The sequence below is a fragment of the Balaenoptera acutorostrata genome, chromosome 1 (assembly GCF_949987535.1).
Source record: "Balaenoptera acutorostrata chromosome 1, mBalAcu1.1, whole genome shotgun sequence".
Taxonomy (NCBI): domain Eukaryota; kingdom Metazoa; phylum Chordata; class Mammalia; order Artiodactyla; family Balaenopteridae; genus Balaenoptera; species Balaenoptera acutorostrata.
Window position 1 is genome coordinate 59,538,892 of NC_080064.1, and position 58,252 is coordinate 59,597,143.

Sequence of the window (58,252 nt, forward strand, 5' to 3'; positions counted from 1 at the left end):
CTTTTGCCATTCTTTTATCTTTCCTTAATTTAGATGCAATGAAGAATGGTAGGAAAGGATGGACTTTGAAGTCAGATAGGTTTGAGTTCTGATGTCTCCTCCACTACTTACTAGTTGAGTACATTTGGGCAAGTTACTTACATTTTCTGAACTTTGGTTTACTCATTAAAAAGCAAATAAGCAAATTAGCAAATCAGGAACATTAGCTACCTTACCAGTATACCATGACTTAGCAAGCTTTTTATAAATACAGCAGTCATTCTCTCCCTTTCAGAATTAAAAAGTGAATGACAGATCTCAGATAAAGTTTAGGCAGTCCACGTGCTCTCAAAAGATCTACTTATTAAGGATCTACTATGTGTCCCAAAATGTGCCATGCAAGGCTCCTCAGAATGCAGAGCCTGTGCTCCTGTCCTTTGAGGCTCTGAGTACACTCTTATCAGTTAGTGAACAAATACTGTTTATTGAGAACTTAAGTACAGCAGTATGTCAAGAATGATATGAAGAATCATAAGATGTAGCATTTCCCTTCAAGGTACTTATGTTCTAGAGAAGGAAACAAGGTACTTACCCTTGTTGTTCCATTTTATAGATGAAAGTTTTAAATAAACTGTCAAAGTTCACAAAGATAATATATGGAAGAATGTGGATTCTGGTCCAGATCCATCTGACTCTAAAACCCTTTTTGCTGCTTGAGAGAACATCTGAGAAAACCTCCCCAAAACCTACCCCTCTACAAACATCTAACCATGACAACCAACATTTACTTGGTGCTCCTCTAGTTTCAGACACTGCTCTTAACACTTTACATGCTTCCTCTTGTTTCATCCTCACAGTGAACATGTGAAATAGGGGCTTTCATTAACCCCTTTTTACCAATGGGGCACCAGACCTAGCTCAGAAATGGCAGAGCCAGGATTCAAACCCAAGTCTATCACCAAACCTAACTCTTCACCACTCGCTAGAGGAGAACCTGCCCTAGTCTTCTTGCCCATCATCCACATATGGAGAAACAGCTCTCCCAAATTCTAGTGCACTGACACTTTGTGTGATTAATGACTTCTCTCATTCATATTTCAGCATATTATTCCTTCAGATAACCAACAAAAGCTATTTGTAGCTACTATGTAGGAGATTTAAATTATTTAGCTGTTCAAAGTATCCAACACAAAGCCAGTATTTTAAAAAAATATACGTGATGAAAATCTTGATCCCCGAGGCAATATTTATTTCCTACACATGCTTCAGTTATGTGGAAACGTTTTTCTTTATTCTATGGAAATGGGAATTTTCAGTGATGATTTATAGCTATAAGACATTCTACTATAAAATTTCATCTACAGTTTTTCTGTTAAAAATCAATCTTCTAGTAATAGCTTCAACCATAATGAAAAAGATAGTAGGCTGAATTTGGCCTGATACTATACTAATAATTTGATTCATATGGTCATATCAACAATGATTTCTCACATGCTAGCAGATCAAAACCCAAATCCTTACACAGGGCCCTCTGAATTGGTCCAAACATATCCATTACTTTTCCCTGTCATGAGCCCTGTTTATCCTTCCCAATATCCTCAAAAGGATATTGACCCTGGGTTTCCTTGCTTATAAAAATGCCAATTAAAAATTCAGTTCCTTATACTCACATTTCAATAGGCACAAGTAGCTAGTGCAAACAGCATTGAGCAATGCAGATATAGGACATTTCCATCATTGCAGAAAATTTTATTGGACACCGCTGCTCTACAGCAGAATTTCTTAACCTTCATGATTTCAAACAGTATTTCTATAGAACAGTTTTTTAATAACTTAGATTTTGTAACATCACCTTTACTAATTTGAAGTGAAATAGGTGATATAACCCAATTGTACACATAATTTTAAAGCTATATAATAACATCACACAATTCATATATATATATATATATATATATATATATATGAATGAGAAAGTGTGAAAAAACAAATTTTGATAAAATAATATGTATTTTGGTAGGAAATATAGGGGAACAACTCCATTAGAACACATGAGTGCCTAGAGGCTTGCACCTTTATGCAGAATCACCACAAATGCAACAGCTGCAAATATAAACTCACACAGCTTTGCTGTATTGGCAACTCAGAGTGGTTTTGCCATCAGTGACATAATCATATGAAATTGTCAACTATCAAAATCTCAAACCAATAAAGGATAATTTTCCCTCTTTACACATGGTCATGTATTCCTGGCAATTTCTGTGTATATTAAAATCAAGGAAAAAATAGTAGATTTAAATGTAAAATTGAGTCATGTTCTAGGCTCTAATAATTATGAACAAATTTTTCACTCTTCTAAATGTCTAGCATGATATTTGAAGTTACAAAGAGTACAGAGTTCTTCTTTGATCAGTAGTCCCCTAGATTACAGGAAAATTGACATCTCTGGATTGGCTTAAAATGTTATCGGTGTGTTCCTTTTTCCATCTTCCTGATGACACAATGTGCCTTATATATTTCCAAAATTCCCCTATGATTGTTTCACCCCCATGGAGACCTCCTGCTCTAGAGTTTTTTGGTCTCTGTTTGCAATGGCTGTTTAGACAATGGTTGCTTGGTTCAGATGAAAGATGTGGCTGTAAAAGTTCTGCAATAGTTCTGCCATGAAGCCTGTAGCTATAACCACAATGAGACAGGGCTAGCATTATAGTGAAAGTTATTTTGCTTCTTAGGATTTTTAAACCCTAACCTTTTATTTTCTTAGATGCTACTGATAGTGATCTAACACCACTTTCTTAGGAACCTAGGATTCCTTCATACAATGAAAATATACTGAAATACAGATTATTAGCGACTCTCATGATAAGAGAATAGCAAATGGATACTGAGTTTATGTTTAGAGACTGATGTGGACAACTTTGTAAACGTCTTATACATTTGGTCTTTGGAAATAGTCAAATGGATATTTAAGGTCAAGAAACTTACATTTAAAATTTCATGTGAGATTTTCATTCATAGATACAAATAGCAGTTTGGTCTTTATTCATTTGTTCATTTATTCACTCACCCAATGAATATTTAAGTCCTTATTAAGTACCAGGCACAGTGCTAGCTACTGAGACACAAATATAAATAAAACAAGGATTCTACTCTTAAGGAGTTTAGAGTCTAGTGGGTAACAATTAATTATGAAACAATTATGGTAAGTGACTTAGAAGAAAGGTACCTGGGGCATATGGGAACAAAGAGAAGAATCATGTATTAAGAGGACATATGTTCCCGGAAACATACCATGGGGCCTGGCATTTCAGGCCGTTTCTCTCTTTCTCCTCCATAAAAAACATCCAGCTTAAATCTCATGTTATCGGATTTTACCATCTATTATTTCTCCTAATGTAATTATTTAAGCATTTTCTAGGTTGTTACCCTTCATCTGTTGAACATTTAGCTATTGGATCATTCTCTTCCCATTCAATGCCACTTTTGTCATAATTCTTGGGAATTTCAACATTCATTTAGATGATTGTACCTGTGCTCTGGTATCATAGGTTGTTTGACTCCTCTCCTTTACACTTCCTTGGTCACTCATTCCCATGTCCTATTCTTAATCTTGTTATACCCCTTACTGCAAACTATAATCTCAATTTCACACACTCTATTTTGCAACCATTGCCTTCTATTTTCTCTAACTCCCAAAATAGTTTGGCCTGACATGACCACTGACCCTATCCTAATGATCATTTTTTATCTTCCTGTCTCACTCTGCTTAAATTCCATATCTATTCATTATAATAAGTTTTTTGCATAAGTACTAAACTTCCTCAGCCTATCCAAAGTATATGTGCCCCAGATTCCATTTTTTTCTTGCCTGTTCAAGGACATTGCCCCAGAAATATCCTACTGTTTCTACCAAATCATCATGTTCCCCTCTCTACCAGATCATTCTTAACAGCATATAAATAAGCCATAATTTCTTCAATTAAAAAGAGCTTTTTGGATCCAAATTTCTCCCAGTCGCCCCCACTATCATCTCACTGCTCTCCTTCCCTTTATGGAAAAACTTGTTGAAGGTGTTTCCTATGCTTTATATTTCCAATTTTCCCCCTCATTCATTCTTGCACCTATACCAGTCAAGTATCTTTTCCCACCAATCTGCAGAAACTACTCTTAACAAAGTCAGCCAATGACTTCCACATTGCTAAGTTAAATGAGGAGATGAGGTCAATTCTCAATCCTTCTCTAACTTGACCTCTCCTAGTATTTAACACAGATGGTCACCCACTTGTTCTTAAAACACTTTGCTTCTATAACACCCACCTTGACTGTTTTTCTTGTATATTTCTGTCTACCCTTTTAAAATTTTCATTGTTAATCCCTTCTCATCTCCCTGACTTCTAAATGTTGGAGCACCCCAGAGCTCAGTCTTTGAAACTCTTTATTTCCCTTTCTCTATCCTTTACCTTGTTGATCTTACTTAATTTCATGGCTTTACATACCGTATATGTGGTAATGACTCTCAAATATTTGTCTGCAGACCTGACTTCTCCTCAACTCCAGAAACTTATAACCAGCAGCTTACTTGATATGTCACGTGGATTGCTATAGACATCTCAAACTTAACATTTCAAAAACCGTTTCTGATATTTGTCACTAAACCATCTCCTCATACTGACTTTTTCATTAATGGTAATTCTATCCTTCCAGGTGCTCAGGACAAAAATTTTGGTGTTATCTTTGACTCTTTACTGTTTCCCCTCAACCAAATCTGTCAGCGAATTGTGTTGGCCCTATCCTCACAATATATCCAGAATTCCACTTCTCATCACCTTCATCACTTCCTTAGTCCAAACCTCCATCCTTTCTCGCTTGGATTATTGCAGTAGCTTCTTAACAGCCTCCTTATCTCTGGCTTGTTCCACTGCAGTCTAGTCTCTGAATAGCTACCCAAAAGATGATGTTAAATTGTAAACCAGATCACCTTACACCTCTGTTTAACTCTCCAATGGCTTGCAATCTGAAAGTCCACATGATCTCACCAACCTCCCACTTCCCTAGACCTCTCTGCTTTCATCTTCATACTTCATTAGTTCACTCCATTGTAGATTCTTTCCTCAGGCATGACTAAAATTTCACCTGATTAAGACTTTGCCTAGCCATCCCATCTAAAGTTTTAATCCCTTCCCAATATTTCATATACCTCCTTCCTACTTTATTTATTCTCCTTAACACTAACCACTGTCAAACATACATACTTTTACTTACTTACATTGTGCCTTTCTGCTCAATCACTAGAACATGAGCTCCACGATGTCAGGGATATTTGCCTATTTTGTTTCACCACTGTGCTTGGAATAGAGAGCCTGGCATACAGCTGATTATCAGTAAATACTGAAGATATTATTTAATTCTAAATCAATATAGAATAACCCCTATGCTCTCCTAATGTATGCATCCTATACAGAATTATCAAAGCTAGAAGGAACCATAAAGATAATATGGTCCAGTCCCTCTCATTTTGAGGACACTGGAGAGAGAGAGGTGAGGAGGCTTTCACAATCCTATGGATAGCAATAGAGCCTTGCCAAAGCTCTTTCATTACATGTCTTATAGTAACTTTTATCTTTAACATTTACGTTGTCAAGGATTACTTATAACTTCATGTAAAACTCTAGCTATTTATACCATAAAGTTAATTTACTAATATTTTTCTTAAATGTTAAGTTTATTAGTGCAAGTGAACTCCCCTGAAGTCAGAAAAAAATAAATGTCTCCATTTGACACATCTCTCTTACATGACGTTTAAACACATTTCTAGTTTGAGGCATTATGGTTCTACCATTTAATTTTTAAAGCCACAAAATTTAATATCTTAGTGACTATTTACTATTGGACTGTTTGTGATATTGTGGTTTATATACTTTGAATATACCTGTTATCTAAAGGCTAACATAAAAAATATTCACAAGCACCACTTTCTTAGAACAAAGCAAGATTTTCCTGCTGTTCCTCTTGGTAACAGAGTTATTGTTTATAATCCTAATGTAAGTAGGTTTTGTCTCAGTAAAAACTAGTTTTCTCACAAATAGATTTGTAAATTAGTGTACCCACTGTCTCAGAAATAATGGGTTCTTGTCACCAGGGGGTTGAAAAAGAGATTAGATAATCCCTTCCCTAAAATGTGAAAAAGAATTATACCAGATAAAGGCTGGCCTGGATGACTTCTCAAGTTCTTTCAATTTTAAGATTCTGTTATTCTAAAAGGATGTCAAGTATTATGTATTCTCTATTTTATAAAATATATGATGGGAAGCGGACACAATGACACGTACAATTTTTAAATGACTAAGCTTTCGTCAAAGCGAGCTTTGAAATACGAGTGAATAACAATTATTAATAAATATTTCTAGGAATATTATTAGAATATATATAAATGTATATATGTATATATTATACACAAGTTTCTTTTTAAAAATTAATTAATGAATTAATTTTTGGCTGTGTTGGGTCTTTGTTGTTGTGCATGGGCTTTCTCTAGTTGTGGTGAGCAGGGGCTACTCTTTGTTGCGGTGCGCGGGCTTCTCATTGTCATGGCTTCTCTTGTTGCAGAATATGGGCTCTAGGCGCGCAGGCTTCAGTAGCTGTGGCACGTGGGCTCAGTAGTTGTGGCTTATGGGCTCTAGAGCTCAGGCTCAGTAGTTGTGGCACATGGGCTTAGTTGCTCCACGACATGTGGGATCTTCCCGGGCCAGGGCTCGAACCTGTGTCCCTTGCATTGGCAGGCAGATTCTTAACCACTGCGCCACCAGGGAAGCCCCGATACACAAGTTTCTTATCAGCTATATATTTTTGCAAATGTTTTCTCCCTTTCTGTAGGTTGTCTTTTCACTTTCTTGATGGAGTTCTTTGAAGCACAAATTTTTAAAATTTCCATAGGGGACTTCCCTGGCAGTCCAGTGGTTAAGACTCCCCGCTTCGACTATAGGGGGTGCAGGTTTGATTCCTGGTTGGGGAACTAAGATCCTGCATGCCTCCCTGCCAAAAAAAAAAAAAAAAAAAAAAATCTGTAAAGTCTAACTTATCTACCTTTTTCTTTTGTTGTTTATGCTTTTGGTATCACATCTAAGAAACCACTGCCTAAACCAAGGTTATGGAGATTTACCCTTATGATTTCTTCTAGGAGTTTTGAAGTTTTAGCACTTACATGTAATTCTGTGATCAATTTTGAGGTAATTTTTACATATGACGTGAGGTCTAGCTTCATTCTTTGGCATGTGTATATCCAGTTTTCCCAGCATCATTTGTTGAAAATACTATTCTCTCCCTATTGAATTATCTTGCTACCCTTGTTGAAAATCATTTGACCAAATGTGAGGGTTAATTTTTGGACTCTTGACTCTGTTAATTTGATCTATGTCTCTATCCTTAATGGTGGTACCACCCTGTCTTAATTACAACAGCTTTGTAGTGGGTTTTGAAGTGGGAATGTATGAATCCTTCAATTTTATTCTTCCCTTTAAGATCATTTTGGCTATTTTTGGTCTTTGTATGTCCTTAGGAATTTTAGGATCAGCTCGTCAACTTCTGCTTAAAGACAGCTGGAGTTTTGATGTAAATTGCATTGAATCTGTAGGTCATTTTGGGTAGTAATGCCATTTTGACAATATTAAATCTTCCAATGCAAGAAAATGGGACTTTTTCCATTTATTTGAGAATTCTTTAATTTCTTTCAATGGTGTTTTGTAGTTTCAGTGTACAAGCCTTGAAACATTTTATTAAGTTTATTTCTAAATATTTTATTTTTTGATACTATTGTAAATGGAATTGCTATCTTAATTTTGTTTTCAGGTTGTTCATTGCTAGTATATAGAAATACAACTAATTTTTGTATATTGATCTTGTATCCTGCAACTTTGCTGAACTTGTTTATTAGTTCTAATAGGTTTTTTTAAGTGAATTCCTTAGAATTTTTTACATACAAATCATGTCCATGTCATCTGTAAATAGTTTTCCTTCTTTTCCAATTGTATACATTCTATTTCTTTTCTTTGCCTAATTGCTGTGGCTAGAACCTCCAGTACACTGTTGAATAGTAGTGGGGAGAGCAGACATCCTGTTCCTAATCTTGGGGAGAAAATTCAATCTTTCATCATAAAATATAATGTTAACTGTGGGTTTTTCATAGATATTCTTTATCAGGATGAAGAAGTTCCCTTCTATTTGTGATTTTTTCTTCATTTTTTAAAGTGAACGATTGTTGAATGTTTTCAAAACGCTTTGTCTGCATCTATTGAGATGATCGTGTGGCTTTGTCTGCTGTTCCATTAATATGGTGCATTATATTAATTTTTGGATATTAAGCTAATTCTTGAATTCCTAGGAGAAATCCCACTTCGTCATGGTGTAGAGTCCTGTTTATGTATTGTTGAATTTGGTTTGTTAGTATTTTATTGAGGATTTTTCATGTAAATTCATAAGTGATATTGGTCTGTGGTTTTCTTTTCTTGTGATTTTTTTATCTGATATTGTTATCAGGGTAAATTTGGCCTCATAGAATGAGTTGGGAAGTATTTCCTCTATGTCCACTTTTGGAAAAAGTCTGCAAATAATTGGTGTTAATTCTTCTTTAAATGTTTGGTACAATTCATGAGTGAAGCAGTGTGGGCCTGGATATTTCTTTGGGGAAGTTTTAAAATTACTAATTCAATCTCTTTACTTCTTATTGGTATATTCAGATTTTCTATTTGTTTTTGAGTCAATTTTTGTTGCTATTGTCTTTCTAGAAATTTGTCTATTCCATCTAGGTTGCCTAATTTATTGGCATAGAGTTGTTCATAGAATTCCCTTATGTGTTATAAATTTACCCCTTTTATCATTATAAAATGTCTTTATCTCTAGTAACAATTTTCGTCTTAAAGTCTATTTCTTCTGATATTAGTATAGCCATTTCAGTTCTCTTTTGGTTACTTTTTGCATAGTATATCTTTGTCCATCCCTTTTTTTTTTTAACCTATTTATGCCTTTGAATCTAAAATGTGTTGCTTGTAGATAACATATAATTAGATCATTAAAAAAAATACATCCTGCCAATCCCTGCCTTATGATTGGCATGCTTAATCCATTTATATTTAATGTAATTGCTGATAAGATATGATTTTTGTCTGACATTTTGCCATTTGCTTTCTGTATCTTTTGTCTTTTTTGTTCCTTCTTCCTCCACTCTTGTGTTCTTTTTTGTTAAATATTTCTAGAGTATATTTTAATATTTAGTACATTTTTTAAGTTACCTTATTAGTGGTTGCCCTGGTGATTACACTTAACATCTTAATTTAAAAGCACTGGATGTTTATCAGCATTCTAGCTTATTTTTTGGAACATACGTCTCATGATATGTGTCAATAAAAATGGTTCTATCCTTGTATAAGGTTGAGAATGTTTTATACTCTCTCCCATGTAGGATATCATAAAATACTTTATTTTTTAAAAAATTGATTAATTAATTAATTAATTTTTGTTTGTGTTGGGTCTTCATTGCTGCACGCGGGCTTTCTCTAGTTGTGGCAAGAGGGGGCTACTCTTCGTTGCGGTGCGTGGGCTTCTCATTGCGGTGGCTTCTCTTGTTGTGGAGCATGGGCTCTAGGCTCGCAGGCTTCAGTAGTTGTGGCACACAGGCTCAGTAGTTGTGGCACACGGGCTTAGTTGCTCTGTGGCATGTGGGATATTCCAGGACCAGGGCTCGAACCCGTGTCCCCTGCATTGGCAGGCGGACTTAACCACTGCGCCACCAGGGAAGTCCCATAAAATACTTTAAATATTAAAGAAAAATCATGTAGCAAAGAAAGCTGTTAAGTTTGTTGAAACCCCAAATTAAAAATATTAACTACCCTTTGTTAAGTAGCTACTATGTCTTAGGCACTATGTTAGGTACTTAATATCTCCCCCAAACCATTATGCCACTGAAATAATAACTCATAACCAGTCATGGTTATGAAGAATATTTGAGTCTCTTCTACATTTCACATCAGCTTAGCCTTCACATCTAGGTTTTTAAGTACTTATTCAACTCTCTTTATAATAGCTTCAGCAATAATGTATTGCTTCTTGGATTAGTTGATCATTAATACAAATGCACTATTCACATAATTCCCTAACACTTAGCAATGTTTCTTCTTTTAGTGTGGTAGATTCTTTGATCCTGAATTCTTAGTCCTATGTCCCAATGCAAGGGTTGCTCTTGTAAATGGGAGATAGATACCCTTTGCTCCCCTTCTGGAAGGAGATGAAGATATGTATATGGATGAATCCAAGTTAAAGAAACTTGAGAAACAGCAAGTTTTGAGATTTTTGTTGGTAGCTTCTTAAACTTATTTTATCATCCATCTAGTATAATATTATGAACATATTAGAACAAGAAATGTCCACAAACAGACTAATCATAGAAATATTGGATATGATTGTTTCATCTTTCTTCTTTTTCTTAGATAAGTAAAGCTCTTTGATGTAAATTTAATGTTGGAACTGATATAAAATGACTTGTTTTGAGGATGAATTTATGAACTTATTTAAGTCAACCCTGTAGACTAGGTCCTATGAGGTTAAAGATTTACCTACTAAGTTAAAAACCAGAGTCTTGAACAGAGATTCTCTAACATTCTAGCTTCACAAAGCCTTTAATGTCTGAGTAACTTTTTTATGGCACTCTAAAAGAAATATGTAACACCTCTGCTTATTACATAGTTAAGTCCAAGTAACATAATATATACATTTGTTCTAATAGCCTAGTACCTTTTGGACATGGCAGAACTTCTCAAAGTTTGGAATCAGATTGGACACAGTCATTATTATTTTGTGTTCCACATTAATTTTTGCATGGTACTTATATTTTCACAGTAACCAATGGAAGACTAGTTTTTCAAAATGTCATCAAAAGGAATGTAGTGATCTAATGTTGAAATTGTGAACTACCTCAAGGTAGTAGTTCACAGTGCCCAACAGATACAGATGATGTTTGGAATCAGATTTGCATCCTGTGTGGAAAGTTGGCCAAGTTATTTAACTTTATTGAGCTTCACTTTCCTCATCTGCAAAATGGAATTATCAAATCTATACATAAAGACTAATTAGTGGAATCCCTGGCATAATATATACTTGTTACTTGGTTACTATTATTCAAGAAGCATTTGGCCCACTAATCAATAGTGGGAATTATTGAACAGTCAAAGATTTTATTTGCATCCAGACTTGATGACTAAGTAGTATGATAGTGGTTGTATTTGAAATAAATTTTAAATTAGTAGAAATATTTTAGAAAGTATCAGAAACCAAATTTTTAGTGGAAGAAATGATAGGTTTAGATTTCAGTTTAAGTTTTGCTACTATTAGAAAAGTAACTGGTCCTCCCTTTCCTCATCTTTGAAATGGTGAAGATAGTATCATGGTGGGTATAGTATTAGGGGTAATTTCCACTTTTCTGTAAAAGTAAAAGGCACTCCATGAGTAAAGTTTCCTTTTCTCCTGTCTTTCAGAGATTGTTTTTCCACTGAGACTGAATTGTACCAGATTTGGCATTCCCTAGGGGATCCTTTAGGGGATATTTTTCTCTTAATCCTAGTCGGAAGGTAGGCTGGCTTTGCTGTCTGTTGATCTTTTCTGGTTTAGCATGTAGTATAGGAACTCTATCTAGATTATCTGCCCTGAGGCAGTTATCAGTTACTAATTACTTTTTGATATTGTCAAAGATGTTATTATCCTTTCTCCTTGGCTATGACAAATGTAAGGTGCCCCAAATGGAAAAAAGTTGACTTCAAACAACTTATTTTAAAAATAACTACTTATTAACAGGTTTATTTATCTTAATTCAACTGAATTTTTCCCTTAAAACAGATTTATTTGTTTATGGATGGGACATGATTCTCTAGATTCCCCTAGATGAATACCTCTGCTTCTTAGAAACCAGGCTACTTAATTTTTTCAATCTGAATTTCCAAGTTAATCCTTCTTGCCTGACTTAAATCTTCCTTATTCTAATGTAAGTTTTTAAAGCTCATATTCCATCTTTGCAATTGAAAACAGCTCCTAAGCCTTCTTGGTATAATATTAGCAATGATTATATAGACAATTCCAATTTTGGTGAAATGGTATTGTCAGAATGTTTTAGTCAAATGTGCCTCTCTCCCTTCTTAACACTGTGGTGATCTCCACAGAGCACAGGGCTCAAAATAGGATGCTGCAACAGGAGAAGTGGGCACACCAAATTGCCAGACTTGCTTACGGAAAAGGAATGGGAAGGAGGCAGGGACTGATTGGCAAGTGTAGGAAGGGAATTCTTTAAAATTTAAAGACTTAAATAAGTATAAAACTTAGTAATTATTCAGTAATTTATTTTCTTCATTTTTAAAAGAAATGGATAAATAACCTTCTTTGTGGAACTATGTTCATGCGCCATGTCTAGAGACAAAAACAACAGACTGATGTTTATCTATAGTCACATATTCCACATTATTTTCTGGCATTTTTCTTTTTCTTTTTTGAGATATCTAGCTCTACCTAGGAATTATCCACAAAGAAATAATGATTACATTAAAAATCCACAGGGGGAAAAATGATGGAAAAGACCAGTAGTTGAGCTTAGATGAGCTGTGTGTGATTTTACTTTATAATTCCCACTTTCTTGTAATTTTAGATTTTCTTTGAAAAGTATGCTTTAATGAGTATTTATAATTTTAAAAAACGAGTTTGCATTTCATCTAAATAAAGAAATCAAATGGATGCATCAAGTACACTAGTCAGTCTGTTCCTTCAAGCTGTTTTTACTTAGTCAAACACAATGCTGATCATCTTAAATACAATGATATGTAATACTTTTGAGCATAAAATAGATGTCAGGATTAAGATATAGAATAAACATTTTTGTCAATCTTCATTATTTGCAATATGTAGCTCAGAAGAGAATAATTTTAAAAACAAAAGTGCTTAAAATATATTAATATTGGAAAGTTAATGACAATATTTCTCTTTTTTCACTTTCAGGTGATTGCACAGTGCTTAAATATAATTAAGCAGACGAGGCAACAAAGTATAACCCCCCCCCACACACACACATTATTACCCCATACTCTGATTTTAAATAGAAATTATATTTGTAAGTATTTTATGCTCTGGTTTTCAAAAAAAATTACAGTCACTACTATATGTAATTGCTTGGATGTTATGTAAGCTTTTAATAGATAATCTCTGAGAAATTATTTGGTTGAGAGCCTTCAGTGGATTAGAGATAGGTTTCCTCATTATAAAATCAGAAATAGTAGTAATTGCTATTTAGTATATTAAGTATATTAAATGGAAATGTTAAAGTTTATAAAACTTGAGAATCTTTGAACAATTACATATATATGCATACAATTACACTGATTGTCTTAGATGATAGTCCCTGGTTTGAGAAAAAGTTTGGTTTGACATTTAATAATTAAGCCTTTTTGCAAGATACTGTTTTGACTTGGCAAAGCCACATACAAATCAGGTGTAGAGGACTGGCTTTTAAGTGTTAAAAAATAATTGGAGCAGATAGGTACCTAAATACACTTTTATAATAGGAATAAAAGTTTAATAAATCCACATTCATTTGCTCTTTGATTATAAATATATAAAGTTTTTAGTTATGATGTGTCTGTCTCACAGGGAAAGTATGATTACCTAAATATGCACTTTTTTTAAAAGGAATTGCTGACTCAACTCTGTGCGTTCTGTAAAACATTGTAAAATTGTGTGCATCTGCAAGTTAAAACTCATATACAGCAGGCTAAAACTGAACAGAATCTGACTGCAGACCTGACTATGTTTTTCTGGGTTTTGTCACCAGAAACATATTAGGCTAGAATGTGCTCAGGATTTTTTGAACAGTCCATGAAAGGTGACAGGGATGTTAATCTCCACTTCAGCCCTGGCAACTTCACTCAAGTCCTTGGCATTCAGAATTAGGAGATAAGCGGGCTTTTGACCTGCCCCAGGGCTCACCACCACACTCAGAACTACACCTGTTAATCAGAAGTTAATAAGGCAATGTTGAATTAAAAAAAAAAAAAAAGCCCATAGCATTAGATTAAGTGTCACTGAAATAATACAGGAAGCAAGGAAGCATTACATTGACAAATAAAGAAAACCAGATGACTTGATATCTTGTTCTGACTCTTCTACCACCTGGCTATGTGGCAACCCTGAAAGGGATTTTAAATTTTTCATGTCCCCTGGACTATAAGCTCTAAGAAGGGAGTGACCCTATCTGTCTTGCCCACTGTTGTATCCCAATAGCCTACTACAATGATTACTTACAATGATAGTAAGTATTCATTAAATTCTTATTTAATGAATGTTTTGAACATGAATGAATGAACACAGAATGTTTCTGTGTTTTTATCTGTATCATACGATACAGATATCGTATGTGTCATACGATTTAACACCTGTTCTACCTGTGGCAAAAAAGGAATGTTGTGACAATCAAGTGAAAAATGTATATTAAAAGACTCTGGGAATTCCCTGGTGGTTCAGTTGTTAGGACTCCGCGCTTTCACTGCTGAGGAAGCGGGTTCAATCCCTGGTCGGGTAACTAGGATCCCGCAAGCTGAGCGGTGTGGCCAAAAAAAAAAAAGACTTTGAAAACAGTAAGGTATATTATTTCTATAATTTCCAAGACCTAGCTGGAAGCTTACTTCCTTCAAACAAAATAAGAACAAACTTTTTGCGGTTTTGACTGGAAAGGCTGTATATGTAAAATCACTTAGCGTAAAACAGCTCTACAATTCCTTATTTTATTCATTTCTCTGTGGTTTTCCATATTTTAATCCCAGAGAGGATAACCTACCTCCTTGTCCCGGATAATCAATAGTTAACTAAGACTGACGCTTTGTAACTGAGTTGCTGTTTTATAGGCTGTTGCTCTGGATCCCCTTCTAGCCCCAGCTTACTAAAAGGAAAAACCAAAACTAGAAGCACAAAGCCTCATCCTCATTCTCTTGGATCTGTTAGAATACTCAATTTCCCTCCTTAGAACTCTATCCCTTTTCAGAAATGTATCTAGGTCAGGAAAGGCAAAAACCTAGGCCGCATGCTGCTCCTTCTTCCTCCTCTCCTTCATCTAGAGCAGACATTGATGTTCCATCGTGACGCCAGATGGTGCTTTAGCATTTTTCCAACAGTACCAAATGAAACCTGACCATAAGATAAAACTTATTTTCAAATAAGTTTAAATTCTTTAGTGCTGTCCCATTCAATAGTATAAAGGATTATTTCTGAACATTAGGGAATAATCAACATAACTCCTCTCCTAATTAACTAACTATATGAACTGCAATGAAAAGAGAGTGTTCAGACACATCTATTACTTTTATTACCGTCATCTTCCTCCAAGGCATCTGGGTGAGAAACAAAGATGGGTTCTGAGGGGTATGAATCAGGCTCTTGCCATACCCAAGTTTCTTTAGTTTTGACGTTCAGCTTACAGAGCTGCTTGTAAGAAAGAAAAGTCAATCAGTCAGTCAATCAAGTCAATATGCTCTACTTGACTAGCATGTGACTCAAAGTACTGTTCGAATATTAGGAAGATGGATTAATTACCCTGTCTGGAACAAAGTGATTCAAGCCAAGTCCATATGCGTATGTGTAAGGTTTCCCACCATACTTCTGGTAGTTGATTTGAGGAAATTCAAATGCTGCAAAATAGAGCACGTGCTTAGGAAAACTCGTTAATCTCTTTGAATGGAACATTTTGTTCTCTGTCATGTGAGGTTTTTTCCTAAATCATCTCACCTTGGCGAGGCCCTGAAAAGAGAACTTCAGGTTCCAGCCAGATGGTCTCGTCACTGCACAGAATTGCAGTGGCAGTTGTGTTGGGGAGTGTGACTAAATTCTTGCCTGTGTCAGCCTAAGAAAGAGGATAACAGAAACCTCAGTGAGTAGGAAAGAAAAATCAAGCAGCCATAAATATAGTCTTCCCAAGTTTTGTCTCCTGAGTTCTTCATTTCTTAAGTCAACATGTAGGGAGAGGCAGTGCAGAAAACTCTAGAAAGGGGAGCCCAGGAACATGACTGGGAAAGCTGTCTGTGTCCACGTCAATCACTGGCTGTGTGTCACTGGGAAAGTCACACAACTTCATAGGCCCTCAGTCTTCTCATCAGTGAAATGAGACTGACCTCGAAGAAAATTTACAGCTCTGAGGATGGGCTCTGGAAAAAGAAGTATTCTTCTGCAGAACAACAAAGACTTCAACCTCTAGGTATCCATACAGTGTTTGTCTCCTTTATAGTTAGGCTATATTTTTATTTTATTTGAAAACAAAATCATACTCGTATGTTGTCAAAAAAGAAAACAAATTGAAAAACTACTGACCAGATGTTTTCTAAGATCTCTTGTCACCTACATTGCTCCCATGTGATTTTTCAGATTATTTTATGAAAGGAATGAATATCATGAGCTCTTTCAAAGAACATATTCATTTAGTAATACCTGCATCAAATACTTAAATACATGTTTTGTGTTAGACTCTATTCTAGCCATTTGGGATATTTCAGAGAACAGAGTCCCTGTCATCATGAAGTTTACATTCTAATTTGGGAACATAAACAATATAAATATAATTAATAGATAAAGTGTTTAGTACATCATGAATGTGAGGAGAAAAAATAGAGCAGAGTAAGGGGGATCAGAAGTGTGCAGAGTAGGTGAGTTGTAATTTTAGTAGGTGGTCAGGGTGGGCCTCATTGAAAAGGTGACATTTGGGATAAAACTTGTAGGAGATGAAGGAAGCTAGCAATATAGATATCTGGGGAAGAGCATTTGAGCAGAGAGAACAAACTACAAAGGCCTGAGGTAGGAGTACGCCAAAGGTCCTTAACATTAAAGAGACCAGTGTGGCTGCACTGACTGAGCTCGGGGGAGAAGAGCAGGAGAGGAGAGTGAAGGGGTAGAGACTGATAGGTCATTGTGAGGTCTTGGTCTTTTTCTGTGAGCGAGAGATGAGAAGTCATTGGAGGGTTCTGAGCAGAGCAGTGGCAGGCTCTGATTTATTTTTAAAAGAATCACCCTGACTGCTCTGTCGAGATCACTTTTGCAGCTCAATATTAAAAAAACAAACAACCCAATCCAAAAATGGGCAGAAGACCTAAATAGACATTTCTCCAAAGAAGACATACAGAGGGCCAAGAAGCACATGAAAAGCTGCTCAACATCACTAATTATTAGAGAAATGCAAATCAAAACTACAATGAGGTATCACCCCACACCAGTTAGAATGGGCATCATCAGAAAATCTACAAACAACAAATCCTGGAGAGGGTGTGGAGAAAAGGGAACCCTCTTGTACTGTTGGTAGGAATGTAAATTGATACAGCTACTTTGGAGAACAGTATGGAGGTTCCTTAAAAAACTAAAAATAGAATTACCATATGACCCAGCAATCCCACTACTGGGCATTTACCCAGAGAAAACCATAATTCAAAAAGACACATACACCCCAATGTTCATTGCAGCACTATTTACAATAGCCAGGTCATGGAAGCAATCTAAATGCCCATCGACAGACAAATAGATAAAGAAGATGTGGTACATATATACAATGGAGTATTAGCCACAAAAAGGAACGAAATTGGGTCATTTGTAGAGATGTGGATGGATCTAGAGACTGTCATACAGAGTGAAGTAAGTCAGAAAGAGAGAAACAAATATCGTATATTAATGCATATATGTGGAACCTAGAAAATGGTACAGATGAATCAGTTTGCAGGGCAGAAATTGAGACACAGATGTAGAGAACAAACGTATGGACACCAAGCAGCAAACCACCAAACCACCAAAGCAGTGGGGGGTGGGGGTGATGGTGTGATGAACTGGGCGATTGGGATTGACATGTATACACTGATGTGTATGAAATGGATGACTAATAAGAACCTGCTGTATAAAATATATATATATCTGTGAGAGATACAAAAATAAATTAATTAATTAAATACATGTAAGTTAAAAAAAAAAAAAAGAGTAGGGGAGATTCAAGAGTGAAATCAGGGAAACCAGTTTGTCTTGTAGTAGTCCAGTCAAAAGAAAACAATGGTTCAGACTAGGCTAGTAGCATTGAAGTCAGTGAGGAGTGTAAGGTAGAGCCAAGAGGATTTCCTGATAGATAAGATATGGGGTGGGGAAGAGGCATGAAACTGAGAAAGGAGTCAAGAAGGGCTCCAAGGTTTTTGGCCTGAATAATTAAAAGTTGGAGTTGTCACAACAAAGATGGGGATTACTGAAGGTAATTTTTGGTAGGGGAAGAGGAGAAGTTTAGGTTTTGTCTATTAAACTTGAAGTGTTTATTGGACATCAAAATAAAGACATGGCATTGGCAGTAGCATATAAGAACCTTGAGTTAAAAGGAAAGTTGGAGATGAAATTCTAGGCTGCTTTAAAGCATGAGTCTTTACAAAGGGAGTGAGTGTACAGATAGAAGATAGAACAAAGGGCTGAGTTCTGGTGCCCTCCAACATAAAGGGGTCTTCAAGAGAGGAATGAGGGGATAGGTGGTGGGGGCAAGAAGAGTTAAGAGAAGGATTTTGTAAGAGGGCAAAATAATAGCATGATATGCATGATTTAATGAAAACGGGAGGAGTGTGAGATATATGAGAGAGGGGGAGAATTGTAGAGTGTTGTCCTGGAGAGGGTGAAGAAGGATGGGAAAGAGTAGTTCTGAATAGGATGATGGATAATTCAGTATGAGTACAGATGCTGGTGGGTGGGTAGATGTGGTGGCAGGAGTCTACGTTCTTTTCTGATCTCTTTCATTTGTTTCAGTAAAATAGGAACCAGAGCCATCAGTTGAGTATGAGTGTGGAGGTGGGAGGTGTTAGAAGGTTGAAGAGAGGAGGGTTTGAAATATTTAACTAGGAAAGTGAAGTTGGGAAATGTAGCAGTAAGGTTTGTGGTCATGTACTTAAAAATGGGCCAATTAACACAATTGTGTGTTTTTAGCACTTAATTTCAGCCTTAGAGGTACAAGCAGGGAGTGGGTGGAGGGTTGAATTTAACTAGGATTATGATTTTGACAAATAAATTCTATAAAGTAAGAAAGAGGCAAGAGAAATGAAGATCTACTCAAGGGGGTGATTACAATGATTGACCATGAAATTGTTATTGAATAAGGATGGAAGGTAAGTCCTCAAGGGAGTGAGAGATGGTGAGAAGGTAATAGGTTCAATAGACTGGAGGTTCCTGGTGGGAACTGCAATAGGGCAAGTAATCTTAAAAGATAAGAGGTGGTAGTCAGAATGTGTCATGCATGAAACCAAGGTTATGGTAGAAGCACAGTCAAAGGTAATGGCAAGGTCAGTTGCATGACTGTGGGGAGTGAGTGGCTGAGATAGAATGGAAGACAGAATCAGTGGAGGACATCATGGAACTGAGAGGCCAGTTGTTGGAAGAGTCACCTATGATGTGTATATTGAAATAACTGAGAGTCAGGAGTAGATCAGAGTAGTGTGACACTGAGTCAGAAGGGAGAAGGAGTGGTGGTTAATCGGTGAGAATAATAATGAGGGGTGTATATATATAAATGTAGACATACCACTTGGCTATATACTTAGCTGAAGTGAGATTTGAAATTGGAAGATTTTAAGGGTGGGTGGAAGGAGCAATGGTCTGGAAGCAGCGAAGTGGAATAAGTGTATCACAACCCCAGGCCTGGTGGTACAAGCGCTGTAAGAGGAGAAACTGCTACCCCTGGAAATTGCTGCTGAAGAGACCAGTGTCCTAGAGGGAATGTCAGATTTTTTGGTAAAAGAAGAAGGTGGAAGGAACCTTCTGAGCAGAGGATAGATGGAATTTTTCTGGTATGTACAATGAACTAAAAGGAAATAGTGAAAGATTTTCAGGATTGGGAAGAGATGGGAGGTGAGGATGGGTCTTGTGAGATTCTGTGAAGTGGGGCCTCGAGGCACTTCATGGTGATTTTGGGAAGGAGAGAGCGGCATGTGTGCATACATACATATTTATACATGTATACAGTAAGTTCAAATGTTGATGTCGAACATATTACTTATGCGACTGTAACTTTAATGATTTTACTCTGTCGTATCTTATTTTTTTCCACCATTAAATTAGGGTTTTTAATGTAAGAGATCTGTAACATTATCTTTGCTTTCCAAACTAGCTCCTTATTTTCACTCTTCCCCCTCACTATTTTTTTAACAGATGCATTTATCCCCTGACCCAGCAATTTCACTTCTGAGAGTCTATCCTATTGCTATATCTGCACATATATAAAATAACATACATACAAAGTTATTCCTTGTGACATTATCTGTAACAGCCAAAGAATGGAAACAACTCTGTTGCCCAGCAGTGAGGGACTTGGGTATGTTCACAAAAAAGAATACCATGCAGTTGAAGAAAGCAAATCTTCAATATATATTTCAAAATGAAAAGAAGCAAGGAACAAAAATGTGGATATAGAAAGTTACTTTTTGTGTAAAAATGGGAAATAATAATTATATATATTTATATTTTCTTATATTTGCATAAACAAAGGAAAAGGAAAGACATTAAAAGTTACACACAGAAGTGAAGGGGAATGGTATGGAATGGAGGCAGATAGAGGTTGGAGTGACACTTCCAGTGTGTACCTTTTTAGATCATTTTGATTTTTTGACCATTTAAATTCACTGCCTATTCAAAAGTAATAAAGGTATATTTTAAAGATATCACTGTTATCTTAATCACTAAACTGGAAACTTCACTCATACTCTTTCCTCTCCTTCCTTCAATCTGTTTATCTATTTCCCTAATTTATGACTTATTTTTCTCTTCATTGCCAAACTTTTAAAAGTGCAGGCTATAGTGATTGCTCCCACATTCTCATCAATTGCTCACCTTTATTGCCTTGAAACCTGATTTCTGCCTCGCTCCCTACTCCCCTGGAGATCACTAAATCTGGTTTTTGGCTCTTCATCTTCAGTCTTTTCAACTTGTCTATATATAGCAGTGGGCACCAGTGAAAACCTTCTCTTACCTTATCATGTGGCATTATCCTCTCTTAGCTGTAACTAGGGCCCTTTGGTGACTTTTTTCTCTTTCTTTCTCTGACTCCTCTTTTCTTACCACTTTCTGCACATGGGTGTTTCCCCAACTGTTGTGCTTGGCCATCTTTTCTTTTCTTTCAGCATTTTATGGCTATCAGGTTCCTCATTTTTAAAATAAACAAATTTGTATGTTTCTTTTAAAACACTTACTCTAAAGTATGAATTTTTCCTGCTAGCAATCTTATCTATCTTCATATATTTGATCATCATTTCAATACCAATAACTATCAGCTCTTTTCTTCTGACCCTACTTTGTGTCTCAAGGACCTGCACTTCCATATGAAAGCCTACAAGACGTCTTCACAAAAATGTTGTTGATGCTGATTTTGTTATTGATGATGATTATAATGAATATTATTTAACACTTTCTTTGTGTGAGGGACTATATTCAGTGATTGACATATGTCACCTCGTTTATTGATCACAAAAATCCTGTATGGTGGATATAGATAAAGAAAAAGGGATTTAAAAAGGTTAAATGTCTCGCTGCAAATCACACAGCTAGAAAGCTGGAAGCCCTGGTCAACCTGGGTCTGTCTTGAAGTCAGCCCTTTTACTCATTCACCCCCCTTCCTCATAGTTCTACAATTCACGTTTATCTCCAAACCTGCTCTGCCTATCACATTTCCTATTTCCAAAGGTATCAACACTCTAGACACATAGGCTTAAAGGATCTCCATGGTCTTTTGCATGTCTAAGACTTAATTCATTCTACCATCTAATCAAATGTAAGATCCTTTTAATTCTACCTGTAGGAACTCTCACTTTTGTCTGTTTGTCTGTTCCTACTACCACTACATTTTTCTGTCACCTGAGTGATTTTCATTGTCTCCAATCCCAGGTCCCTATCATCATCCTTTCTTCACTTCCAATACTACTTACACACAACACAGCCTTATTTTAGAAAATCAAAGCTGCAAATAACCTTAGTTATTATTTAGTCCAATTTATTTAGGTTTCTGAGCAGGCAACCGAACTGTAGGGGAGCTTGCTCACTGAGTGACTTGCTCAGGGAAGCCGGACATTTAGTAGCAGGGACAACTAGAGTAGTCAGTATGCTTGATACCCAGTCCACCAGCTCTGAACATGGCTTTCTTCTGTTCAAAACCTTGACTATCTCCCCATCACCTGTCAAATAAAGCACAAACTTTTTGGCCTGAAAGCCTTCAAAGACTGCCAACCTACTTTTTTTTTTAAGTTTTTTGCCCACTTATTCCACTGTTTTTGCTTATGTTCTAACCAGTTGGATTGCAATCAGTTTTAAAGGATTTTGTAAATAGAAGAACAACAGGTGTAGAGTCAAAACCTGGTTTTCGTTTTGACTCTGCCACAGTTGGATTTTGCTAAGTCATGTGACTCTTCTGAGCTTCAGTTTCCTTGTTTATAAAATGAGGGAAGTGGAATTAGTTAATTTTTAAAGTTCCTTCCAGCTCTGAAATTTCAAGACTTTATGTATAAACACACAGCAGGAGAAAAAATGCTGAGTGAGATGAAACATTCTGGTTATATCTGAAATCTATGTAGAGGGTGGTTACCTTGTCAGTATTCAAAGGAAGTACGTATCTCCTAACTTCAGGCTGGGGAGCCTTTCTGGCATTTCTTTTCACCTCTTCCCAGTTCTCACGTAAATTGGCTAAATATAAGTAATTATAAACAAATTCAAATCTGCAAAAATAAGAAGTCAAACATGAGGACAGCCAATTACAAATAATTTAGGGACATGCTTCATGCCTTTTAAAAGCACAAGTGCCTACCTATTCTTCAGACCCCAACCCAGAACCTGCTAAAGACTCAGGAATACTGGAGCCATTTCTCCTGCCCACTCTGGGTGGAGAAAAGAATCCTGCTCATGGATATGTTTACATAACAACAGCCTTTGAAACTTTCTGCTCTATTTCTCTATCACCATTCTGTCTGTGTCTTCAGGGGCTACTGTATTTTTTAGTGACCTGCTGGGTTTCTTTTGTTTTTTGTTTTTTAACTTATTTATTTTTGGCTGTGTTGGGTCTTCGTTTCTGTGCGAGGGCTTTCTCCAGTTGCGGAGAGCGGGGGCCACTCTTCATCGCGGTGTGCGGGCCTCTCACTATCGCGGCCTCTCTTTTTGCGGAGCACAGGCTCTAGACGCGCAGGCTCAGTAGCTGTGGCTCACGGGCCTAGTTGCTCCGCGGCATGTGGGATCTTCCCAGACTAAGGCTCGAACCCGTGTCCCCTGCATTGGCAGACAGATTCTCAACCACTGCGCCACCAGGGAAGCCCTGACGTGCTGTTTTGAAGAAAGCATATCTCTTTTTCCCAAACCCAGACTAGGTGGAGTTCTAGGCTCCCCGAAGGATCTTGTTAAGTTTGAGTGAAATTAAGCTTAAGTTTACTCATCAAGTCACAGAATCTTTTATTTTCGGGTCTGGTTCACGGACCTGATCAGTTTTCAATCATTAACCATAGTTTTGAGGTTCAGTTAGTGTTTCTGATTATCTAAACTCCCTACAGCCTTTTCAATCATATTTTGTGACTTAAGCATTCTTCTTGCTTTTTTCATGTTATTCAGATTAAATACTGAGAGCGGCATCTCCAAAAAAACCCCTAATTTCCAGGAACAACTAGAGATGTAACATATTTCCAATGTCCTTTCTTACCCTTTCCAGCAACAGAGATCCACAATCAGAAACTCACTGTCTTCATAGGTATTGATGTGATGGAAGAGGTTAAAAGGAGATGTCCTGTATTTATTATTGATATACTTTTTTCTTTTTCTGTCAGCAATATGAAGCCAAACCTTGAAAAGTGAAGAGAATATTTTGATGCATTTAAAAAGAAAAAAAAGTGTGCATTATGAAAGACATATTCTTCAGAACCATAAAGCTGACGAATAAATGTAAGACTTACCCCCATGGTTTCATTGGACTCAAAACAATCCATGTAGTTGGCTCCCCAAAGACTCCATGAAGAAAGGAACTTGAACAGGTTAATTTTGACTGGTGTCTCCACAAAAACAATATAGTTGGGAGTCAAACCAAAACTGTTCAGAAACAGAAATAAACTTGTGAGTGGGAAGGGTTGATTCTCAAACCACAGAGAAATATGTACACATGAGGTTTGCTCAGTTATATGAATCAACAGTGCCTACATGAAATTAACTACATTTAAATTTAGGTTTCTGCAAGAAAATGTCATGATCAGGATTGGTATCAAAGGTAGGCAAAGCAGATCTTTAAACCTGAGTTTTCCTGAAGATTCATAGCAGGCCTTCAAGTTACCTATGGACGTAAGATGGCTTGAATCGGTCACTGCAGGGGAATTGTACAACGATCTCTGACTTGCTTATTGGATCTTCCTTGTCTGAAATAAAGTGGTTTCAAAAGGCTGTGGAACAGCCTCTTTTTTTTTTTTTTTTAAATACAAAGCATTTAGAACAGCTTATGCAAGCAAAGAAATACATTTTCAGATCTTGATTTTTTAAAGAGTTTATTTCCATTTTCTCAGTCACTGGCATTTCTTAGAGAAATTTCATGCGGAGCTGCAATCACCCAGGAAAATCCAAATAGCAGCAGATTTGGAAAGTACACTCAAACAGTGTGTGGCAGACAGAGTGCAGTGGAGTCACATCTTACATCTGGAGGTGGGTTCTAAGTCAAGGGAGTAAGGCAAAATTTTAGTATGGTCAAAGTGCCTTTTACAATCTCTTAAGTTATCTATAAAGTTATGGCATATGTGGTTTTGGGTCCATAGCCCTTTACAATAATTCTTAAGCACATTAAAGTTTATTTACTACTAAGGCAGTGTCTTCAAACCTTAGTGTATATAAGAACCACATAAAAAGCTTCTGAAAATACTGACTATGGGCTCACCCCTAGAATTATTCATTCAGTCTACCTCAGGTGGGGCTCAAGATTTGTATTTCTAACACGTTCCCAGGTGATGCTACTGGCCCAGGGTCTATACTTCAAGAATCATACTAAGCAGTAATAAATAAAAATCCATATATACTCAAATAGTTCTATTATCAAGATCATTGTCAAATTTCTGGCAATGGAGGATAAATGGAGAATTCTAAAGAGTACTCTCTTCTGTTTTGTTTTGTTTTTTTTAAATTGAAGTATAGCGGATTTTTAAAAATAATTAATTAATTAATTAATTTTTGGCTGTGTTGGGTCTTCGTTTCTGTGCAAGGGCTTTCTCTAGTTGTGGCAAGTGGGGTCCACTCTTCATCGCGGTGCGTGGGCCTCTCACTATCGCGGCCTCTCTTATTGCAGAGCACAGGCTCCAGACGCGCAGGCTCAGTAGTTGTGGCTCACGGGTCTAGTTGCTCTGCGGCATGTGGGATCTTCCCAGACCAGGGCTCGAACCCGTGTCCCCTGCATTGGCAGGCAGATTCTCAACCACTGCGCCACCAGGGTAGCCCTCTCTTCTGTTTTAATATTCTTTCTCTATAGTATATGAGTTAAAAGGTTATGTTTGTAGTTTTGGGAATTAAATACACACAAAATACTTACTACACTTTCATATACATGTGTGTATCCTATTACACATACACATATTTGTTTAAAATCTTAATTTTGTCTGGCACATGGATAAGTGCTCAATAAATATTTGCTGGATTCGAATCTAAATCTTATATGATCAAAGTCACATATACACTACATCTTTGAAACACTGTAGAATAGAACATGGCAACTTATTTTTGAAGATGTCATTTCCGGCTATGGTGCTCTTTGGCATTGGTCCCCTGATAGGGTAAGGGTGAGGGGCAGTTGTCCTAAAATCTGAGAGTAATGTAACTGTCCATATAGTGCTATCCTGATATTTCTGATCTGACACCCTGTATTTCCAGTAACTTTCTCATATTATAGATACTTGTTTTAAGAAGAGTCAAAGTGGTAAACTGACCTGCTTGTAGTGGAGGGATCTTTACAATATTGTAGGCAATTGAAAAATTTTTCCCAAAGCAATTACCAATATTGTAAACAGTCCCATCATTTTCAATGTGGGGGTGAGCAGTGGCTCCATTGACCGAGACATAGTTGCAAAGATCAACCTATGGAAGGAGAACAAACATCACCCATGTTAAGAGAAAGATCGTATTACACCTTTGGTTCCTCAGTCTGACCTCACCGTTACCACTTGCACCCTCACCCTAAGTGTGCTTTCTCTCTCTTTCCATCTCTCTGGGTCTTACCCTCTTTTAAATCTGTAGAAGTCCCATCTTTAGTGCTGAGCTCTCCTCTGACCCCCATGCTGACCCCTCATGCCTCTGAAATCTTCAAGTTCTCCCTGATTGAGCTCTTCAATTGATGTAGGCCATACATTCCTCTGGTTGGTTACTTTCCTTTTGCACATGCAGTTTGTCTTCAAACAGTGACGAATTTGAATCCTGGAACTTCTTTACATTCCCCTTATTGAATTACATTGAATTGTATGCTGATAGTCAATAATTTTCATTTTATAAAAATGGCAATTTTTTATGATACAACCTAAACACCAAATCCAGTGTCTTACATACAGAATGAATTTGGAACTGAAAGGAACTTCAGGATTCATCTAGTATAGAAAGTCTTAACCTAAACAGACTTCAGGGGAACCATGAATTCCTGGAATTAATGGAAACTTTTTGAAGACAGGATTCAGTGCTTTAATTCATTTTGGATTCTCATAAAAAATTCAAAACCACTAATCTACCACAAACCTCTCAGTTTACATAAGGAGAACTTGAGGTGTCAGAGAGATCAAATGACTTATCTAAGGATGTAGAGCACTAGAATTTCTACCTGGAACCTGCTCAATAAAGATTTATTGAATGAATAATCGATGGAGTATATATTTGTCTAACCAAAATTCTTTCTATGTGATTAGGAGAGTATGTTTTAAAGCATAGGGAGTTTTTAGCACCCTCATTTAAATAAAAGGCAAGACATTCATTCAGTCATTCAGTCATTCATCAAATATTCCTTGAGCTTCTATTATATGCCAGGTGCTGTGTCAGGGTCTAGGAAAACAGAGATGGCCCTTGCTTTCAAGAACTTCAGTCTAGATTTGCACTGTCCACTATGGTAGCCACATATAGCAATTTAAATGTAAGTTAACCATAATTAGATAGCGCTTCAAATTCAGTTCCTCAGTCACATTAGCCACATCCAAGTGCTCAATAGCACTTGGACAATGAAAATATAGAACATTTCCATCGCTGTAGAAAGTTCCATTTAATAGCACTGTATTGGACCAATAAGCTGGTATACAGTGCAGTAGATGCAAAATGATATCTGTAAAGAAAGGCCATCTAACCCAGACTAGGGGAGTAGGCAGGGCTTCCCAAGGGCAATGACTCCAACACATGCTTGAAAGATGAGTAAAACTTACCAGATGGAGAAGGATGACAGTGTGTTCTAGGGAGTAGGAACCCTAATGTAAAGGCATAGAGTTGCAAAAAGTGAATGCTGCTTGGGGATTACTAGTCATTCAGCATGGCTGCGGTGATACACACACATGGAGGAGGAGAAATAAAAATGGGCCAGCCACAAAGGTCTGTGTTTTTAACTTTATCTTGGAAACTATGGGTGCACTAGTTGGAATAACACATTTATACTTGCATTTTAGAAAAAAAAATTGCTTCTACTGAATTAAGGAGGCTGTATTTAAGGGAATCAGGTTGGAGGCAAAGGAACTTGTTAGGAGTCTATTTCAGTAATAGTAAACAAACAAAAAAACACTCAAAATTTTAAAACTACATTTTTATACGAAGTCAGGGTATAGTGCTGCTCACAATGAAACCTGACTCCTAATAAAGTCTATTCTGGAGCCATACCATGAACTTCACACTTCCAATTAAATTACTATGGTAATCGGATTCACTGCCAAAGTCAAATGGATGGTTTAGAAACTCAGCTTCAGTATTTCTCTAAATGATCTACACACACACTCATATGTGGTTTCAAACATACATCTAAACTAAGAAAGAGCTATCAAGAATATGTTAAGCCTTAGTAAATAGTCTGTTGGGGATTACAAATCAGCTTGTCATATTGAGACCCATTGTTGGGACTCCTTTTCCCTTCTATTCCTACTACACCGAATATCTAGTTCTGGTCTTCAATTCCACCTAATTGGTCTCCTAGCTATCCCTTATCTCTTTTGTCCTCACATACAGCTTACACGTGGCTTCCAGATTAAATAACCTAAAGTACAGCTCTGCTTATACCACTTCCCTGAACAAAAACTTTCAGTAGCTTCCCATCAGCTAAACGACTTGTTCCAAATTTTTGTCCATTATTCAAACTTTTAGTTTCACCCTACCCTGTGTTTCACTGTTCCCCTTGACATGGCATGTTTTAGATCACTAGTTCTCACCTGGGAGTGCTATTGCCCCCTAGGGGGAGAGTTGGAAATGTGGGGGAGCAATTGGAGTTTGTACAATGATTGAGGACATGTCTGGTGTTTAGTAGGTGGGATCAGGGATACCAAACCTCTGCAGTGGGTGAGACAGTCCCCACAATGACGAAGTACCACCAGCCCAATGCCACTGCCACCTCCATTGAGAAATACTGCAAATCTAGCCAAATAAATTATTCTTTATCCTCCAGTTTCCCACCTCTATACAGTTGATCATGGTACTCCCTGTATATGAAATGTTCTTTCTCCAAATTCAATGAAGTTGTGCCTTCCCTTTAACTTCTAACTCAAATGCAAGACTTTTAAACCTTCCTTGATCTGCCCCACTTCACATCCACCAACTACTGCCAGAAGTAATCTTTCTTTGTCCTTTCATAGAAGGCTTTCCTTCTGTGAAAAGAGTCATCACATTCTGTGTCCTATTACAGTTAAGTAATGTATTTATTTGATTTCTCCACCTAGGTGTTAAGCTTTCTGAAGACAAGAACAATGCCTTGCAAATAGTTACATCTTAATAAATATTGGTTGAAAATGTAGATCTATCTTATCGAATGCTGCACCGAGATTGCCTAAGTTCTCATCAAAATTTGTCACTTTCTAATACTGCTGACATGTTTCTCTATGCTTTTTCATTTAAGATATAGCTTTATTTCTAACAAGAAGTGTCTATAAGAAGGGGCAGGTTGGTGCAACACAATTTCCTAGAACAATGAATGGTAGGATTTTCAATATTAAATGTGCCAGTTCCATGCTAGTCTATAAAAACCATGAAGAGCAGGGACCATGTTGTCTTACTCATTGGTATATCTTTTGCATCTAGCATAAGTTCTGGTACAGGGAAGGGACTCAATAAATATTTGTGTCACAAATAAATATGTTAGGCATTTTATACGGTTTTCCTCCAATCCACATAATAAATGTTTGAAATTTCACAGATGGAGAAACAAAGTTTGCCCTATGTCACATTGCTAGTAGTTGATGACAAAGCAGGGATTTGAAACTTAATCTATCTGGCTCTCATATTCTTCAAACCCAAATGCACAGCTGACTTAAGTCTAAGTTGCAAATTCTAAATTCCTGAGCGATATCGCCTGAGCACTGTGTCCTACCTGCTTAATTGTCTCCAAGGTCTCGGGATTAATCTTTGTAATGAAGTTGGTCTCTGTGCAGGCATAGTAATCTTCCCCCACTGGGTAGATATTAACAAGGGCATTGTCAGTAACCTCCACTCCTCGAAAGTAAGAAAAAAACCTGCAGAAGCAAATGGATTTTTCAGTCCAGTAACTTTCAAGCCATGAGAGAAAAAGGGCTAATGTAAAACGTCTTTAATAACATGCAGTTGGGTTTCAGTAACCTGGAAAATATATTCTTGCAGGGGTCTGGGAAAGCACAGGTGCCAAATTCTGTTATGACGATCCTTTTCTCAGTCATTGCCCGTACGTAAGCATCAGTGCGGATGAACCTGAAGGACATTGAGACATGGGAAAGGGTCACAGACAAGGGCAATTAGTGTAGTCCATGGGGAGCTTAGAATATGGTCATTCCATGTGCCCTTCTAAAGTCAGAATCATAAATCCACAACATGAAGAATGAAGAGTCTCGTAACTTTCTTGGGGTGACTGAAGGAGAAAGAGACAATGTGCCACGAGCTTAAATTTATGTCTTATAAACTTCACAGTGACATATGAGGAAATCAAGGTTCAGAGAAATTAAGTGATCGGCATATGTGGCCAGAGCCAGAAAACATGCCTTTTCCATATCACACTATGCAGCCCCATGGGTAGTTCACATTGGACCTCTGATTTCCTGTAGCCTATAATTCACCAATCTACACTGAGCAAGGAAGTATAGAACATGTTATGCTGAATTATATTCCTTTCAATCTTCCTCATGTTCCTCTTGTGTTTTTCTTCAATTTAAAAATTTATTTTGCTACTTTTAAAAGTAGATATTCTTGAATCCGGTCTTTTGCACAGGCAGACCTCCTGAACCATATCTCCCAGACTAGATGGCATACGTTGCCTAGGATTTCTCATGTGGAGAGCCAATTAAAATCTGATTTTGCACTTTCATGAAAAGGAAAAAGTACCAAGGTCTTTAGAAGGCATATAAAGGCTTTGCCTGACCTCCAAAATATGCTTTCATAACTAAATTTTTGCTTGACCTGATCTGTTTCTCTTCTATTACAGTCCAAGTTATCCTGACTACTTCAAGACTCCATTTATTCTTTCTTTTGATGTCTCTTCAGAATGCCTGAAATCTGTGGTGATCAACAAAGCTGCTAACAGGCCTGAATATTAAGGCATAAGACAAACTATTTATTGTGGGGTGTTAATGAATCTTTGTAATGAAATTGGAGTGATGGCTTAGGGCTTCAAGCCTTTTAGCAACAATCTTCTGTTTTTAGAAAACTTCTTTTTCTTGTATTATTATGACATATTTGGTCCTTGCCTCCTTTGTGACACCCCTCCCTCCTTCCCATTGGCCTTTCTGATTATAAAAAAGGAAAGACATCAAGAGACCCATGGTTTAATAAAAATAAAAATAACTATTATTATTATTAAATGCTTCCTATGGGCTAGGTACCATGTTCTCATTTAATCCTTGTAATAAACCCTGAAGTAAATTCTCATTTCTCCCATTTTTATAGATGACAAAACAAAGAATTAGAGATTAACATCTTGCCAAAGGGCACCCACTTAGGCAAATGGTATGTAGTAGGGGATATAGGATTTGAAGCCAGGCATGTCAGACCCCAAAGCCCTAGTTCTTAGCTGCTTCTTTATCCTGTAGTACATCTCCGAGGTGTCCATACAGACTCACTGGCCCAGGAGGATTCTGAGCGGAGGCGAGTATAAAAGTCTCCTCTTGGGTTCAGGAGGTTGAAAAGTACATGGAGGGAGGAGCTGAGATAGGTCCGACCCCTAGGAGGAGTGGGCCCTAGTGTTCTTTACCTTCTGTGGTATGTGACGTGTCCTTCTTTAAAGTCAAACTTGTGCAGGAGAGCTTGCCCATCAAACAGGTGGTAAAATGGCTCAGATCCAACTTCAAAGAGTCCTGGCCCACATCGAAGGAGACTGCCGGTCAGCCAGAGGGGGATCCTGCCTGTGATGAAGGCAAGACTCAGAACATTGCTTCTTACCCCTGCCATTCTCACCCAGGTAAGGAGCAGTGATTATCTAAGCAGCCCGATTGGGCAGCCTCTTACTTCTAAAGCTGGCAGTCATTTCCATTCCCAGCTCTCACGGGGGGTAGCTCTCAGGAAATGCCTGCTGGCCTACTCTCCTTTCACTAGGAGACCAAGTGGTAGGAAATGTGGCAACATCTCAGAGTTTAGATAAAGGGTTGGAAAGAGACAGGGAAAAGTATCTCGAATGGAATGGGATTCTCCATCTAACAGATTTCCCCAGCTACCAATACATTTGCCTTTTTACTGTCTCACTTTTAAGAAAAATTTCAAATTTCTTGATCTATAGGAGGGATGGATTAGAAGTAGGGATCTAGATACTAAACAAAGATGTGTCTACAGAACAAACCATTTAAATGAAACAACAAGAATACTGGCTTCTTAAAATATAGAGCTATATTCCTTTGAGAATATGGGCTACTGTCCAGATAAAGGTCAACCTCCTGTAGCACAAAGTGCAAAGGGCTGTCAGAGACCTGAATTCTGGTTCAGGATTTGCTATGTGCCATCTCTAGGCCTCCGTGTCCTTCTCTGCAAAATGAGGGGCACACAAGAAAGGCCTTAAGTCTGTTCAGTCTAAACAGTTAGGTTTGTGCCCTTTGATCCTTTGAAAAGTACAGCGTTTGGCAGTGTTTGTATAATCCTTGCCATTAAAAAAAAATGTATTATTTCATATAGCTCAATTTCAGCAGCCCACTTTATAAGGATTTATATTTCTGACAAAAATTTGAAAAGAAGGCATGGCTTAACTAAAAGGCACAGCATTAATTTGATTGCTAGAACCTAGATTGTTAGCATGAGAATCTAGTTGAGAAAGAGCACTGGGCTCATCCCTTCTATTTTGCATAAGAGACAATTGGGAGGAAAGAGACCTGCCCAGGCTTTGGACCTTCCTATAACACCATGTCTAAGCAAGGATGCTATGTGGGTCATGTGGTGACTTTGGATAATGATAACAGTAGTAATAATAACAACCATCTATTGATAACTTTGTGCTGGATACTGTGTGAGTCTTTCTATTTACATTATCTCATTTAATCTTCACAACATCTGGATGAGGTAAAATTTGGTTTATGGTAGGTGAATGAATTGAGACTCAGAAAGTTTAAGTAACTTGTTGAAGGATTCACAGATAGTAAAATAATAGAGCTACGATTAGCACCTACATCTGCCTGACTCCAGAACCAAGACTTCTGATATAATGGGCATGAAACCTACCACCCTTTATTGTCATATTCCCAGATGCTTGTCACCAGACCTTCATTTATTCTGCAACTGATAGAACAGACATTTACAGGACATTTTCTATGTGCCAGGCACTGAGCTCGGCACTGACAGTTTAAAGATGACAAAGGTGTAGTCCCAGTTGTTAAGGAATTCCAGTTAGGTAGCATTTTTCTATATTAGAGAAGTAAAGAAAAGAGGAAATGGGCTCTTAGTATAAAAAGCCCGAACGTCCAGATTCCTCTCTCTGTAGCCCACAGGGGGAGCCCGTACTGAGAGGTGCCAATGAATAAGGAGACAGAGAAGAGAGATTGAGACAGAAAAGAGAAGATGGCTTCAAGATAGGTGAGACCAACCTGTAACATGAGCTGTGAGCGGTGAGGATAGTTCCTCCACAGTTTCAAACAGTTTCTTGTAACCACCAGCAGGATGTTCGACTCTGAAATGGTGGAATAATGAGGAGGAAGCCCATGTGGAATCTCAGGAAGTCCACGGAGACAGAGGCAGAGCTCCAGGAGAAAAGATGCTCTCTGCTCAATGGTGGTGCATACTGCCAGTCTAGCCTGGGCTGGGAGCACACAGTGTTTTGGTGTGGTGTGGTGGTAGAAATGGATCAGGGTGGCAAAGGGGCCCAGGTCAGTGCTCCTCCTTTGATGAAGGAGAAAATGACCTCCCTTTTAATGCCACAGTGGACTTGCCCTCTGCAGTTTTCCCATATTTCTGAAGACAAGTCAACAAATCCCGCCATTGTCACTTCTCTTCCTGACCGAGTCCTTCCCACAGAATTAGCCTGCCTTGTCCGCATCATTTATTCTCTTGCCTCACAGACAATCTCATTCCTCTCCCTCTTATGCACTGGGATACCACAGGTTTGGGGGTCAGTTTGTCATCCTTTGTTTTCACCCATATTATATCATCACTTCTTCCCATCATCTCATTTCATCACCAATCTCCAAGAGCTACAGTACATTTTAAATATAGTCAGACAAAGAGATTTAGGTCTTATATTTTTGATTATTTTCTCCCTTCTCACTTTGGCTCCATTTTATAACTTCTTAGAGTGAGAGCTCTGACCAGACTGCCTAATTATGATAGTTATTTTTTATTAAGTACTTACCATGTGCCACATACTATAAAAAGGACTTTGTATGCTATTCGTTCATTTAAATCTCACCACACCATAATGGGGTAAGTACTACTCATTCTATATATGGAAAAGCCAAGACTTCAAAAAGTAATTTGCCGAAAATCACACAGCTAGGAAATGGCTGGGCAAGAAGTGGAACCCAGGTCTGCCTCATTGAAATCTTCATGCTCACTACTACTTCCAAGGCCCATTCCAAGCCACACAAATCCCACTGTAATTTAGACCTGAATTCTAGATATTTGCTTCAATATATAAATAGGAAGAAACTCCCCGACCATGACCCAAGGCCTTCCCTAAAGGGGTCATCAATCCTCTTCAGGAGCTCTTGAAATAGACCATTTACCATCAACACACTAAGGAATTAAAAAAATCATCTCCCAGAGATACTTACTGGCTGGACATTTTCCCTCAGTGGAGGATTGAGAGTTCTGGCACCAGTTGTGGAATGAGGAGGCAAGTCCTCAGCCAGGGGCCTTTATATGCCTTCTAAATCCACCTAAAAAGAGTTATGGCTTTGGGAACACTTTCTCACCCCTTCAGCTGAGAGAGGGTGGATAGAAGTGGCTTTCAGTGCTCAGATACTCCTGATGCTTGAGCATTAATTTGGGCTGGCCGCTCCCTTAATTGTTTTTTGGCTATTTTCCAGAGACCTCAATCCTTCCCAAAGAGAATGAGAAGTGGATTAGAAAGAAAGGAGTTGTGTGGGAGTGGCTAGCATCAGGCCTGTGCTGATCCGTGTCACGCCACTGGAACCGGGCAACATTCTCTGGTGCCCACCTCCCTCTTCCGCTTCTGTGCCTTCATCTTTACCCCCATTCATTTATTCATTCACTTACTTATTTTTAAAAATATCTCTTGCACATTGTCTATGGAGCAGGCATGGATGAGCCACCTCTGTCTTCACACATCTTGTAACTCTGCAAGAATAACAAGAAACTAACAAACTATTCAATACAATTTTATAAGTGCTATGATTGGAGAAGTATGGAGTGTTATGGAAGCACACTGTAGCACTTCTAACTCTCTCTGGTCACCTTATCAGCTCCATTCAGGGCCCAATTCCGACCAGGCTGAGGACTTCAGCTATGTTCTTTTGATTTGCTACAGATGAACCCCTTTCATATCTTTGCTTGTTACTAATGCTTTCCTGATCTCCACATCACCTTCCTGTTCATTGGTACGTGTGCTGCAGTCAGATAGTAAATAGCACTATTTCATTCATATTTCCACACTCCTTCATTTAGCCTCAGTTGTTTGCCAGCACAGACATGGTACTGACCAAAGGAGTCCCCTGGAAACAGACAAGATACTTACTATACCAGCTGACAACCTTAACATTTTTTTAGAAACTCACCATGATCAAGTGGGCTTTATCCCAGGAATGCAAGGACTCTTCACTATACACAAATCAATGTGATAAACCATATTAACAAATTGAAGAAGAAAAACCATATGATCATCTCAATAGATGCAGAAAAAGCTTTTGACAAAATTCAACACCAATTTACAATAAAACCCCCCCAGAAAGTAGGCATAGAGGGAACTTACCTCAACACGATAAAGGCCATATATGACAAACCAACAGCCAACATCGTTCTCAATGGTGAAAAACTGAAACCATTTCCACTAAGATCAGGAACAAGACAAGGTTGCCCACTCTCACCACTATTATTCAACATACTTTTGGAAGTCATAGCCACAGCAATCAGAGAAGAAAAAGAAATAAAAGGAATCCAAATTGGAAAAGAAGAAGTAAAACTGTCACTCTTTGCAGATGACATGATACCATACACAGAGAATCCTAAAGATGCTACCAGAAAACTACTAGAGCTAATCAATGAATTTGGTAAAGTAGCAGGGTACAAAATTAATGCACAGAAATCTCTTGCATTCCTATACACTAATGATGAAAAATCTGAAAGAGAAATTAAGGGAACGCTCCCATTTACCACTGCAACAAAAAGAATAAAATACCTAAGAATAAATCTACCTAAGGAGACAAAAGACCTGTATGCAGAAAACTATAAGACACTGATGAAAGAAATTAAAGATGATACAAACAGATGGAGAGATATGCCATGTTCTTGGATTGGAAGAATCAACATTGTGAAAATGACTATACTACCTAAAGCAATCTACAGATTCAATGCAATCCCTATCAAACTACCACTGGCATTTTTCACAGAACTAGAACAAAAAATTTCAAAATTTGTATGGAAACACAAAAGACCCCGAATAGCCAAAGGAATCTTGAGAAAGAAAAACGGAGCTGAAGGAATCAGGCTCCCTGACTTCAGACTCTACTACAAATCTACAGTAATCAAGACAGTATGGTACTGGCACAAAAACAGAAATATAGATCAATGGAACAGGATAGAAAGCCCAGAGATAAACCCATGCACATATGGTCACCTTATCTTTGATAAAGGAGGCAAGAATATACAATGGAGAAAAGATAGCCTCTTCAATAAGTGGTGCTGCAAAAACTGGACAGCTACATGTCAAAGAATGAAATTAGAACACTCCCTAACACCATACACAAAAATAAACTCAAAATGGATTAAAGACCTAAATGTAAGGCCAGACACTATCAAACTCTTAGAGGAAAACATAGGCAGACCACTCTATGACATAAATCACAGCAAGATCCTTTTTGACCCACCTCCTAGAGAAATGAAAATAAAAACAAAAATAAACAAATGGGACCTAATGAAACCTAAAAGCTTTTGCACAGCTAAGGAAACCATAAGCAAGATTAAAAGACAATCCTCAGAATGGGAGAAAATATTTGCAAATGAAACAATGGACAAAGTATTAATCTCCAAAATATACAAGCAGCTCATGTAGCTCAATATCAAAAAAACAAACAACCCAATCCAAAAATGGGCAGAAGACCTAAATAGACATTTCTCCAAAGAAGATATACAGATCGCCAACAAACACATGAAAGGATGCTTAACACCACTAATCATTAGAGAAATGCAAATCAAAACTACAATGAGGTACCACCTCACACTGGTCAGAATGGCCATTATCAAAAAATCTGCAAACAATAATGCTGGAGAGGGTGTGGAGAAAAGGGAACCCTCTTGCACTGTTGGTGGGAATGTAAATTGATACAGCCACTATGGAGAACAGTATGGAGGCTCCCTAAAAAACTAAAAATAGAACTACCATATGACCCAGCAATCCCACTACTGGACATATAACCTGAGAAAACCATAATTGAAAAAGAGTCATGTACCACAATGTTCACTGCAGCTCTATTTACAATAGCCAGGACATGGAAGCAACCTAAGTGTCCATCGACAGATGAATGGATAAAGAAGATGTGGCACATACATACAATGGAATATTACTCAGCCATAAAAAGAAACGAAATTGAGTTATTTGTAGTGAGGTGGATGGACCTAGAGACTGTCATACAGAGTAAACTAAGCCAGAAAGAGAGAAACAAATACCGTATGCTAACACATATATATGGAATCTAAAAAAAAAAAGGTTCTGAAAAACCTAGGGGCAGGGCAGGAATAAAGATGCAGACCTGCTAGAGAATGGACTTGAGGACACGGAGAGGGGGAAGGGTAAGCTGGGACGAAGTGAGGGAGTGGCATGGCCATATATACACTACCAAACGTAAAATAGATAGCTAGTGGGAAGCAGCCACCTAGCATAGGGAGATCTGCTCGATACTTTGGGACCACCTAGAGGGGTGAGATAGGGAGGGTAGGAGGGAGACACAAGAGGGAGGGGATATGTGGATATATGTATATGTATAGCTGATTCACTTTGTTATACAGCAGAAACTAACACACCATTGTACAGCAATTATACTCCAATAAAGATGTTTAAAGAAAGAAATATTAAAAAAATTGATATAAAAAAATTAATAAGTGGTTATGGCTAGTCACCCTCAAGCTCTTCAACAAACCTATAAAACAATTAATCTGAGCACTCCTCAAGATAGATGACAAAACCTTACTGTCCCAGCATGCCTTGCAGTGAGGATTCAGGAATGTGACCTGGGCTCCATCAATAAGAGGCAGGGCCAGAGCTCCTAGTGGTAGCACCCAGTGCTTAGCATCAGTGTTGTCTCCACTCATCCAAGGCAGCTGTAGTGTGGAGCCATTCCACAGTGAAGCCTGGAGCATTATCACTGGCCTGGTGATCTCCAGGTCTCATTCTTTAGTCATCCCAGAGATTCTGTTAGCTACCTAATATTTAAAAATTTTGTTTGCCACTTTGATTAACTAGAGTTGATTTCACTGTTTACAGCTAAGAGCTCTGTCTCTAGAAAATGATGGTAATATAGGATACTGTGGTATCACATATAATGAACATCTATATTGGTATATGGAGGTCCGGGAAGGATTTTTGAGGACGTATCTAAGCTGAGCTAGGAAGAATATGTAAATGTTAGCCAGTAAAAGTGTAGGGAGAAGAGTGTTCAGGCACGGCTTGGGGGAATTTACAAAAGTCTGGAAGCAAGCATGATTTGGGGAAATGGCAAGAGAGGAAGCTAGACTAGAGATAATCATAGGCCAGATTTTGCAGAGCCTTGTGAACTATGTAAAGAAATTGATACCCATATCACGAGAACAGAGGGAATCATTGAAATACTTTACCCAGAAGAGTGACATGATCTGATTTTCCTTTTATTGAGACCACTCTAATTACACTGTGGACAATATGTAGGAATGGGAGATTTGGGCAAGATAAATTAGAGAGAGACCAAACAAATGAAGGTAGTTGATGTAGGGGGATGGGTTGGGGATGGATATGATATTCAAGAGATATTTCAGAGGAAGACTGATCAAACTTTGTGATTGGTGAATGTATGGAGAAATAAAAGGCAGGACAAGGATTACGAGTAGGTTTCTGGCTTGAATTATGGTACAGTTCATTGGGATAGTGCAGTCTGTGTGTGTGATGTGTCAGCGATGCAGAGAGAATAAATTCTGATTTAGATATATGTTTATTAAAGAAAGAGATCACTGGGAGTTGTATACTTTGAAAGCTTTATAGGGAAGTGTGATGAGTTGGAATCTGAAGGATAGACAGGGTGTGGAGAAGGCAGAGAAGGTGGAGAGGACACTCCTGGTGAAGGGAACAGAGGGAGAGAAGGCAGTTTGGGAGGCACATGTTAGAAGGATTTTCTGTCTTCTGTACCACTTGTGCTGGATTTCATTTTCTCAGAAGGAGTCTCATCTCCTTGAGTACAGTCATGTGCCACGCTGTGATACCTGTACACTGGCAGTCCACTGAAGAGAAATTCCAGGAATACCAGGACCCAGCTGCTCTTCTTCCTGTACACCTCCCATTACAAGGGGTCAAAGGAGAAGGCTTTGCGGTAGCCAGGTGCCAGAAAACTACACTACACTATACTACACTACTGCACAACATTATGCCCTGAGGGACAGGGCATTGACAAACTGCATTTAATACTGAATATCACTTCCAGGGAGATTAAAGTCAATCTTACTGGTGCCCACAACTGCACCAAATGCCTTTCTTAGGTATTCTTGTGCTGCCTTTGGTATTCTGGGGCTGTAGCCACATTATTTAAAAACAGGAACTGATTTTAGTGATTTTTGCATTTTACTTTGCATCTTTGGTAGGCTTCATTTTTCAACCTGCTTCAATTGTAGGAGGCAGCTGCTTGACGGCTATTTGTTTTAAACATACAAATAATGGCAATTCATTTTGGGAAGGCTTACAGACTCATGGATCGTGCGAATTGTCAAGTTACCATGTGTGATTAAAGTCAGAATGAAAACTAATTACTATCCACTGAACCTCACTAGACCCCAAGGTCTTCAGGTATAAACGAAGCAAAATAAGCAAAAGCACTTTTTAGCTAAGTACTGTATGTTAAGTATTAAGTAATACTTACCAATGCTGATTCTCAGGGAGTTTGATTTCATGTCTAATCTTCCAGCTTATACCTCCTACCTCAGGGTAACTTATTTCCTCTGTTCTCCGGTCCCTGTGAAGTTAGAGAACAGCTGGGTTATATACGCTCCAAAGCCCCAAACGTAGACTTCTCTTTCAGGTCTAACTGTATCCTTTTGTCATTTCAATGTGATACACTGGACCACCAATGGACTGTCATTTTTTCTTTCATCCTCTCCTCTTATTCTCCACCTTAATTTTTTGCTATTTGGTAAAATCAAATCATCATGTTTGATTTCTGTGTTTTCCAAAGAAACTGTTTCATTTTGATATATTTTGGTACTTTTACCAAAATAATATTCCATGAGTTGAAACAGTAAATCAACTTTCTTCAAGCAGAGATTTCTAAATAAGAATTGATCCCACATTTCTTTGAAGAAACCATTTTTGAAGGTTAAATAAAAGCTACTTTTTCATCTTGGTATTAGGCAGACCATGAGGTCATCATGAGGCGTCTGGATTATATTCTGAGAGCAATGAGAAGATATTAAAGGATTTTAAGCAGGGCAATGACTGAGGTGATCTAATATATGTTATTTGGGGGAAAATCACTCTCCCTGGTATTTGAAGAATAGATTATAAGTGTCTGGCATGGAAGTAGATAAAGCAGTAGTTCAGATGAGGTATGATGGTTCTTAAACTAGACTGGAACAATGAAGATGGAAAAAAGTGAATGGATTTGAGATCTGTTTTGTAAGTAGGAATATAGGACTCATGTGATATAACTGATACGTCTAGGATGAAAGAAAATGGGGTAATGGGGTATATCATTTATTTATTGCAAATATTGCAGCATAAAAATTAACACCAAACCTCAGCGTCATACAACATTAAGGTAGATTTGCTGATATTGGCTGGACTTGCTCTTGTAACTGGACTTTGCCTGCCTGTCAGCTGATCCAGGTCTCAGCTGAGATGAGTGGAGTAACTTGGCTTTACTACACAGGTCTCCTCTCCAGTAGGGTGACCTGGGCATATTCTCCTGGCAATGGCAGAGATGAAAGAGAGCAAGTAGAAACATGAAAAGCTGCCTAAGGCCAAGGCTCAGAACAAATACACTGTCACTTCTACCATCTTCCATTAGGTCAATCCAACAAGTCATGAGTCCAGTCCATGCATCAAGGGGTGTGAAAATAGCCTCTGCCTTTTTAGTCATTAGTGAGAACTGCAGTGTCATATGGCAAAGGCCACGGACATAGAAAAGGATGAAAAACCCAGGCCATTTTTGTAGCATGGCACATGGGAGAACCAAGTTGGATTTCTAGGTTTTTGCTTGAGCAGCTGAATGAATATTACACTGTTCTTTACGACTAAAGGAGGAAAGGTTGAGTGGGAATGGGTATATCAAGAATTCACAGTGAAATCTGAGATGCTATAAAACGTTCGTCTTCTCCATGGGGCTTACTTGTCTATCCTTCCCTCCTGTAGCACCCCCTGATCCTCCTTACCCTGAAGGAACTTGTTCAGTAGAAATAGGATTCAAACCAAAGCAGTAGGATTCTAAGGTCTGTACTGTTATAAGTATTACTTCCATCCACAAATGGAAGTTTTGGTAAATGTTATTTTCTCGATTTCATTACATGCTCAGTGATATTTTAGTGCTCCTTGTAGACAGATGCTCCTGGAAGCTTCTCAGCTGACTTGCCCCTACTCTGTGCCTTCAACCATTCCCCAACCATACTGTCAGAGTCATTCCTCTTAAAGGAAAATCAGATCATGTCCCTTCTATACTTAGAATCGTTGAAGAGGTCTGCATTACCACTGGATAAAGTCCAAGCACTTTAGCACAGCTATATAAGATCTCACACACCTGACCCCTGCCTACTTCTATGTCAACGTCTGCCACTCTCCCCTTTCATCTGTGCTCCAGCAGTACCAAGCTGTCCACTGCTTCTTGTCAACTGTTTCATGCTTCCCTTTCTTCACACAGGCTAGCTCCTTTGCTTGGAACTCCCTTCTTTCCCTTGTCCACCTGGTAAATTCCCAGTTTCTATCACAACCCTGATAGAGCATCGCTTTTCTGTGATGCCTCAGACAGGATGCTCTCTTTTGTACTTTTTCTGAAACTCACATATAAGTCTATTTTTGTATATATCACATCATGTCGTTTCATTTGTTAGCATGTCTGTCTTCCACTTTTGATTGTGAGCTTCTTGCTTATTGTAGAGAGAGAGAATTAAATCACCCTAGCACAATGGCATTTGGCTAAATCATTCAACACCTGTCAGGATGGAAACTGGCAGCCACCAAGCTGCTCCCCCAGGGTGAAAACCAATAGACTATCAAAAGCTCTGCACTTACTTCTCCTGCACCCCCAAAAATGACATGTGAGGCAACTCACCCTGCCCCTCTTTTCTCCTCCCCCATCACCAGAACTTAGTCGGCCCTTGCATCATTCAGAAAGGTCATAGAGAAGGAGGGATATATGTATATATATCCTCCTGACCATGCACATTCTGCCTCTCTCTCTCCTACAGGGGACACCAGAGTGCCCTCTTGCTGGTGGGTCCTGCCCCTCACTCAGGGAATCCCTCTTGCTTTGTATATGCCTGTGTGAGTAATAATTTAAATTGCTTGTGGTCTCTGGTTTGAGTGTGGAGTATTTTGACATCTGATATCTTAAAAACTTAGGGTCCGGCAGCAGCCTACTGTGACACTTATGCATCATTATGCTCAGGGCATCAGTATAAGAACTCAATAAAATCTGTTTCTTCAACCAAGTCAATAGAGGCCACTAGAAGAACTGCCTTAATGAACTGAACACAAGAATTTAAAAATTGTATTTATAAATGAGTGCTTAAGGATTTGGGTTTGTTTTTTTGAAAGAATTTGAAATATTTTACTTTTACTTGAAAATCTTGATTATACTCATTTTAATTAATCAGCTCTTGATTCACAGAAAAAAAAAGGCACACAAAAGAAGGTTCTGGGCCAGCCTCATTGGATTATGGTGCCTCAGCTATTGAAGGCCTCAGTACACTTTTAAGTTCTCAGGTTCTGCCAGTTGGTATAAATGCAAAAAAAAAAAAAAAAAGAAAAAAGAAAAGGCAACTGAATCTTTTAGAATAGACTTCCCCCCCCCACCTCTGGGCCAGAGAATTGGTTTATTAGACAAAAGAACCTCACATGTGGATTAGGAAGACTTATCCTCTTAACTTCAGGCACATGGACATCAGAAAAAGGAGCTATTCTAATAGCATTAGGAATTCTGGCTGTGCTGATCCAGTTTATGGAATTAATGGATTGCTTATGAGTTATTCTCAGACAATGGGAGAATAGGTTTCCTAACAAGAGAAAGTTGTTAGGAATATTCAACCGAATGTCTACACTTTAACTCTATTCCTTTACTTATCAGAGTGTATTATTTGTTTTTATGTTTCCCCACTTAGCATCTTGAGGACAGTGCCCCTGTTTATTTGTCACTTTGTCGTAAAGCCCAGCACTTAGTAAGTAGTGATTAAACATTTTATGCTATTGCATATGGTACTGTTTTATTAACATGAACTTCTGCTTGTTGATGCTAGTGTATAGAAATAAATTTGATTTTTGTATATTGATCTTGTATCCTGCAATCTTTCTAAACTCATTAATAGTCCAAGTAGGTTTTTAAAATAAGCCATCATGTTTTCTACATAAAGATCATGTTGCTATGAATAAAGAGAGTTTTACTTCTTCATTTCCAATCTAGATGCCTTTTATTTCTTTTATTGTCTTGCCTTATTGCACTGCTAGAACTTCAGGACAATGCTGAATAGAAGTGGCAAGAAAGGATATCCTTGTCTTGTTCCTGATCTTAAGGAGAAAGTATTGAGTCTTTCACTACAAAGGATGATGTTAACTGTAGGCTTTTTCAGACATCCTTCATCAGGTTGAGAAAATTTCCTACTTGTTGAAGGCTTTAAATCAGGAATGGATGTTAGATTATGTCAAATACTTTTTCTGTATCCATTAAGATGATCATATGGATATTGTTTATTAGTTTGTTAATATGGTGAATTACATTGATTTATTTAGAATATTAAACCAATTTTGCATTTTTGGGATAAACCAGAAACATATTTTATCAACTTTTAGATTCTATTTGCTAAAATTTTAAGAGTTTTTGCCTTTGTGTTCATGTACGATATTGGTCTATAGTGTTTTGTTTTTTTTTCTTGTAATGCTTTTGTCTGGTTTTGATATCAAGGTAATGATGGATTCAAAGTACAAATTGGAAATTGTTACCAGCTCTTAACTTTATTGGAAGACTTTGTACAGATTTACTATTATTTCTTCCTTAAACGTTTGGTAGAGTTCACCAGTGACACCATTTAAGCCTGGAGCTTTGTTTTTTTGAAAGAGTTTTAACTACAAATTCTATTTCTTTAGTTGATATATGACTCTAGGTTATCTATTTCATTTGAGATATTCATTTCATGAGATATGTTAATTTGTGCCTTTTAAGAATATGTTCATTTCACCGAGGTTAGTGAATACAGTGGCATAAAGTTGTTCATAATAATTCCATATTATCTCTTTAGTATCTATAGAATTTGTAGTTATGTTGCATCTCCCATTTCTAGTACTGTGTAATTGCACCTTTTTTCCTTTTTTTTGTTTTACTGGTAGGTCTAGTTAGAGGTTTATCAGATTCATTGATCTTCTCAAAGAAATATCTTTTTATCTTCAACCTATTTGTGTCTTTATGTTTAAACTGTAGTTCTTGCTGGTCAAATATGATTTGATTTTGCTCTTTTATCCAATCTGACAGTATGTGCCTTTTAATTGGGCTATGTAGACTATATACTTTAAAAAGAAATTGAAGTATAGTTGATTTACAATATTGTATTAGTTTGAGGTTTATTTTTTTTTTGGCAGATTGTATTCCATTATAGGTATTCCAAGATATTGGATACAATTCCCTGTGCTATACAGTAAATCATTGTTGCTTATCTATTTTATGTATAGTAGTTTACACCTGCTAATCCTATACTCCTAATTTGTCCCTCCTCTCCCTCTCCACTTTGGTCGCCATACATTTGTTTTCTACGTTTGTGAGTCTGTTTCTGTTTTGTATATAGATTCATTTGTATCATTTTTTTAAGATTCCATATATGTGATATCATATAGTATTTTGTAGACCATTTACATTTTTTTAAAATTTAATTTAAATTTATTTTTGGCTGTGTTGGGTCTTCGTTGCTGCGTGTGGGTTTTCTCTAGTTGCACCGAGTGGGGTCTATTCTTTGTTGCGGTACACAGGCTTCACATTGTGGTGGCTTCTCTTGCTGTGGAGCATGGGCTCTAGGTGCGCAGGCTTCAGTAGTTGTGGCACGCGGGCTCTAGAGTGCAGGCTCAGTAGTTATGGTGCATGGGCTTAGTTGCTCCGCGGCATGTGGAATCTTCCCGGACCAGGGCTCGAACCCGTGTCCCCTGCATTGGCAGGCAGATTCTTAACCACTGTGCCAACAGGGAAGCCACCAGACCATTTACATTTAATGTAAATAATGATGTAGTTAAATGTGAGTCTATCATCTTGTTATTTGTCTTTTGTTCACTTCTTCTGTTCTTTGTTCTCCTTTTTCTCCCTTTTTTCTGCCTTCTTTTGAATTAAATCAAGTTTTTTTGTTGTTGTTAATCCCATCTAGTTTATTTTTCATATCAGACATTGTAGTTTTCATCTCTAGAATTTCTATTTGGTTCTTTTTTATATTTCCCATACCTTTGCTTAACTTTCTGTATGTTTTAATGTACCTGTCTGCTAATTACAAGATATGTCTCAGTTCTGGGTTGGTGCCAATTGACTGATTTTTGTCTTAATTATGGGTTATATTTTTCTGCATCTTTGCATGCTTGGTAATTTTTGATTGGATGCCATTTTATTTATTTTTTCTCATGTCTTTTTCTGTGGTTGACTTCTAGTTTCATGATGTTGTAGTCATAAAAGATGCTTGAAATAATTTATATACTCTGAAATTTGTTGAAGCTTGTTTCGTCCCTAGTATGTGATCATTCCTAGAGAATGTTCCATGTGCATTTGAAAAGAATGTGTATTCTGCTTTTTTGGATGTAATGTCCTGAGAAATATCAATTATGTCTAACTGTTCTATTGTGTCATTTAGGATCTCTGTTGCCTCATTGATTTTCTGTCCATTGATGTGAGTGGGGTGTTAAAGTCTCCTACTACTATTGTTTCCTATCAATTTCTCCCATTATGTCTGTTAGTATTTGTTTTATGTATTTGGGTGCTCCTATATTGGGTGCATATATGTTGACCAGTGTAGTATCCTCTTCTTGTATTGATCCTTTTACCATTATATAGTGTCCTTCTTTATCTTGCTTTATGACCTTTGTTTTAATGTCTATTTTGTCTGATATGAGTATTGTGACCCCCACTTTCTTGTCATTTCCGTTTGCATGAAATATCTTTTTCCATTCCCTTTATTTCAATCTATGTGTGTCCTTTGCCTTAAAGTGGGTCTCTTGTAGGTGACATATTGTAGGCTCTTAGTTTTTAATTTCTTTATACAATCTGCCACTCTATGTCTTTTGATTGGAACATTTAGTCCGTTGACATTTAAGGTAATTATTGATGGATATGTATTTATTGCCATTTTAAACCTTGTTTTCCAGTTGATTTTGTATTTCTTCTTTGTTTCTTTCTTTTTCTTTTTGTGGTTTGATGATTTTCTCTTTTATTATGCTTGTGTTCTCTTCTTTTTGGTTTTTTTTAATCTATTGTATGTTTTTGATTTGTGGTCACCCTGTTTTTCAAGTATGCTAACCCATTACTATAGCTACTTGTTTTAGACTAAGAGTCATATAGGCTCAAACACATTCTAAAAAAAAAAAAATTTACATTTTCTTACTCTCCTCCCCCTCATTTTATAACTTTGATTTCCTCTTTTACATCCTCATGTTTATCCTTTTTCTGTTCATTTTGGTTATCATCACTTTCAAGAAATTTTTTTGATTAAAAAGAAAATCCATATACTGGCTTATTTAAGTGATTTACTTTCCAACTGTGATTTTCTCTTTCCTATAGATTCTTGCTTCTTTTCTATTTTGAGAAGGTCTTTTAATATTTTTTTTTAGGATAGGTTTAGTATTGCTGTATTCCTTTAGTTTTTGCTTGTCTGAGAAATTCTTTATCTCTCCTTCTACTATAAATGATACTCTTGCTGGGTAGAGTATCCTAGGTTGCAGATTTTTCCCTTTCAGGACTTTGAATGTATCTTGCCACTCCCTTCTGTGGGTTCCAGACATTTTAAATTTTACTTCATTGCTTGCTAGGTTTATTTGTATTCCTTTAAATATTATTGAGCTTTATTCTGTGACTCATTGTTTTTGGAAACAGTTTGGTTTTTGAGTTTTGTCTTTAAGATTTGTTAGCTTGGATTGAAGCAGTGCTCAGTGTAAGACCAATTTCCCTCAACACTGTATTATGCAGTATTACTCTCCAATACTGAGTTCAAGACTCTTTTGATTATTCTACCAAATTCTCCATGAATCATGAGACTTTCTAGTTTGGGTGGTGGGAATAGGTACTATATTCTCATCTCTGTGTGGGTGACTAGCACTGTGACCTCTAATCTACTCAGGTGATTCTCTTGGCCTTGGGTAATCTCCTCACATAGAAGCACTAATAAGTATTTCAGTTGAATATTCAAGGGGGACACTCTGCAGAGCTTCAGAATTCTCTCTCTGTAGACTTCCTTTTTTACAGGACTCCTTCGTATGAACTCTAGTCACCTTGTTTTCCTCAATTCTCAGCTCCATCTCCTTAACTTGGAATCTTCTAGGCTCTATCTAGATTCACTTTCTGGGCATCACAGCCTAGAATCCTTTCATAGCATTAAGCTGGTGCAATTGGATGGCTTACCTTGTCTAGTGGTCACTGTTTTTTTATTGATGATGTCCCGTATCGTGAACAGTGTTGTTTCTTTTAAAAATTATTTCAATAGGAGGGTTAATCTGGTCCTTAGTACTTAATTTTGTTTGGGAGCTAAAGTTCACTGATTGATAAATATACATTTTTTTTGAAATAAATTTCAGAGAACTGCCTGAGCGACATACAGAACAGTGGTGGGGAGTTTCTGTTGTGCATTTTTAGAAGTGGGAAAATGAGATTATGGAGTTTCATGACTGAAGGCATTACATATGATATGGTGGTATTGGAAGTCAAATAATGCAGGAGGCAAGAAACTTAAGAAAGACTTTTCTGTTAAGACATAAGATACAAATAGTGTCATGTACTGTTTGTTGTATATATGGCAGTGAAGAAAATGACAAAGTCCCTTCCTTCATTAAACTTCATCCCAGTTTGCATGAGATCAAGTTTTGAGTACCTAATGTAGTATTTTTATATTCATTTAATTGAGATGCTTTATTTAATTAGGGTAGACAATGTAATCCAAAAAATACACAACATATGATATGTTACCTCATAGCCTTATACTTCCTTTGTTATAGCACTTGTTATGTTATAATTGGCAATTTATTCATCTCTTCCTCTAACCAGTCTGTGAGCATCTCGATATCAGGACTAGGGTGTTTTATTTAGTCTTTTAACCCCATTGTGTACACAATGCAGAGCACATAGCAGGTACTAATGAGTGAATAAATGAATGGATAAATGAACAGTGCAAATTTTCTGTACTAGGGTTGATTGTCAAGGGGGTTATTTTGGATAAATGGGCCTTCTGCCCACTGCCCTAATACCCATCAGTCAAAATGGCCAACACATTTATTCTCAAGCACACCTGAGGTTGGTATGTAATAATAACAATAGGTTAAGTGCTCAGTACATTTTTTCTAAAGTTTTAATACTAATCTTCTATGACAACTTCAAGTTTTTTTGCCTTCAAATTTAAACAAATGAACAGCAGTACTCCCTAAATTCAAAGAAGTGAGAAGCTAGTCATGTATCCACTTGAGTATTACTCAGTACTTACTTCACAATATGACAAATGCAGTTCTGTGATCGTCAATGTAAAGAGAAAAAAAAAAAAAAGAGGCAGCAGACAATTGTGGCTCATGTCCACAGCAGCAGGATCTTTGTATATGTCTCTAGGATCTAGAACAATGCCTAGAAATGAATGAAGAGATGAATGAACAACATCTCATCCTTCTCAAGGCTAATTCACTATCAGCAAAATGACTCTGGGAGCATAGCTGAAAAAAAGAAATAGGTGACTTCATTTTCAAGTATCTATATCTGATGAGGATGGCATTGTTATGGTTTATGAAGAGAATTTCCATTTCTCAAAGGGTTTCTTCTAAAGCTGCCTCTTCAAAAAAGCAGATATTTTCTAATCAAATGGCCTTGGCCCACTGCAGAAAATGGGCGAGCAGATTGCTTTTTAGAATATTTGTGGAATATAAGGCTTTAGCTCAAGCCAAGCTATTCAAGCCATGATTCAATACCCTGAATTCCAATCAAGTTTGTAAAATGAGATGTCAGATTGAAAACCTCTGTCAGGTTTTAACTTGCTTCTCAGAAGATACTTCTATGTAATCAGCAGAACAGTAAAAGGGCACACAGGGGAAGAGAAGAAAAAAAGCCATGCACAAAGATAAAGTGGTAAAGTTGTGCATAAGTTATAGGGCTTTAATGATATTTTATAATTAAAAATTTGGCCAAACATTTAATAAGACATCAAATATAATTATGAAAAGGTGAAATATCAGAAAAGAATCCACTGAAGATGCCCAAATCAGACTTGTTGAGTTATTTATTTCCAGACTCTGCTTATCTCGCACACCAAAAAAAAAAAAAAAAAAAAAAAAAAAAAAACGCTGAGTGGGAAAAAAAGGAGATTACTAGATTCTAATTGCTTACCATGCAAGCTCTGTCGATTAGTTTGCAACTGCTGATAACGGCACAAAAATGTGCACTAGAGCTGTGAGATATTCCATGAGACTGCTACAATGTCTTTTCCTGGCATTAATTGTAAATGCAGAAATTCACATTTAATCAGATTTGCAAGTAATTTTTTCCCACATAAATTCCTCATAATCGTTCTTTAGCTAAGTTAATCATGTCTGTCCAGGTTGTGTGCAGTTGAGGCAATTATTCAAAGAATCTTGGTCTTAAAAAATCACTTTGACCTGTAATGTTCATATTTCTGAATGAACACTTTCAGTTTTTGCCTGAATTATCTACTGTTGAGTCAAATTTCTGTTTTATTTTTTTTGCATGAGGACACATTTTTGAGTGCCTAATGTATTATTTGTTGCATTCATTAATTAGAGATGTTATATTTAATTAGGAATTTCTTTTAACAACTTGATTTAGAAAGGTTCCAACTGCACTGAAATTAAATTTTAACTGTTACATTCAAAAGATCTATCTTAGATTATTATGGCTGTGATACTCCTAACTAGAAGATTCTAGGTTTGAAAGAATCAGTAAAGTTAACATTTGAAATAGAGTAAAAGAAGAAATGGGGCACCATTTCTTCTCTGAAGGGCATTAAGTGAATTTCTCTATTTTGGAATGGGTGACAACTACTCCAACCAATCATTGGACCACTGGACCCTTTCAGAGGTTCTTGGAAGAGAAGAGGTGAAGAGAAAAGGGAGGGACTAGGAGTTCCTTCTTCCCTTCTCCTCCATATCCAAACTTGGATTAAGTGGAAAACATTAGCTGTGTTTACAGAAACAAATAGCTTTATTAGTCATTATTGAATTAACCAATCAGATCAGTATAGTAAAGCTATAATAAATTCAATAGACATTTCAATCATCTAATGACTTGTCATATTTTATTTGACTAAACTGACTCTAGAATCCAAGACACTAGTCTTTAGAAAGCTTAGAGAATATCTAGTACAAGCTTCCCATTTTACATGTTAGGAAATTAAAACTCAAAAAGATTAATTATCTAACCTATTAGTAAAAGCCCAAGAATTCATTGCTTTTATTCTCAATTAGGTCAGAATTGAAATGGCCTTGGTATAGGATATAGCAACTAGATTTTAGATATTTAAAGCACATTTTTTTCCCCCATATCTATCAGTCTTAGTCTTTTCTCTCCACCAGAGAATGTTTACTTCCAACAGCCCATGTATGGCCCAAATGGATACCAGATAGTACTTCTCTACATCACTTTTAATTATCATGGGTGGAGGCTCCAGATCTTGTCTCCCAATTAGGCTATACCCAGTATGAATGATGAGACTAAGTTCCCAGGCAAAGTTTACTTCTTGCCATGGAAAACAATTTTCATGAATCCAGATTTTAGGATTCAGTCAAGCCAATTAGAATTAGACTATAATCATGCTAGATTAAACTAATCATTCTAATTAAAATCATGCTAGATAAAAGATAAGGCAGCATTTACCAAACCTACATAGTCATAAGAATCACCTGGAGTACTTGTTAGAAATACAGATTCCCTCTCTGCAGATTCAGACTCATTAGGTCTGATGTGATAGATTAGGCAACGTTGGAAAACACTAGAATAGGGTCTGTGGGCTAGCACAGGCAAGGCATGTACAATAGAGCTTAGATGGCTGTACCAGGGGAGAAAAAACTTAAGAGGAAGATCAGAGATAGTTCAGACATAGAGGCAGATGTCTTTGGTCGTATCAGTTAGAGTGTGCTTAAAAGTTGAGGTCGTTGAGTGACATTAGTGGCTCTGAGGAAAGGCTGAATGCTCTAGAATTACCTATCTGATGCTTCCTCTAGAACTGCATAATTAGTTGAAGTTTATTTTGTTATGTTAAATTAAAAGTCCCCATGGTTCTTGATATCCCCAGTGTCTGGCATCACTGTCACTTGATAAAGATTGCTGGAATTAAAACAAAATAGATTCCATAGGGATATGGAGAAAACTTATACAGAGGAATTCTTTCTATTAAAGGTGATTTTAAAATCTGCCTTTTTAAAATCATTGGCTGAGATTGTAAATGTACAAATATCTCTTTAACAATGGTGGGACAACTTCATTCTCCTGAGTGCTCTAGCCTTTGAATCTTGTGGAAAAGGAATGGAAAGGTGTTTATGCCCTCAGATGACCTGGAGAGCTGTTCAATTCTGGCTTAATTCTCATCAACACCACATGGCTTATCCTCTAAGAACTTTTCTTTCCTGGTGGAAAGGATCTTGTAAATTATTTTTCTCTTTGTGCCTGTGTTTTCTCATTGTAATATACCAATAATAACTACCTCAACAAGTTCTTGTGAGAAGAAAATGAATTGTTAATGTAATGTGCTCAGAACAGTGCCTGGCAACAAGTGCTTAATAAATGTGAGTTATTATTATTATTGTCTCTTCAGAAGGAGAGTAGTTATGATGCTGGGGGTAAGAAAGAAAAGAATCATTGAACTATGTGGAAGATTGAGGACAGTGATGACCCCAATTTCTCTCCCTTTTCCATGCCCTATGCAACGTGTCTTTGCAACTCCTCCTATCAAGAGATGGAATCTATTTTCCCACTCCTTGGGTCTGGGCCGATCTGTGACTTCCTTAGACCAACAGAATGCAGTAGAAGGGAAGGTATGCCAGTTCCAGGCCTAACCCTCTATAAGTATTATGCAATTCCACGCTGTGTCTTGGGCCTTTACTCTGCCATGAGAAAAAGCCCAGGCTAGCCTGCTGGAAGGTGAGAAGCTGCATGAAATGGAGATAAGTCATCTCAGCTAAGGCCATTCTAGATCAGGTAAGATCAGAAAAACTGTCCTTTTGAGCCCAGTTGAAATTATTGAACTGCAGAACTGGGAGCTAAATAAATGGTTGTTGTTTTAAGCTTTTAGATTTTGAGGGTGGTTGTTTAATGCAAAAATAACTACTTGATATCTTGTAATTAAAGATGAGGGACAGATGTCAAGTGATAAATGTTGGCTTATTTGCTACTCTAAGCCAACTACTAGCAGCTGGTTAATACTATAAAACATATTATCATAGAATTTTAAACTTGGTATAGACTTTAAAGATATCTTGGTATAAACTCCTTAGTTTACAAATGAAGAAACTGTAACTCAAAGAGGTAAAGTGATTTGTAAAAGGTCATATAAGTAATTGTAAAGCTAGATTTGCAAAATGCTAGGAGAATAATAAAAAATAATGAGGACAAATGCATATCGATTTTGGAAGCAAAGGAAAGGAAAGTGCTCAGGAACTTCTTACGAAAGAGAAGAGAATGTGACCATGGAAAGCTTAGGAGAGCAGTTCTGCATGACTGAGGTGTTTTGCATCATTACCAGTAGATATGTGCCTATCAAATCTCTCCACCCAAATAGTCTCAGTGTTGGATGAGAATGAACTCACCCTCTAAGCATTTGTGGGCATAACCAGAGGCTACTGGCTTGAAGGACCAAATTTCCTTGAAGTTTGTAAAATATTCATATACCCTATCACATAGTATAGATTGTTTATATAAATACATATTTTTCTCCTCCAAAATTTCATGACAAACTGACTCTGCAGAAAGATGAGTCCTATTTGTCTTTGGTTATGCCCTGGCATATGACCTCTCCTGTTGGAAAAGCACATTAGATTAAGTTGGTCAAGCAAAAAAAAAAAAAAACAACAACAAAAAACTATATACTGTTGATACAGTAAAGGATAAAAATTCACAAGGCCTCTGGTTCTCTCTTTGGGGTATCTCATTGTTAAGTCCTCTCTATTTCACCCCTCTATAAATATTTATTGAGCACCTTCTATGTTCCAGATACTGTTTTAGGTCTTGGAGATTTTTTAAAACAAAGATATACTATTCCAATTGTGGCTCAAGCCAAAAACATTAGCTTTCTTATAGCATAACCAAGGACACAAGAGGCATCGCCATAGAAGGTACAAAAGAAGCAGCTCTCATGATAGATCTCATGATCTATCCAAAGGTAGCCAAAAGCAAGAAAGACTTAGACAAACAAACCCTGCGAACTGGCAATGGTAAGACAACAGCTGTGAATGCAGTGCAACCCACATTTCTGTCTTTTCATCCACTTACTCTTGGCCCCCACCCCACCTCCCTGACAGGTGGCTGCCTGCAGTTGCAGGTATGACAATCTGCATGCCCTGGCAGGAGGAAAGCCAAACTCACAGGACACAGAACTAGACAAAGAAGAAAGCAATAGCTGTCCCTGGGAGGGAAAGGATGAATAATCAGTCCCTCAGAACCAAATTCACATGAGTAAAAATCCAAATAACTAATTTCTACAAATGTTTTTCACTTGTTAATCTAAATTTGGAAAAGATAAGACAAAGAGACATTTACCACCCTCATTTGATTGGACCCTGCAGATAGAAATCTGGGAGGCTGACTTTGGTAAGAATTTTTACGTTCGGCCAGCTTTGTCAGGGGTCCAGGATTTCAGCTGCAGTCTCCAGAGCAAGTGGGGTGTCCCAGCTAGCCCATTCTCATTGCCAGAAATCTAGGGGAGGAAAAAGGTCTTTTCCTCTATCCACTTTAAGTTCCTTGGCTGGGGCCCTGATAATCAGGCCAAAGACAGATTAACAAGTGAAAAACAAAGAGAAGTTTATCAATGTGCATTGTGAATGTACACGTGAGAGCACCCAAAGATGAGCAACCCAAAATGTGGTTAGAATCTGGGTTTTTATACCATCTTAGGTAAGATAAAGGGATAAAGGGCTTCTGAGAGAGGCTAGTTAGGGGAAGGCGGCCAGAAAAATATGGTAAACAAGAGTTGTTTAATAAAGTTTGTTAACCAGTTTTTTTGGTGCCTTCTCCATTGATAAGAGTTAAAAGAGTCCTCCTCTTTCTGGTATAGGAAAATAAGACATCTTACTTATAAATGTAAGTTTCCTTCATAAATGTAAATTTCCTTTGCAAAAGGGAATCTTGTGCCCTGGTTTTAGAACTTTTCCTGGGTGTTCAGTTTCTACTGGCTTTTAACTCAAAGAAGCATATTTTGGGGTGGTTACTCTGGTACCATTCAAGATAGAGCAGCAATAAACCAAAAACTCCTGCTCTCAAGGGGTATATTAATTTCCTGCTGTTAATTACCACACACTTAGTGACTAAAACAACACAAACTTATTATCTTATGTTTCTGGAGGTCGGAAGTCTAAATTGGTTTTACAGAGTTGCTTTCCTTCTGAAGCCTCTAGGAGAGAATGTTTCCTTGACTTTTCCAGCTTTCATTTTTATTTATTTATTTATTGACTAAACCAAGTTGTAGATTTTACTTCAATATTTCTTTTTAAAAAAAATTTTGTTGGAGTATAGTTGATTTACAATGTTGTGTTAGTTTCAGGTGTAGAGCAAAGTGAATCAGTTATACATATATCTACTCTTTTTTAGATTCTTTTCCCATATAGGCCATTACAGAGTACTGAGTAGAGTTCCCTGTGCTACACAGTAGATCCATATTAGTTATCTATTTTATATATAGTAGTGTGTATATGTCAATCCCAATCTCCCAATTTATTCCTCTCCGCCTTTACCCCCTGGTAACCATAAGTTTGTATTCTACATCTGTAACTCTATTTCTGTTTTGTAAATAAGTTCATTTGTACCCTTTTTTTAGATTCCATATAGAAGTGATATCATGTGATATTTGTCTTTGTCTGTCTGACTTACTTCACTCAGTATGACAATCTCTAGGTCCATCCATGTTGCTGCAAATGGCATTACTTTGTTCTTTTTTATGGCCGAGTAATATTACATTGTATATATGTACCACATCTTCTTCATCCATTTATCTGCTGATGGACATTTAGGTTACTTCCATGTCCTGGCTATTGTCAGTAGCATTGCAATGAACACTGGGGTGCATGAATCTTTTTGAATTATGGTTTTCTCCAGATATATGCCCAGGAATGGGATTGCTGGATCATATGGTAGCTCTATTTTTAGTTTTTTAAGGAACCTCCACAAAACCTCCTTTGGGCTGTACAAATTTACATTCCCACCAACATTCCCTTTTCTCCACACCCTTTCCAGCATTTATGTTTGTAGATTTTTCTGATGATGGCCATTCTGGCCGGTGTGAGGTGATACCTCATTGTAGTTTTGTTTTGCATTTCTCTAATAATTAGTGATGTTGAGCATCTTTTCATGTGTTTTCTGTATGTCTTCTTTGTAGAAATGTCTATCTAGAACTTCTGCCCATTTTTTGATTGCATTGCCTGTTTTTTTTGATATTGAGCTGCATGAGCTGTTTGTATATTTTGGTGATTAATCCCTTGTTGGTTGCTTCATTTGCAAATATTTTCTCCCATTCTGAGGGCTGTCTTTTCATTTTGTTTATGGTTTCCTTTGCTGTGCAAAAGCTTTTAAGTTTAATTAGGTCCCATTTGTTTATTTTTGTTTTTATTTTCATTACTCTAGGAGGTGGATCGAAAAAGATCTTGCTGCGATTTGTCAAAGGGTTTTCTGCATATGTTTTCCTCTAAGAGTTTTACATTTAGGTCCTTAGTCCATTTTGAGTTTATTTTTGTGTATGGTGTTACAGAGTGTTCTAATTTGATTTGTTTACATTTAGCTATCCAGTTTTCCCAGCACCACTTGTTGAAGAGACTTTCTCTTCTCCATTGTATAGTCTTGCCCCCTTTGTCATAGATTAGGTGACTACAGGTGTGTGCGTTTATCTATGGACTTTCTATCCTGTTCCATTGATCAATATTTCTGTTTTTGTGCCAGTATCATACTTTTTTGATGACTGTTGCTTTGTAGTATAGTCTGAAGTCAGGGAGGCTGATTCCTTCATCTCCCTTTTCCTTTCTCTAGATTGCTTTGGCTATTAGGGGTCTTTTGTGTTTCCATACAAATTGTAAAAGTTTTTGTTCTAATCTGTGAAAAATGCCATTGCTAATTTGATAGGGATTGCATTGAATCTGTAGATTGCTTTGGGTAGTCATTTTCACAATATTGATTCTTCCAATCCAAGAACGTGGTATATCTCCCCATCTGTTTGTGTCATCTTTTATTTCTTTCATCAGTATCTTATAGTTTTCTGAGTACAGGTCTTTCACCTCCTTCAGTAGGTTTAATCCTAGGCATTTTATTCTTTTTGATGTGATGGTAAATGGGATTGTTTCCTTAATTTCTCTTTCTGATCTTTCATTCTTAGTGTACAGGAATGTAAGAGATTTCTGTGTGTTAATTTTGTATCCTGCAACTTTACCAAATACATTGATGAACTCTAGTAGTTTTCTGGTAGCATCTTTAGGATTTTCTATGTATAGTATCATGTCATCTGCAAACAGTGACAGTTTTACTTCTTTTCCAATTTGGATTCCTTTTATTTCATTTTCTTCTCTGAAAGTTATTCTGGGACCATTCAAGATGATAGAGCAGCAATAAACCAAAAACTTCTGCTCTCAAGGAGCATATTAATTTCCTGCTGTTAATTACCACATACTTAGTGACTAAAGAACACAAACTTATTGTCTTATGTTTCTGGAGGTCAGAAGTCTAAACTAGTTTCACAGAGTTGCTTTTCTTCTGAAGCCTCTAGTAGAGAACGTTTCCTTGACGTTTCCAGCTTTTAGAGGCCACCTATATTCATTGGCTTGTGGCTTCTTCCTGTATCTTGAAGCCAGCAGCACAGCATTTTCTCTGTCTTCTGCTTCCATCTTCACATCTCTCTGTCTCTGATCTTCCTATCTTTTTTTATAAGGACCTTTGTGATTATATGGGGTTTACACAGATGATCCAGATAATCCAGGGTAATCCCTCTATCCCAAGATCCTTATTTCGATCACATTTGCAAAGTATATATATATATATATTTATCATATAAGGCATTATAATCTCAGGTTTTGGCATTAGGACATGAACTTATCTGGGGGCCTGTTATTCAACCTAACACAAGAAGTCACATTTTAGTAAAGTTCACCTTTATAGAATAAAGTCCAAGTTCTTGAATGTGTGTCAGATAAATTTTTATGATGTTCAGGAAGGATACAAGATGGCAAAGTAGAAGGACTTGAGCTTACCTCCTCTCATGAAACTACTTAAATAACAAATAACAGCTGAACAACCATCAACAAAAAAGACTGGAACCTACCAAAAAAGATATTCTACATCCAAAGACAAAGAAGAAGTCACAATGAGATGGTAGGAGGGGCGCTTTTGTGATGTAATCAAATCCCATACCTGCTGAGTGGGCGATCCACAAAGTGGAAAAGAATTATATTGCAGAGTTTCTCCCACAGGAGTGAGAGTTCTGAGCCCCATGTCAGGCTCCCCAGCTGGGGGCCTGATATTGGGAGGAGGAGCCCCCAGAGCATTTGGTTTTGAAGGCCAGCAGGGCTTGAGTGCAGAAGCTCCACAGGACTGGGGGAAACAAAGACCCCATACTTGGAGGGTGCACACAAGGTTTCATGTGC

At 37.3% G+C, this 58,252-nt stretch overlaps 1 protein-coding gene across 2 annotated transcripts; it reads right to left on the reverse strand.

The window, feature by feature from the left end:
• Positions 1 to 12,775: 12,775 nt before the first annotated feature.
• Positions 12,776 to 39,949, reverse strand: RPE65 (retinoid isomerohydrolase RPE65). Of its 2 annotated transcripts, XM_007182907.2 has the most exons (16): positions 39,915 to 39,949; positions 34,858 to 34,938; positions 34,413 to 34,517; positions 33,231 to 33,313; positions 31,418 to 31,568; positions 29,818 to 29,925; positions 29,573 to 29,714; positions 25,968 to 26,115; positions 24,338 to 24,419; positions 23,967 to 24,099; positions 23,717 to 23,856; positions 22,619 to 22,748; positions 15,781 to 15,895; positions 15,589 to 15,683; positions 15,366 to 15,477; positions 12,776 to 14,009 (listed from the first exon to the last, which is right to left on the reverse strand). In XM_007182907.2, exons 3-16 carry the CDS (start codon positions 34,421 to 34,423, stop codon positions 13,858 to 13,860), a joined length of 1,602 nt encoding a protein of 533 aa, XP_007182969.1. In that variant the 5' UTR covers positions 34,424 to 34,517; positions 34,858 to 34,938; positions 39,915 to 39,949; the 3' UTR covers positions 12,776 to 13,857. The 2 variants fall into 2 exon arrangements, with proteins under 2 accessions (XP_007182969.1, XP_057396779.1); XM_057540796.1 differs by lacking the exons at positions 12,776 to 14,009; positions 15,366 to 15,477; positions 15,589 to 15,683; ... (2 more) ...; positions 23,717 to 23,856; positions 24,338 to 24,419 and having other exon boundaries at positions 23,966 to 24,099.
• Between the last annotated feature and the right edge of the window lie 18,303 nt (positions 39,950 to 58,252).

Excerpts from the sequence above, each read along its gene's own strand:
- RPE65 (XM_007182907.2), bottom strand. Across the intron at positions 23,857-23,966 it reads AGTCCAATGAAACCATGGGG|GTTTGGCTTCATATTGCTGA; the intron begins GTAAGTCTTACA and ends TCACTTTTCAAG. Across the intron at positions 15,478-15,588 it reads ATCACTTTGTTCCAGACAGG|CTCTGTAAGCTGAACGTCAA; the intron begins GTAATTAATCCA and ends TCTTACAAGCAG.